The sequence below is a fragment of the Lissotriton vulgaris genome, chromosome 1_1 (genome assembly GCF_964263255.1).
Source record: "Lissotriton vulgaris chromosome 1_1, aLisVul1.2, whole genome shotgun sequence".
Taxonomy (NCBI): Eukaryota; Metazoa; Chordata; class Amphibia; order Caudata; family Salamandridae; genus Lissotriton; species Lissotriton vulgaris.
The window spans coordinates 1,115,610,447-1,115,682,535 of NC_141685.1; the positions used below are offsets into that span (position 1 = coordinate 1,115,610,447).

General features: G+C 46.8%; 1 protein-coding gene across 2 annotated transcripts; it reads left to right on the plus strand.

Moving 5' to 3' along the window:
- Window positions 1-10,072: 10,072 nt before the first annotated feature.
- Window positions 10,073-54,397, plus strand: MISP3 (MISP family member 3). Of its 2 annotated transcripts, XR_015309589.1 has the most exons (5): window positions 10,073-10,602; window positions 33,681-36,742; window positions 47,743-47,810; window positions 51,746-53,816; window positions 53,878-54,397. XR_015309589.1 is itself a non-coding variant. In XM_086963668.1 (4 exons), the coding sequence occupies exons 2-4, from the start codon at window positions 33,949-33,951 to the stop codon at window positions 51,845-51,847; spliced, it is 2,964 nt and encodes a 987-aa protein (XP_086819794.1). In that variant the 5' UTR covers window positions 10,073-10,602; window positions 33,681-33,948; the 3' UTR covers window positions 51,848-54,397. The 2 variants fall into 2 exon arrangements, 1 of the variants encoding a protein (XP_086819794.1); XM_086963668.1 differs by having other exon boundaries at window positions 51,746-54,397.
- The last annotated feature ends 17,692 nt before the right edge of the window (window positions 54,398-72,089 follow it).

A 72,089-nucleotide genomic window follows, 5' to 3' on the forward strand; every position in this document is an offset into this window, starting at 1 on the left:
GCTGTGATGAGATGAGGCAGTCCTCTCTGTGCACTCCCTGGGGTGTAGACCTGATGGGGCCCATCTGCAGATGGATATTATGGCCAAATAAATATATTACTAATTCTTCTCCACTGTCCGGCTGGCTTATTATATGGTATATGAGTGAGGTAAGTCGCTCAGGTGGATTTGAGCCACGCTTATCAGACCGGGACCCAGTAACCATCAGAGGGAAGCTCTTGTTAATCAATATCCCCACTCCCCGCGACCCAGAGGTAAAGGGAGAGTGTACCACCATCTTGAATCCGCACCTTTCTAAAGCTTTACTGGAAGTCCCGGTCAGGTGTGATTCCTGTAAAAGCACAACTGCCGGACCTTCACGCCGCAAATATTGCAAAACTGCCCCTGTTTAATTTTATCTCCCAGGCCATTAACATTCCATGATAGCATCTTGAATGGGAGGTGCGTAGTATCAGCGACCTTAGGGTGGGCCCTTATGCCGTTATTTGTGCTATGTAGGTGTGCCATGGTCGTCGTCTATTGGAGTCAAGTATGAAGTCGTAGGCGTATCGTCCACTGTGTCACCGTTGTGCCTTTAATGTAAATGTGTTCCATAGGTCATGCTCGAAATTAAAACTAAACAACACAATTCTCTCTTAAACTGTAGTATTTCCCCCACACCCCTCCCTGCTTCGTGAATTTAAAACTACCCTCCAGCCCAACTCAGCAGAGTGCTTTGTTCCCCAAACTGTGTACTTGCGAAAGGGGGAGTGTTGCTCCACGTCTCTCATCCATTCACCCGCTTGTTCGTAATTTATTGCCACCCACCAATGTGTCATCTTGGCTTGGTATAGATTCAGGGCGTAATTGGGGGTGTCACGGGAGTCCGCCCCGGGCCACCCACTGAATCCTGGAGTGTGACTCTGCCGGGTCAATCATAGGTCCAGGTATTGTGCTTTGTAGTCTCTTTGATATGTTTACCTTCTCATTTGCCTCTGGCGCTGTGGACAAGTACTATACTGCATAGGTGTGGAGTAGGCATGACTCAGTGTTTGTCTGAGTTGTCATCATCCTTTCGTTGAGTGTTAGGCGGTGTTCCTGTTGTCCTCAATTCGTCTGTGGCTGGTTTGGGGAATTGTTGCTGCCTTTTTGGTCCCTGTTTGCCAGGTCAAGTAGCTGGTCACCAACCCTCCAGCCATTCATGAGCCTCCTCCGGCGTAGCAAAGAACCAGCTTTTCCCTTCTGTTTCTACCGATAGTTTTGCTGGAAAGAGCATTGCATTCTTAAGTTCTCTATTACGTAGTTCTTTTTTAACATCCAGGAAGTTGTGGCGTTGCCTTGACACAGCAGCTGTGTAGGCCGGGTAGAGGGTCACGTTAGAGTTATCAACCTTAAGTGTCACGGTCTCTAAAGTTGAATATGCGTGCCAGTATAGGTCATAGGGGGGGCCCACGTTTGGGTTTACCCCCACACTCTATGTGCTCTCTCAACTGAGAAGAAGTGCGACAAACCGCCTGGCTGAAGTTGCGTTTGTACCAGATATTCCACAAAGAGATCCAGGGCCGGCCCCTTAACACTTTCCGGAACACCAACCAAGCGAATGTTGTTGCATCTCTAGCGGCCCTCCTGATCTTCGAGTTTTTCATCCATTTGCCTGGCCACATGTTCCAGTTGGGAGACCTGCTGTTGTAAGGCCGTTGTGTCCGTCGATAGTGTTGCTGTGGTAGTTTCAACCTCTGTTAGCCGACTATTTATTTTGGAGACATCTGCACGCAGTAGCGATATGTCAGTTGAGATTGAGCCAATAGAGGTTTGCATCTGTTGCAGGGTAGCCATTACGTCCTGCTGCGTTATTTCTTTTGGTTTGGCAGTCTTTGAATCTCCTCCGTCGATCGCCTGCTGGGAGGGCGCGTCCGGCTGTTCCTTATGGAAGGCGTATTTGTCCAATTTGTTGCTCTGTACAACATTCTGCCTCCCATGGTAATTGAAGCTGATATTACAACAGGTAGGCGCCAAGGAGGCAGTATTCGCCGCTGCCTGCCAATGGGGTCTGACTTCCCCTTGCGGCCTTTCGGTTTTCCTGCCCACTAAGAGCACCTCAGGAGGATCTGGCTGCAGCGGAGGGACTTCACTTGTGGGCACCGCTATGGTTGGTTTCCGTCAGTACACCTTCTCACAGATTGGGAAGCTGCAAACAGAGTTATCTAATGCTGTGCAGTTGCGCAACACAGGTGTTGCGTTGTATATACTTTACTGGGGGCCAGTTGTCTGGCTTGACCTGTAATGTCGTAGTGGGCTATTGGTGCCTTATAAATGCCGTGAGAGTTCAGTCCATGCCCCTCGCACGTCACTGCCACAGTACAATACCTGGGCCGGCCACAGCTCCGCAGATCGCCGAGGCCACCGGGGGGAGGAGGGGGGAGGTCGTTATTATTCGGCGTCACTAGAGCCTGTGAAATGCACAGTGGGCCGGACTGCCAAAGCCCAAGGATAATTTCATGCCACTGGTGTTTATTTATAATGGGGTGCACCGTTTTGCTCCGTTGTAGCGCTTCAAGCCTCCCTCCGACTTTTAAAAAATCTGCCTCACCAGGGTCATACTTGGGAGGCTGCGCTGGGGATCCGCTGTTTCAATCTGCTGTAGCAGCGCCTCTCACCACATCAGGCTCCGCTCGGCAGTCACCAACCGCTGTCTTCTCCCTACCAGGTTGCCACGGGAAGGCCACCTCCATCTCGCACAGTCACAGCTCTACGTGAGACCCTGGCTCTACGTGTCGCGTGGGCCGCAGCTCTGCCCCTCCATGCTGTTTGTTCTCAGCGGCACTTCCAGAGCCCTGTCCTCTCTCATCGCACTCACCCAGCTCACTGGAGTCTCCGCCACCGTTAGGTTTATCAGGGCATCCGGATTTATGCCAGGATTTTGGAGGAATGTAGAGATGTACGCAGGAGCTCACTTAGGCTGCGGCCATTTTCTTTGGTCGCTCTGCGCACCCATTTTTAAGATACTTTTGTGTGCACTTGCTTACCTGTACACAAACATAGAATACAGTACATATGTCCTACCTACTTTGTGCCACACATCTGCTGTTCTAACTGCTGTAAATAAGTGTTACTTTTTTTCAGTTTAATGGTACTCATTATATAAACGTTATAAGGATGAGTTGCACTTGCAGTACACCAAACTTGTGATCTGCAGATCACCACACCCAAACCTTGCTCTAAAAAACCCAAAGCAGCTGACGTCTACATATAAACATTACTCAGTAGAGGATCTTAATGTGCTTTTATCAAATCCCTGAGGCCTAAATTCTACTCTGTTCCCTTTCAATTAAATTAATCCAGTGCAATCTAGCTTTCATAATTGCCTCTCCATGAAAACACCGCTCCATGTCTTAAAGCTCTTGACGTCTGCTCACCACAAGCATGTTCCTCCTTTCTGATTCTCTTTCACCTCTCTGTAGGAATCAACATAGTCAGCCATCCACCCATGCTTGTGACCCTTGCCTCTTGAGGCATCGGGTGTAAAATATTAGAATGATCTCATTCTACCCCTCTTAACACTCCCTGTTAGTCTATTAGCACTCTTCGCTTTATTTATTTATTTACAGTATTTGTAGAGCGCAAACACTCATCCCCGAGGGTTATCATGGCCCTAAATTGCTGCATGCTCTATTTGCTTATGACCACTATGATTGCCGGCATACCCTTGGATGACACCTCTACTTTTCTCCAATGCAGCACCTCCCTTGGGGAAATCTTCTCATTTACTGTCCCACTCCTTCTACATGCTGATGGTTCTGATATTGTCTTCCATATTTTTTCATCGTTCTTCTTTCCTCAGGGCTCATTTCCTCAAAGATGGAAATAATCTATTTTCCTGATTGGTCAGATGCCTCTGGCTTCTCCTCTTCTGAAACTTTTCCCAGGAATTTCGTTTTGAAGAGTTGTTATGTCTCTGTATGACTTTTCTGGTCAGATAAGGCCCTTTAGGAGTGTTCGGACTTTCATTCCCTCCTTCTCTCCTTCCTTTCATTCCATCGTCCCTGTTTCATAGTCTCTCCTTCCACCTCAAAACCCCATCTCCTATCTTTTTTACACCACAACTCGTTCAGACAGTACTAGTGCTGCATACTCACTAAGCTAGTATATAGCATGACATAACATTATGTTTCTATCTCTCGTATGCGCTCCGTGTTGTTTCTTTTTCGCTTCTGTGCTATAATATAACTCTGTTCTCTCTTCTGCAACACAGAGGTGCTTTAAAACAGCCGTAGGGACTCATAAGTACTGGGACCACATTTCCTATCTTTTCATGCAACACGACGCAGCAAGAGAACTTGTTGTGTGAAATGGACAGAGCAGAAATACTCAATTTTTACAAAGATATGGAGCATTTCTGCTCTCTTCTTGCGCTGCCGCACTGTGTGCTGCCTAGCGCCAGTGAAGGCACTCTTGCACCACAGTCAGAGCCACTGGAATTATACCGCCGTGGAGTACTTAAGTGGCACTGTAACTAAATTATGTGGTAAGAAAGGCCAAATTATGTAGCATAATGTGGTATGACTTTTGATCGTATTTCTTCATTATTTTGTCATTTCTACACATAGTAATAATGTCTGGGCAAAGATGTCACCCCATAAGTAGCAGTTTAACAACCAAATACAGAAATAAGCAACTGAAAGATGATCTGTTAACCTTTGCCAAGAGCCTTTCGCTGCAATGAACACGTTGCCACATTTTAGTCATTTTTGATCTGTTTGAGCTAGAAACAGTATATATTTTTTTAATCTGCCAATTGTGCAGAATTTGATGGATTATGTGGCAAATGTCTCAAACCCATAATTATGAGACTAAAGCTGCAGCCGCAGAAACGCATAAATCCAGTGGCCCTGACCCTAGAGCAAGGGTGCTTGTGTCACGGGCAGGATTTTTGTTGTGTTGGAAGGGACACCTTACTGCACAAAAACAATCCATAGAGGCATATTTCTCTGTTCATGTGTCCTGCAGAATGCAGCACACCAAGAAAAGAGGAAGTGATGAGGAAAAATAAAAAAGGTTTCCTTTTATGCCTGTCTGGGGAAGGCATAGCATTTTGATGCATTCCTAGGTTTACTTGCTTTAGTAAATCTGGGAATGCACCAAAATGCATGGGTGGATGCATGGGAACGCTCATGCGCCACCAATGGAACGATTCTTCAATACAAAGTATCACAAGACAGCCCTATGTGCTGCATTGTGTTACTTTGCATTTACTAAACCATGTGTGGCTTAGTAAATACACAAATGGTTTTGCAAAAGTGATGCAACCCAAATGCAAAATCATCGTAAATCTGCCCCTACATTTAGGGATGCCACTTTGCAGCAGGAATACCAAATATTGCATTTCCTGGGTTTTTATTCAATAAACCTGTGTATTCTGAAAGTTGTAGCCCTGCTTTCAGGGCCGGACTAGGAACCACAACCGGACCGACAAATTACTCGACCGGCCCCCCCTCCCCACTCGGGGGGTTTGGAGGCACCGTCGAGCTCTTGGCCGGGGCCGGTTTTCGGCCGATTTTGCTAAAGGGCCGATTTTGCAGCTATGCTGCAAAATCGGCCCTGTACCAAAAATTGCCCCCAGGGGCCCAAAACCGGCCCCCACCCGTGCGGCGCACCAGAGGATTGCCCGGTGCCTGCTATGGCCAGTCCGACCCTGCCTGCTTTGCTTTAAAGTAAGCAGAGACCAACACACCGATAAATTTTGGACATATTTGTTCATGAGGGCCTTTTCCACATCGTTTAACCAATCACAGGCACCACAGGCAAAGTCCTGGGTTAGATCAGCCTCATTCCTATCTGGTCGTAAATAGATGGTGAGAATGAACAGCTTTCCTTGTACCTAAACCAATCAGTGGGGAAGTCCCACATGGCTCTGCCTTAGCTCCCATGTTGTTCAACTTGTGTATGGAGCTCTTGAGCATTGTGTCAGAGAAATCCTGTCACACTGGCTGGAGGATCTGTCCAATATACATAGTAAGGTTGTGTATTGCAAGAATCCAGCTATGGCACAGGTTTTGAGTAGTTCCTGCCTTTTACTTGTCCCACTCAGGCAGGACCAGCCAAAGTCTTTCGCTGAAGGTGCCAAAAGGAAGGTGGGCTGGAGATCGGATTTTCCTGTCAGGAGAGACCCAAAACGACACAACAGAGGGAGACACTGCCCAACTTTACTCCCTGTCAACCTGGAGATGCCGTCATTCCAGGGAACAATACCTTATGGAAGAGCAGTGGAATTTCTTCATACCTCATAAGCCGTTTCTGTCTTCTCTCTTCCATACCCTGTAGTCTGGTTCACTACCAAGAAGCCTAGGAATGTTATGTTAAAATTATTTTTAAAGCTCACATACACCGATTGGTTCCTTGGCGCTATTATAGGCGTAGCTGAGCCCCGGTGAGTATATTCACATGTCTGGACAAAGAGCCATGCCTTGAGAAGTCTCCTGAATACAAGTAAGTCTGTGCAGGATCTGATAGCATGGGGGAGGGCATCCAGAAATGGGTAGCCAACTCAGAGAACCTGCTGCCACCTAGTCTCTTCCGTTTATGGGGAGGGATGACCAGTTAGTTCATGTTGGCAGATCTCAGGGTGCACGTGGGCACATGCCTCTTGATGAGATTAGAGATGAATTTTGGGACAACACCCTGAGGAGACTTAAAGATGAGGCACTCCATTTTAAAGGCATTGGGTGGCAATGTAGCTGCCGCATAAGAGGAGTGGTATGTTGCCATCTTGGTTGATGGAAAATCAGTCTGGCAGCCTGATTCTGAACCAGCTGCAATTTCTTGACTAAATACACTGGTAACCCGAAATACAAGGAATTTACGTAGTCTATGTGGGACATGACCAGGGCTAGGACAATGTGCACCAATGCTTTCCCTAGTAAGGAATCTACTGGAGAATCCCTGCAATCCCCACTGATGTCTACAACCTCCATCATAGGAGCCACTTGGGTTTCAGGAAATTAAAAAGGATTCCTGTTCAGCTGCAGCCAGTGGCATAGCATGGTTTGCCAGCAAACAGGGCACGGCAAGTATCTTTCCAATTATCTTTTAAAATTTAGCGCCCCTAAGAATTTTGCACCTGAGGCAAATGCCCCTGAGGCCACGCCCATGCAATACCACTGGCCGCAACCACATGTAACACTCCGCGCACAGCCTCAACACGCAGACATTACACATACACATGCAGCATCCATGTCCCATGTGGATGAAGTGAAGTACCCAAATGCAAGGGACTAACAGTCCAATTCATAAAATACAGGAGAGGCCTGTATGAGACTTTCACTGTCAGGTGACAGGTAAAAAGGCCTGCCTGGCCACTATATTCTGGCGCTACCACCAGGTCAGTCCTCAGCCCCGCGAGTAGACAGTACATGGTGTGCCCCTCCAGACCACAGAGTCCCTTCCTGAGTCACATCCATGCTATGGGAAGCCCTCAGCTCACACGCAGGGCCCGATTCACAGAACTAACAAGATTAAATCCTAAATTTACTACCATTTTGGTATTCACGGAAGGCACTTACTCATTTCAGTATTCACAGAAGTTAGGAGTCCTAACTTTAGGACTCCTAAATGCCTTCTGTGAATACCGAAAGTCTTAAAGTTAGGATTTTTCTCAGTTTAGTTGTAGTTAAGTTAGGACTCCTAACTTTAGGACTCTCCACCAAACCCTCCAACGTGCATATTACATCTCACTCGATACAGAGTAGCAAATACCCTTGTACCAGCCCTGCACCCAGGTCAATGGACCTTAAAGGAGCAGGGCCAAGGGTCTAGCCCCCACCCGTCTTTAAGGGTGGCTCATTCTCAATGTACGTGGTCAATTGTCACACTGTCTGCCTAACGGGTGCCGAAACCTGCTGTCCCCTGTTCTGCTTTGCCTCTATCCTTGTGTGGCGCCTCAGCCTGGCTCTGAATTCCTGGCACCCTTGGGTGCCCTCTGTGCTGGAATAAACCGGTGCAAACACTGCGTCCGTGTGCTGCCTGAGGCGCTCTCAAAAACAGGCCCTTCTGGAATGTTCCCTTCACTCCCCCTCACCGCCGCCTTGGAGCAGGCTGGGGCCAGGTGCAGCCAGGCCGGGGCCTCAAGGTGACCTCCAAACCGACGGAGCCTGGCACTGCCACCCCGGGGCTCGGCGTCGGCATAAACTCACCCGCAGCCCTCCTGCGTGTGTCCTTGCCAGCGTGCGAGCGGGCACCTGTGAAAACTCCCGCACCCCTGCCCTTAACTGCGTGTCCTGGGCCCCAACAACGCCCTGGGTGTTTACCAGTAACTGCATCTGTGAACTTGCATGTCCCTCGCCACGCATGTGTGTGCCAGCGCAGACCCGTGTCTGTCCCAGCCTGCGCTTGACGGTTTACATGTCACTGACCCGCGTGTGCACCCGAGTGTATGAGTGCACACTTATGGTTGCTCTTACATGTGCTTGAGTGGGAGTTTCTGCTCGTCCACAATCGTGGCCTCTGTGCACCCAGGCAGACGTGTTTAGTCCCTACCTGTACTTGAGAGCGTGTGCTCGCGTGTTCTTAAACTTGACTTTTTCTGCATGTGTGTGTGTAACCATGCATACCCGTGAACAAGTGTCCTTGGCCCTGCTTGACTGCATCTAACTGAATATACTAAGCATTGCCTTTATGTTTGTATCTGTGCATTCTTCGCGCATATGCTTACATGTGATTGTGTGTACTTGAATGTACCCAAGTATGCGCGCGTGCTTGTGTTTGCACCTCTGTGTAACCATGTCTGTCCTTACCCATGCTTAACTGTGTGTACCTGCACTTACCTATTTATGTCTCTGTGTGTGTCTGTTTGTATACGTGCATACCTGTCTGCTCTTTACTGTGTGCCTGCGTGTAACTATGCCTGTGCGTTCGCACGAGTACCGACGCCTGTCCGTACTGCTGCTTGACTACGTATCTGAGTGCGCCTGGCCATGCATATGTACCTGTGAACAACTGTGTGCCTATCTGCGCAGCTCTGCCTGTCCTCATTTATGTGTACTCCTGCCAGTGCTTTAAATGGGCGGGTGCCATCCGGTACGGAGCGCCTGCACTTCTCTCATTTGAAAAGGAGTGTCCTTGCACCTCTCAGCACCGCTGCAATACATTAAATGGAAAAGTACTGGCACTTCTCAGGAGCAAACTGGTACTCTAAACAGTGAGTACTAGCACTTCATTTTCCATGAAAAGCACTGCTCCTGTCTGTCTTTCCGTGTGATTACTCCTGTCTGTTCTTGCCTGTGTTTCCCTCTGCGTGTCCTTTTTATCGCCCTTCCATTTGTCCCTCTGTGTTTGCCATAGTGTCCTGTTGTCTGTGTGATCTTACCTATAAGTGCCTCGGTTTGTCTTTGCCTGTGAGTAAGTCTGTCTGACTGCTCTGTGTGCATCTCTGTCTCTGTGTGTCTCTCGGTGTGTGCTCGTGTGCCACTCTTACCTGTGTGTACCTCTACCTGTCGTTACTTGTGTCTGGCGGTGTGACTGTACCTGTGTGCGTGCAGCGGTGTGTGTCTGGCGCAATGCCTCCGCGTGGGGGGTGATATGGCCCGTGGCTTGCTGGTCGCTGATTGGCTGTCCGCTTCCATGCTACACACAGACTCCGGGCTGTCGGCTCTTTTAATCCTGGGAGGTCATTGGAGGCGGGAGATTAGCTGCAGAGAATAGCTTACTCAGGACACCAACATCACCGGGGGTGCCACTGCCACCGACACCGGAGTCAGGGGGGCCCCGCCGACAACACCTGATCCACACCAGCTGTCACCGGAGCCGAGGGTGCCCCAGCTGTCACCACAGACGTCACCGGAGCCGAGGGGCTACCAGTTATCACCGCCAGCTGTCACCAGAGGTGACCACTGGAACCAGCTGGAGGCACTAGCCCTCAGTCACCACTGCAATCAGCTGAGGTACTGAACGTCACCGGTGGAATCAGCTGAGGTACTGAACGTCAACGTCACCGGTGGAATCAGCTGAGGTACTGAACGTCACCGGTGGAATCAGCTGAGGTACTGAAAATCACAAGTGGAATCAGCTGAGGTACTGAAAATCACAAGTGGAATCAGCTGAGGTACTGAACGTCACCGGTGGAATCAGCCGAGGTACTGAACGTCACCGGTGGAATCAGCCGAGGTACTGAAAATCACAAGTGGAATCGGCTGAGGTACTGAGCGTCACCGGTGGAATCAGCTGAGGTACTGAAAATCACAAGTGGAATCAGCTGAGGTACTGAAAATCACAAGTGGAATCGGCTGAGGTACTGAGCGTCACCGGTGGAATCAGCTGAGGTACTGAAAATCACAAGTGGAATCAGCTGAGGTACTGAAAATCACAAGTGGAATGAGCTGAGGTACTGAACGTCACCGGTGGAATCAGCTGAGGTACTGAAAATCTCAAGTGGAATCAGCCGAGGTACTGAAATTCACCAATATAATCAGCTGAGGTACTGAACGCCACCGCTGGAACAACCAGGGGCGCGGGGTAAGACCTCGAGCAGCTGGAGGGGCACCGACTGTGTTCACTGGAACCACTGGTGGAACACTCGGGGACCTCGAGCTCTTGCCTGGCTGGCGTCATCCGCGAAGCATCCCCGGCCCGGTGAGTACCGACCCTCCTCTCTCTCCTTTACCTTTTCACCCCCTCTCTCCTCTTCTGTCACTTGAGCGCTGGATATGGGACAGGAGCCTTGGCCAGAGTTACTACGCCTACATCACGAGGTTAAAGGTCACAAAGAGCAGACTGGGGGCAATTCAGAGACAACAGAATCGGGTCCGAGGCGTTACTGACAGCAAGGTCGAGTGTAAAGTCAGCAGAGTGCTGGGCAGAGGTCAGAGGTCACAGATTACAGGATTGAGGCCAAAGACCAAGGACAGCGAGGTTGGACTCAAGGTTAGGCACAGATGGCTGGGGTCCGAGGTCAAAGATACCAGTGTGAGCCTGAGTCCAGATGTCAAGGACAGCAGGACTAGGCTCAAGGTTAGACACAGTTGGACTGGGATCAGAGGTCACAGATAGCACGGCGAGTCCAGAGGTCATGGATAGCAAGGCTGGACTCAAGGTCAAATACAGCTGGACTGGGGTAAAGATCAAAGGCATAACGATCGTAGACTGCACGACTTGGGTCAATGTGCCACAGAGGGTAGCTGTTTGAACAGCTGGCGCATCCTGGTCTAGAATGCACTCACTTTACTATTACATTTAAAAGTGTTAGCTTTTCCAGTTCAAAGAGTGACTAGTTGCGACAGGCCAGACTTTTTCTTTACACCCCGGGACTTGTAGTCCACATTTTGTAATGGCCTATACAAGACAACAAATCCCAGAAGGCAAGAAAAAAGTTGACTGATACAGCTAATCTCAGAGGAACAGCCAGGAAACTTGGCCGAATTGTTTGTCTAGTGTGAGTTTCAGGAATGGTCTTAACCAGGGCGGGATGAAAAAAGGGGGGGGGGGGGGGGTTGGGGGTGGCTCTCAAAGGGGCGTGGCCAATGAAATTAAGGGCATGGCTCAAAAACACATTAACTAAAAATCTATGCTTAGCATAGTGTGCCGCCCAACTTGTATTTTGCTGTTTCTGTCATTGCATTCAGATATATGAAACATATAGTGCTAGTTTGGGGTTATGCCATGAAGGGGGGAGGGGGTCACTAGAGGGAGGATGTGGTCTAACAGCCAGAGCTGACGACTTTGGTGCTGGGGATCCAGGTTAGAGTATCGGCTCAGCATTCTGTGATTCTGGACAAATCGCTTAATCTTATCATGGCTACCAAAAATTAATGTGTCCTTGTGCAACGTAACCGGTGCTCATGTAAAGCGCTCCAGTGCCTTCGGATCGAGTTCGCGCTATATACATCTGAAAAAAAAAAAATCTAACTATGAACAGTCAGATCTTGGGAAAGCAAGAATGAGCTCGAGACCTGCAGGGTCCGACGAACATAGTAGTAAGTAGGCTGCTCCATCCAAGTCCTCCAGCACAGGTGCAGGCTCCGCGCTGCATTCTCAATATCTGCCACAGGAGGGTAGTGCAGGAACGCTTTTGTTTTCAAGGGAGGAGAACCACTCGGATCTCTGCCTCGATTTCTGACGGATCCTCTGTTTCGATCTTTTAGGACGAAACTGTTCTCCGTCAATCTCGATGTGTAGATAACCTTACTACATTAGTTCCTTAATATTGTGTTTTATGGACCAACGGCTCCACAACTCAACACAATAATACTCTCCTGCCCTCTACAGTGGTCTCCCGGAGCCCCTAAAGCCCTCTGTCGCAGAGGGGTGTAGCTTGCAGTGGCGCAGCAGGTGCAGTGGCACCAGCGCACAGGGACCTAAAGGGGCCCACAGAACCCTGATTATTAATATATTTTGCAATCCTGACAACAGCCAGGGGACCAGGTTTCTTCCTTGCACTGGTGCCCATGAGGCACTAGTTAGCCACTGCACACTGTCCTGAATCTCTTAGGAACCGTGCCACTATGTGCCTTGGCCCGTCACGAGACCTGGTGTCTTCTTTCATTTTTGCGGGGGAGGTCAAATAACCGACTTCTGTGTGATTGCACAACTGTCGTCAGGGTCACTGGAAGTTTGAAATTGTGCGGCCACGGCATTTACGCATATTCGTGCATTTGCCGCATTTGCCACAGAAACCATCACCTGCTGCACAACCTGCAGATTTTAACCCAAAAAAATGTTTCTTCCTATAATGGTTCAAAAGTTACTAAGAATGCAGCAACATTTGTTGCTCCGCAGTGGAAGGCCCATTGGAAAGGTTGACTGGTCACCTTTCTTTTTCCTATGGCTTTATTGTGGTGTTAAACTGGTTCTAATGAGGTGCAACCTGTGACTAGAGTGTGTTCGCAAGTGTAACAAGCATTTACAATGCAACGGTCTCGCCTTTGCAAAAGTTAGAGCTATTGGCATTGTAAATGACACATTTTTTATTTATGTGTTGGTTTTGAAAACAGATAAATAAATGGCATTGTCATTCGGGGCTGATTCAGGCGCGATACAAATATATAAATAAATAAAATAAATGCCAATAGCTTAATCTCTCGCAAATGCGAGACCTATTGCATTTGCACACACACACACACAGACACACACAGCCACACACACATAGCCACACACACACACACACATAGAGCCACACACACACATACAGAGCCACACACACACACACACACACACACACACACACACACACACACACACACACACAAGCACATAGAGCCCCCCCACACACACAGAGCCACACACATACAGAGCCACACACACACACACAGAGCCACACACACACAGCCACACATACAGACACAAAGAGCCACACACACACAGGGGCTCCCTGGGACGCAACACAGCTGAGGCTCTGACGCAAGCAGGAGGGGTGAAGACTATAGAGTGTGGAGCGGAGAGTGCACAAGCAGGGAAGGAGTGAAGGCTACAGAGTGCGGAGCAGAGAGTGCACAGGCAGGGGAGGGGGGGTCAAAGGCTATAGAGTGTGGAGCCAAGAGTGCACAGGCAGGGGAGGAGTGAAGGCTACAGAGTTCGGAGCCGGGAGTGCACAGGCAGGAGAGGGGTTAAAACTAGAGATTGCAGAGCTGGGTGTGCACATGGCGGTAATGTTAAGCGTGCACAGGGAGGTAAAGGGTTAGGACTGTAGGCAGCAGGGCCTACTGTCCACTGGGAGCGAAGGGACTAGGGCTTTAGAGGGAAGGAACGATTTAGGGAAAACTCAGGGACTGGCAGTGAACGAGGGGTGGCACAGCGGGGCGCTAAGGGGGGCAGACTGGGTGTGCGCGGGGCGGTATGGGGGGCAGAGCTGGGTGTGTGCAGGTTGTACAACCAAAGGTGGCAGAGCCGAGAGTGCACAAGGCTGTAAAGGAGCTACAAATAAACGTGGCAAATCCGGGTGCCTGCAGGGCTGTGAGGGTGCCGTGGCAGAGCTGCAGGGTGGTTAGGTATGCAATGTATGAGGAGCCTCCGTTGCTGAGAAGCCCGTACCTGCTGTCCGCAGCCCCTCCGGTCGGTCCCAGCCGGGCTGCCTGTCCAGCCCCACAGAAGATCCCCAGCAGCTCTCTCGCATGCTTCCCGGGGCTGCGGCAGTGCAGTGACTGCAGAGGGACCTTCCCCGATCTGGCGGGCCTCGGACCCTCTCCCTCCCTCGGACCCTCTCCCTCGGTGTGACACTTGGCCTCTTTGTGGGGAAGTGTGGGGCAAAGCAATACTGTTCGGCAAGGGAGTTCTTGTGGAGGTGGGGGAATCGGGCCTTACACCTTCTCACTAAGTGGAGGGGCTCATCAGAGTACGGTGTTGGGCTGCCAAGTGGTGCCAGTCTATCTATCTTTGCAGCAACAGGAAACAGCTGATATGGGCTGTTAAAACTCTCAGTATTTGTTTACATCTCTTCAGCTTCGTACTTTACAAATCGCAAACGCACGAGTATTAAAGCCACGTAATCGGACGCTACAGCGACTGCATTGCTAAACATGTATAATCCCTTAAGAACAAATTCTAAACACCTTCCTACTCCCAAAATTCACTGGATGCGCCCTATTCAGTTAACCGTTTTCTTGGTGCATACACAGGTGTAATTTCGGAGTGGCAGCCAAAGTTTCAGGAGAGTGCCGTAGAGCTGAACTGAGCCAACACCCAGAACCTGAGACCGGCAGACCGCATCGTCTAACTGTAAAGGCGAAAAACAACAGCCTCACCTGGGGTCCAGGGACTGCCACACACATATCGGAGAGTGCGAGGATGCCTGAGATCAGCTGAAGACAAGAGGCGTGCGCAGCCCTCCTGCCTTTTGTCAGAAGTAACTTGGAAACAGCTGTTGTCAGCCCTCCTCCTCTCGGAGGAGCCAGGCCGCGGCTCTCCTCTCTCCCTTTGCAGCAGCATCGGTGACTCCGCCGGGGAGAGCGGAGGCTGGCCTTCTTACGTACGGACCGCAGCGTGAGCTGAGCCGGGCACCTGCCGCCGGCACCGCATCGCTCCCCCGTCGAGCGCAGGAATGGCCGTCGGTGGAGGTGGAGAGCGGACGTGACCCTGCCCCGAGGCGGCGAACATGGCACAGTGCTGGCCTGCAGCAACTCTGAGCAGGCGAGAGGGAGCTCCGGCCGTCGCTTCCCTCCAATGAGTCTCCATGCCGAGGTGAGTCGATAAGGTCTGGGTTTAATGCAATGTTTCAAAACTCGGTGCTTTAAAATAAAGTCGGGCTATTATTAATTCCCTGTTTGTGCGAAGAGCCGGGCCACGAAGTGCGACGCCTGGACCACAAATCTTAAATAATAATGAGTCAACCAAGCGCGTGAAAATAACAAGCGCTCGAGCGCTCGCCATTTGTCTCTAAGCCCCGTCCTTTTCAGATTGAGGGGAGTGTTTTTGACTGAGAACGTCACTAGTAGAACAAAACAAAAAAACACGCCCCCAATCCGAAAAAGACGGGGCTTAGAGCGAGAGAATGATGTCCCTGAGACCTCTTCTCCAATGGCTGGCACCCTCGCTATTAAATCTCGCCAGCGAGACTGCGCATGTGCGCAGCCTACGCTAGCCGAGACCTAAAAAGGGGAAATAATGAAGTAATACAATCTCAGAATATGCCACATTAAGCCGCATAGTTTGGCTTTTCTTGCCGCCTAATTTAGTTTAGCCTACCCCATAATTTGGCTCACCCCTGACGCACCCCCTGGCCTTGTGTATAGTTTGCACTTCGCTGGTAGGCAGATAAACAGCCCTCCCGCCCCCCTCAACCAGTGGCCTGTTATCAAAGATCAGTTTCACTCGATCCAGTCTCGCTCAGTGTCACTCACCGCACAGCGTTCTGGGAGCCGGAAGTAGGGGTGCAGGAGGTGCTGCAGCACCCCCAAAACACCTAGTAGATCAGTAGGAGAGTGTGGCCTTCGATTTTAATTCTGTCTGGCTGCCTTTGGCCTTAATTCAGACAGAGGTCAATTGTCGGATAGTGCCTTCTGACAAACTGCTGTTTATTCTTTCGGCATCGTGATTGTGTATTTTGACTTTCTGTATCCGCATGGCGAGGGACATTTGTAATGTGAACCAAGTGGCAATTCCACTGGGTCCTGGGAAGCGTGTAAGGAAAGGCTGTAGGATGTCAAATGTTTTATATTGTGAATGAAATATAGAAATATTTTAAAATATATCAGCAACAAGGAAAGTACAAATTAGGCAGGATGATTTATTTGTAATTCTGACGGGATTATCTTTCATCTGTTTGGAGCCGGGATATGTAACGAAGCATGCTTGAAATAAGGGTTTTTGATGATGGACGTGAAATGGAATAAAGATCATTTTGATACCACAGTGAAAAGAAGTGATGTGAACATTCTGTCAAAAATCAAACCATTTGTTTGAGCTTGGAGCGGCACCGATCCAGTTTGGATCGAGTGTAACTGATGGTTTTTGAGGGAACACAAAGACCCCTCTCCTGATCTCTAAAGGTTCCTGCTGCACTATAGAGTGTTGTCTCTCTAAAAGCACACCCTGTCCTGGTGCTTGAGAGATCCTGTATTTCCGTCCTCATTGCTGAGGAGCCTTGTTGCTTGGTGTCATGGTTTCTGATGGACTTAGTTAAATACAAAGTGGTTCTGTTCGGTAACAAGAAATTACTTTAAAGGAAGGCTAGATCAGCTCATTACACATTGAATACACCTCTCTGAAAACAACTGAAAATCAAGTCTTTATATAAGTAAAAAGCAATAAGCAATCACGATACACAAGAATTACTTCATTCTGTGATGCCACAAGTTTCAATAAATGGTAAACCGTTAGGGAAACATGTGATGAACGTGACTGTTGGTGAACAAAGTGATCAGTGCATTAAATTCAGTGACACATCTATACAAATTATACATGGGGAAGTAAGAAGGTCAGAGTATTGAATTAGTACTCCAAGGAGACAAGGGGTAACTGTAAAAGCTCCTGGAGTTATCTTGACCAGTGGTAAGCGTCGCCGTTTCGACCCTAAAGCGCCCCAGTTGGTGGTCGCGCCGGGTCTTTATCAAGACAAAGGACAGTCTGGAAAGGAAAGGGAGAATGTTTTCAGAGAGGTGTGGGATTCGAAAAGTCAAGCTTGACGTGTGTGAGCGAAGGTTACTCACATGGGAAACAGGTGGAGATATCACAGCCTGATGGGTAGCTAATAGGTCAAACCCCATATAGATCAAAGGAAAGAACCGGATTACGCTGTGAAGTAATCGGTTAATATATGTATAAAAAATAATATTACATATATTAAATAATAAAATTAACTTAAAAAAGAAATTAGATTTAATATACATTTTAACAAATATAACAAATATATTTAATAAAAAAATGTAAACGTACGTATATATACAATGTAATATATATATATATATATATATAATTTACTTGGAAAAATTAATAAACTATTCAATTTAATGTTTTTTTAATAATTGTTTATATGAAAATTTGCAAATATATATATATCTATCTATATCTATATATATATATTTGCAAATTTTCATATATACAATTATTAAAAAAACATTAAATTGAACAGTTTATTTATATATATATATATATATATATATATATATATATATATATATACATATATATATATATATATATATATATATATATATATATATATATATATATATATATATATATATATATATATATATATATATATATATATATATATATATATGTACACATACACCACTGACCATCTTTACATCTAGGTAGATATTTGTTAAATCTACCTTGCTGCTCTTTTAATATTGGTGGAGGGAGCAAAAAAACAGAATAAAAAATGTTCATTCCTGCTCCCTCACCCAATTTTATTCTCACTAAGCACACTTTTCTTCACAAGCACTGCAAATCAGTCACCCCCATATTTACCAATGGGCATTTTGTGACACTCTAACCATATTGGTCACTACCAGGTTTATAAGAGGTTATAAGATCTGACCTTCCATCTTGACCGGTAGTGGACCTATTATATGGTCAACAGGAATCCCAAATGATGAAGGGCGGTTCCGAGTGGTGACTGATGGTTATCCCGTTAGGGGTCACAGGACACTTATTTATGCTTTTTCATAGATTTTAACTGGGTTGACACAGATTTCTTTAGTTCAATGTACCACACATAGACTTTGTATTTAGACCCTTTGACACCTTTGTGTTTCACACATACACCAATAACATATAATATAATAAAAAAATTACATTATACATTGAAACATTAAACTATTTATAAATCTTTAAATTCAAAATTTCCACTTCAGTGAGTGCAATAGCAGGTAAAGTATTGGATAGCCGAGGAGTAAAAATTACTATTCCCACTCCAGTGTGTGCAACAGTAGGGAAAGTGTTGGATAGCGGAGGGGTAAAAAATACTATTCCCACTCCAGTGAGTGAAACAGTAGAGAAAGTGTTAGAAAGTGGAAGGGTAAAAATTACTATTGCCACTCTAGTTAGTGCAACAGTAGGGAAAGTGCTGGATAGCTGAGGGCTGCAAAGTACTATTCCAACTCAAGTTAGTGCAACACTACGGAGAGTGTTGGATAGCGATGGGGTAAAAAATACTATTACCAGTCCAGTTAGTGCAACAATAAGGAAAGTGTTGGATACCGGAGGGGTACAAATTAATATTCCCACTCCAGTCAGTTCAAAATTAAAAACAAGCAAAATATCAATAACACATTTTTTTTTACCAATGAAAAATATATAAAAATATTTAAAAAATCTAAAAAAATAGAAACATATTATAATGTTAAATAGATATGACAAATACCTAGAAATATTATATTAAATACATTTGAAAATTATTCACAAACAAATAACTATTTTTAATTAGAAATTATTTATAAACAGAACAGTAATTATTACATAAATGTAATCTTTTTTATTTCTTACCCTATACTACCGCACAATTCACAACACACATCTACATTTAAAAAAAATGTACCTCCATAATTAACATAATTAACTATCAATGAAAGAAATAATATTAAATAAAAAACAAATTTAAATAGATAAAATTGTATTTAATCCACAAACATTACCCCTATAAAACCAAAGCTCACACAAAAAATAATCAATTACCCTAATTAATGATCAATTAATGAATTAATATTAATGATCAATTTATTATTAATTAATTAAAACATACATTACTTTCCACCCTCTACCCCATAAATGCCACAATCCACACCTATAAATTACACAATTTCCATAATTAAAATTAACATAATAAATTAATATCAATTAACAAGTACTTAATATTTGATTAAAAATAAATTACTTCCCACCCTTTACCACTATAAACCCCACAACTCACATCTAAAGTTGACTACACAATTGCCATATTTATATCTTCATTAACTAATTAGCATTAATGAAAAAATAATCATTAATTAATTAAAAATAAATTACTTACCACCCTTTACCCCTATAAACCCCACAACCCGTTCCTAAAAAAAAATGACACAATGAACATAATTAATGACCAATTAATTGATTAATTATAATTAACAACCAATTAATAATTACTTAAATAATAAATTACTTTGTATTATTAGGACTATAAAATCTAAATTAAATAAATAGTAATACATTTAAAAAAAATATTATTTATGATAATTAAATTACTTCCCACCCTTTACCACTAAACCTCACAACCCACTCCTAAAAAAATACAATTACAATAATTAATTGCCAATTATTTAATTAATATTAATTAACAACCAATTAATAATTAATTAATATTACATTACTTCCCACAATTGACACTATACAATCTAAATTAAATAAATATTACTAAATAAAAAATAATCATTAATTTATTATGATTAAATTACTTCCCACCCTATTCCCCTATAAACTCACAACTCACTATGGAACTAAAAAATTCAAAATGTAATTAAAATAAAATTGAAAATTACTAAAAATGTAACACATATATTAAAAAACAAAAACAATACTTACACTAAAAAATAAATGACATTTAAAATACATAATAAAATACATAACACTAATCAAAAAATCAATATTTTAAACAACTATATTTTTACAAACGATATTTAAGACTACAATATTTTTAAAAACGATATTTCTTACCTTAAAGTCAATATTCTTAACCACAACATTCTTGCTGTCGATATTTCTGTGTCACGATATTTCCAACTTGATATGTGTGTAAGTCGACATTTCCAACTCGATATTCTGTCTGCATACCCTGCAGTTTACTGTACCAGAGTTTTTTAAAGAAAAGTATGAACGTGGCTCCTCAGACATTTGTGTGCTCAGCTAACACATTGGACGTGAAAAATAGATTCATTCAGAATTCCCCTCTTCATACCCAGAGTCATCATCCTGTGCACTAGAGGTCACTCAGAACTGCACTCCTCAGCTTAGCAAACGATCTGTACCACTGTTCATGATACTCCCCAGACTACTTCAAAGTTAGGATCTTGTTACTTGACACACTCACTGCAAATCTACTTTCGATAATATCCAAAACTCACAGAGGAACCTTTTAATGATAACACAGTCATTCCCCCATGATTCTGTTCTTGATATTATGGAGGCTCCCCCTCACCTTCATTCTGGATAATACCCAAATTATGAATTTGTGATAAATTGATCTAATAATCCGGATTACCTATAGTGCCGCAGCAGATGTGGCAAAAAAAGTCAATTTTTTTGTAACAGTAGCACATTTGTTAAAATGAAATATTGAGCAGCAGAGGATAGAATAACAAACATATATAATGCATAAGGGATAATAATGCCTGGAAAGGAAGCTGTGCATCATTTAAATTCAATGCCCCATATTAATTATGTGCTATGGTATAATGCCCTTCAAAATATTGTGAAAACAAAAAGTTGATAAATGGAATGCTTGAATTAATCTCAGCCACTGGTAATGTAGGATGGTATTCCTGTTCATCATTTCATTTTTAGGTCGAGCTTGGGCAGGGCATGCACTTCTCTGCTAGGCATGCTGTATATGAGTATGGACTTGAAGCCCAGCCCATTCTCTGCCCATATTTTTCATTGGCTTGTGTCATTTTCCTTTGTAAATGCTGGCTTCTGATAGGTTAATAGGCGCGTTGGTCTCTTCTTAGAACCACCTTGTCGTCATTTGTAACCACCCACGAGGGCTGGCCCTTTTACTTCTGTTGTTACACAGTATGTTTATTTTAGTCTGTAAGCACTATTTTCTTTAAAAATGAGTTTCTGGCACTGCAAGCACGACGTGCTTTCCTGCAACATTCAGCGCACCATGTGCACTTTCAAAGCAGCCAAGTCCGGGACAAGGGCGGACGCTTCTTTGCATTGCAAATATGTTTTTGTAAAAGCGCCCAATAAGTGCTTTCACTTTAATGTCGGTCACTCTCCTTTCTTTAGACAAGCCATGTCTAAGGTGTGCAACCACTATTAAAGTGAAACAATGGCATGGGGCACTTTTACAAAAAAAAAGCATTTGTTTGTCAACTTGACAAACATAATTTTTTTGTAAAAGCGCCCCATACAGTGCTATCACATTAATGGCGGCCGCGCCCCTTTCTGTAGACCGGGCTTGTCTAAAGAAAGGGGCCCCTTTCTGTAGACCGGGCTTGTCTAAAGAAAGGGGCGTGGTCGACATTAATGTGAAAGCTTGGCGTGGAGCGCTTTCCCATAAATTGCATTTGCAATAGGTCTCGCATTTGAGAGAGTTTAAGTTATTGCATTGTAATTTACAATGCTATAGCTCAAACTCTCGTAAATGCGAGACCTAATGCATTGCAAATGCTTGTTTCGTTCTGTACCGCGTTTCACACAGGGGCCATCCTCATCATGGAATTATTGGCTGGTCTACAAAGTTTGTGTCAAAGCGAGACCTCACACACTCGTCTCATTGCACCGTAGTCAGGTGTGGTGCCTGTGTATGTGAGGGAGAATACAGAGGCCACTCTCAGGTCCCCTTTACTGGGATAAAAAAACGAACTCGCCCTTTCTGTTACCAAGACAGGCATCCCTACTATCTCCTCAAGTCAGATTTCAAGTACACCACTAAGGAATTTATAAATAATATTTGTATATAGATCTTACTATTGTGATTCTGTTGTTCGTATGCACTATACATAACATTTAATAGTAGTCAATGAATTGACCTCGGAAAGATGAAAGACTCAGTTGGCCATGCCAGAATTTTGATTTGGGAGTTGCACTGTATATAATTGTTATTTAACACTGATTAATTCCCAGAACTTTATTAGCAACTACGTGAGATCAGATTATGCTAATAGACTGGGGCTACCAGTTATTTTGTTGTTTGTCAGTTCGGATTCAACGCCCCTTTACCATTATTAACTAGTAATACGATTAGAAACTTGTTGCCACTGAAAACTTGTGTGACTTTGCTTCCTATATTTAAAAAATATAATCCGGAATTGTCGCTAATGTCAGATTGGAGGCTGCCATGTGTTTCATTTTGTGTAGCGCCTAAAAGTGTGCTGTGTTTGAGAGACACTTTGATCACCAAACCCGATACAGAGCAGAGTACCTAAATTGTCTAGATTGTAATAGATAGAACATGTGAACTCTAGTAACCAGCAGTGAGTGGCAATTAATATTATATGTGGAACGGTAATTCAGCGCAGTTCAGTGGGTTTATGCAAATGCTGCACAGAACCCAAGCAGATGGAATAAACCAACAACAATGCTGAAAGTCTACGGCAATATCATAAAATAGTGTAGTACACCCTACATGTCATAGAATGTATACGATGAATGCAGTGGAGCTGCTATGACGTCACGACATATGAAATATGAAGGTGCAAACCCCAGTGATCGGAGAACTGCAGTTTTGATTGTAAACTCTTGTGCAGAACAGAGTACACCCAAGTACCTTTCTAAAATAAACTTTGTTCCTGTCACGCCTCAATCCTAAGGGGTACAAGGCCTCATTTACATTTTTAATGAAAGGCGTGCACACCACGTGAAGGGGGAAGCAAACATGTTTTCAAATATATGAGCTTTGCTTTTAAGATCCCTTTGCAGTTTGCAGGGATCTTTGCCTTTTTGCCTTCTCCTGTACCCTTGCAAGAGTTTCATTAGATTTGCATTAAAACATGTTAACATTTTGGACTCAGTAAACACTAATGTCCTATTACTTACGGTAATCTTCATTACTCCGGGTCCCGTAGTCCTCGACACCTTCCTTACAATATGAGATTATCCTATCTCTGACAGAAAAAAGAAAAAGAAGGAATGCTGGACCTACCCTCCCCCTCCCGCCGGGAGTACAAAAGGGTACATGTCCCAGCATTCCCTCTGAAATACCAAGCCAAAGGATGAAGGCCGGCAAACAGGGCGGGAGGGAGGGAAGCCAGGAAGGTGTCGAGGACTACGGGACCCGGAGTAATGAAGATTACCGTAAGTAATAGGACATTACCCCCAGGTCCCTACGTCCTCGACACCTTCCTTACAATATGAGACATACCAAAGCAAAACCCCGGCATTCATCCCACAAAACACAACAAACAACCAGTACAGCAAAAACCAGGCATTTATTGAGCACAGAACAGAAATCATGGGCGAACACAACCCAACACCCCCAAAGCAAAACCGCCCTCATCACCCAGCAAATTGAGGAGACGGTAATGCCTGATGAACGTATTAGAAGACGCCCAAGTGGCCGCCCTACAAATCTCCGAAAGAGGGACCCCCCGGACCTCAGCCCAGGAGGCCGCCACCCCCCTTGTAGATCGACCCTGAACACCCACAGGAGGAGGGGACCCAGAAAGAGAATAAGCCAAGGAAATGACCTGCTTCAGCCATCGACCAATGGACACAGACGAAGCCTTACGTCCACGGCGAGCAGCCCCAAAAGATACAAACAGGGAGTCAGTCAACCTGACAGCCGCCGTGCGCTCAAGATAAATACGCAAAGCCCGGCACACATCCAACAAGGACCAACAAGGACCACCCGGGGAATCCAGAACAGAACTCACCTCAGGCAAGACCAACTCCTGGGACCGGTGAAATTGAGAAGCGACCTTGGGCACGAAGGAGGAATCAAGGCGGAGCACCACCCCGCCCTCCGAAAAGGACAGGAAAGGCTCCCGTGACATCAAGGCCCCCAACTCGCCCAGGCGTCGGGCAGACGTGATGGCCACCAAGAACACAACCTTCAAGGTCACAAATTTCAAATCCACCTCCGACAAAGGTTCAAACGGAGGACTAATCAAGGCCCGAAGGACCAAGGGCAAATCCCACAGGGGAAAGGAAGGCCGGGAAACCGGACGAGACAGAGAAAAACCACGGAGCAGCCTGGAGACCAAATCCTCATCATCAGACAGATTACCCCACGGGGAACGAAAAGCCCGGACAGCCGCCCACTGGGCACGCAAGGTGGACACAGCCAAACCCTTCTCAAAACCTTCCCACAAAAACTGAAGCACCGCCTGCAAAGAACAGTGCAAAGGGGAAAGGTCCAAGGCCGCACACCAACGACTGAAGTTACCCCAGTGGCGATCATAGGACAGGAGAGTGGAAGGCCTACGGGAACTCTGGATGGCAGCAGCTAAATGTTCCGGGAATCCGCGCCGCCGCCACCCCTGCCTCTCAACCTCCACACCGACAGCCGCAAGCGGAGAAGAGACAGTGGCGGCGAGGACCGCAGGGGAGACGGGGACAGAGGGAGGAACCACGGGCCCCGAACCGCCAGAAGACGCACTGTCGGAAACCAAGACCTCCGAGGCCAAAAGGGCAGAACCACCACCACCTCCCGATCCTCCAGACACAGTCGGGACAGAAACCTGGGGATCAGCGCCAGGGGGGGGAAGGCATAGAGCAGGCGGGACGGCCAGGGAACCGACAGGGCATCCACTCCCCAACAACTCTCCTGCCGAAACCTGGAGCAGAAGCGAGGGAGCTGCGCATTCAGCCGGGAGGCAAAGAGGTCCAGAAAGGGACGCCCAAACCTCCCGCACACAAGCCGAAACGCAACCCGGGTGAGAGACAACTCCAGAGGAGCCGGAAAGCAGCGACTCAGGACATCCGCCGCACAATTGTCCACCCCCTTGATATGAATCGCAGTCAGAGACAGCAGGTGACCCTCCGCCCAACAAAACAACGGAATCACCACTGCGTTCAAGGAAGCCGAACGAATCCCCCCTTGATGGTTGAGATAGGCCACCGACACCATCTTGTCTGACCGCACCAGGACGTTCCTGCCCATCAAACACACCCGAAAACCCATCACGGCACGGGACACCGCAGTCAACTCCCGCCAGTTGGAAGACCTGCGACTCTCCAGCAGGGACCAGCGACCCTGAAGGGACTGAGAACCCAAGGTCGCCCCCCACCCCAAAGCGCTGGCATCCGTTGTCAACACCAGCGACGGAGAGGGCTGCAAGGGGAGCCCCTGAGACAGATGGCCCGGATCCGACCACCAAATCAGTGCAGGCAGAACCACAGGAGACACCGGCACCAGACACTCCCAATCGCGGGACAACGGATCCCAGAGAGACAGAAGGTAACACCACAGGGGGCGGAGGTGAAACCGAGCCCAAGCCACCGTAAAGACAGTCGCCGCCATCAGACCCATAAGACGCAACCAGAGGCGCACCCGAAAGGAACCTCCCGCCTGGAATCTGCGAGCAAGGGACAACAGGGTCACCACCCGAGGCTCCGGTAGGAATACCCGGTTGAGGTCCGTGCGAAACCGAGCCCCAATGAACACCAGATCCTGCGAAGGGGTCAGGTGGCACTTCGGCAGATTGATCAGAAAACCGTGCCGCCTCAACTCCGCGCAAACCAACTCTCTCGCCTCCAACAGCAGGGCCCGAGAGGGAGCATGGATTAACCAATCGTCCAAATATGGATACACCATCACCCCCCGGAGATGAAGCCAGGCAACCAAGGGGGCGACAACCTTCGTAAAAACCCTCGGGGCAGAGCGAAGGCCGAAGGGCAGAACCTGGAACTGAAAGTGGCACCCCTGAACACAAAATCTCAGGAACCGACGGGACCTTGGATGCACCGGAACATGATAATAGGCGTCCTGCAGATCCAGGGTACACATGAAGTGACCCGGCAGAACCAACGGAATGATCCGCTGCAAGGTCTCCATGCGGAAGGGAATACGCAACACCCCTCGGTTCATGAGCAGCAAATCCAGGACCAGGCGAAAACCCCCGGTATTCTTGGGCACCAGAAAAATCAGGGAATAAAAGCCCGACCCCACCTCCGAAGGAGGAACCGCCTGAATGGCCCCTTTCCGAAGAAGATCCTCCACCCCCTGAACCAGGTGGTCCCTCCTGGACCGGCAAGCAGGCCAGGGTGTCGGGCGGAGGCCGGAATCGGGAGGGGGAACAGAAAACTCCACCTCGTAACCCTCCCGCAGAACATCCAACACCCAAGCGTCTGAACATGACTGAACCCAGGCATCTAGGAAGAAGCGCAGCCGCCCTCCTACCAACAACCCGGGAACCACAGCCAAAGAGTCAGGAGCGAGGCTTCGGGGGAGGGGGAGACCTAGCCTTACGGTCCCGACCCCCGCCAGAAGAGAACCTTCCACGGCCCTTCCCAAACTTTCCACGAAAGGAAGGCCGAAAGAAAGATCTAGACTTAGAGGGGGCAGAAGAAGCAGGAGCAGAAGCAGACCCTTTAAAAGAAGACGAATGTTTCTTCTCCTTAAACAGTTTGTGCAGTTTGGTCTCCAACTCCCCCCCAAACAGCATAGAACCCTGAAAAGGCAAACGCAAGGCACAAGCCTTCTGCGCAGAGTCAGTCTTCCAGTCTTTAAGCACAAGACTGCGCCGAGCCGCCACACAGGCCCCACCAGAAAGCGCAGCAGCTCGAACCACATCAAAAGACACATCGGACAGAAGTTCAACCTGCCGCTCAATGTGTTCAAGAAGCTCAGAACAGTCCGTGGCATCGTCCATTGACTGGTACAGAGACTTAATGTCAGACAGCAGCGACTGCGACAAATAAGTACCATAAACACCGGCCCTCAAGGCCAGATGAGACCCAGAATAAACCTTCCTCAGCGCTCCGTCAGCCTTCTTATCCACAGGGTCCTTCAGCACAGCGTCCTCAGATAAGGAAGTGCGACCCACCAAACTCGCAACAAACGAGTCAATGGGGATGGAATCAGGAAGATCCGTAGCCATATCCCGGAGTGGGTAAAGACGGGCCATAAAACGCGGAACCATAATGCGATCCGGATCCGCCCACTCCCTTTTCAGGACATCCTTAATAAAGGGATGAACAGGAACATCCACCGCTGCAGAACTCTGGAATTGGCGGAGCAAAGAACCCCCAGAAGTACTGGGAACAGCGTCATCAGCAAAGCCCATATTCCGCTTCACGTGCATCAGGATACCTGGAAGTGCGTCCTTTTCAATATACTTCCCCTTCAGCTCAGAGTCACCAGCCCCAGCCGACTCGTCAGCTGAAGAAGCAGAAGCACCGGAAGCCGCAGCAGGCACCTTGCGACCGGCACCACCAGAACCCATCTCAGTAAGGGTCTCCCTGATCAAGCGCTTCAAGCGCGCATCCCCACCCCCACCACGGCGTCTGGACCGGGCAGGAGAAGGAGAACGTGACCCATTGGCAGAAGAAGAAGAAGAGGAGGACCTCTCCCTATGACGCCTCTTCCTCGAACTCTTCCCCATCCTGAAGCAAGGAACAACCCAGGAGGCAGTAGCAATCAGCAAAAAATGCACAGGAAAGAAACACCGCTACGCGGTACTCACCAGCTGCCCCCGTTTAAATACTCAGGAAAAAACGACCGGGCAGAAGCGCCTGACCCTGTCCCAAACCGGAAGTCAGGCATCGACGTCACAGGAAGGCATCATCCAACCAGCCAATCCCAGACGCGAAGTCGGCCGCGCCCCCTAACAAGCCCGGCAGGAAGGAGGGGCGGCCATCGGGCAGACGCGAGGTCCACGCGTTCCCCCAGCACAGCGCGACCCCCAGGAGCGCCAAAAGGAAGCCCGCGCCACTCCCCCCAAGCCCGGCAGGGAGGGAGAGGCCATCCACGCCGCCGAGGACACCGAAGCCCCAGCGGAAGGTAAGTCCGGCGCAGGAGCCGATTCCATGCTCCACGCGCCACAGCAATCCCTGTCAGAATGACAGAAAAAAGAAACAGAGGGAATGCTGGGACATGTACCCTTTTGTACTCCCGGCGGGAGGGGGAGGGTAGGTCCAGCATTCCTTCTTTTTCTTTTTTCTGTCAGAGATAGGATAATCTCATATTGTAAGGAAGGTGTCGAGGACGTAGGGACCTGGGGGTAATGTGCATCATAACATTACATGACAGCAGCAACTCATTAGAAAACGTTGCTTTGGGTTAATGTCTACCTATGTCTGCCAATTGAAGTCTCTAAGGTATGTTTTTTAAAAGATGTAAAAAGCAGCATTATGTTCTGTTTTCCGAAATCTTCCTGCATGACGTGAGAGGTGCAGTTCACATTACATAAAGCTCTCAAAAAAAAGTATGATTTTTTTAGACCAAAAATATTTTTGCTTTTACTCAATGTTTTCTTTAAATCGATGAGGCCCAGCATCTCATCCAGTAATACAGTTTCACAAAAACGATGACAAAACAAGCATTGACAAATCCAATCTGTTAGCCAACACCAATCCTAATGGTTTTTCCTATACTGGTTTTATCTTGTTTTCACTTATTTATTTCAAGCTTAGCAATGTCCTTGGTCCTTGTGTTCAGGGTCGGATTGGGATCACAATTCGGCCCGGGCACTGACGAAAAAAGTGGCCCACATTCAAGGGGCGTGGCCCATATTTAAGGGGCGTGGCCCACATTCAAGGGGCGTGCCCTTTCATGAAACACCATTTGCACAGAGAAGGAATGAAAGTGGGAGGATACTGTTCTTGGACACGACACAGGGCCAAGGTGACAATGGCCTACATGCTGAGCAACTAAAAAAAATAGCAAGGCCCCTTTTTGTCACAAAATTATTCCAGCCCTCCAGCACAGGAGCACCTGAAAAGCAGCAAAGCCCCTGCTATTACTAACCTACTCAGCCCTCCCCAGACCTTCAGCTCAGGAGCACATGAACAGAGGTAAGGCCCCTGCAATTAGTAAATTAATCAACCCTCTAGGCCTTGGGAAAATTTCCTGGCAGGGGAGCACAAAACACAGCTTTCTGGGTCATCCAAGGTAGCCAGGTAGCCAGGGGGGAGGCTGAGGTGAAGCTGGTGCATGGGAAGTTCCTTCCCAGTGTGTTCTGGCAGTTTGAGTGTTTACCATTTACTGTAGTATTACCCTTGTACCTGTGTATGGTACCCTTTTGTAACTTGCACAAGTCACTTTTCTCTTGTAACACACTGTTTGCTCCTCTCACTTTTGTTTACTTTAGATACTTGCACAAGTGCCACCATTGCCTACGTAACGTTTGCTCTTGTGCTGGAGTGTCTGCCATTAATTGCAGTATTATACCTCTACTTGTATTTTGTACGCTTTTGTAACCTGCACACATGTCACTTTTTCCTCCTGTAATGTATCGTTTGCTCCTCTTGTATTTTGGTTGCTCACTATTGTCACTTTTGATTCATGTAACTTAACATTTGCTTTTGTAATTTGTCCACTTATAATTTTCTCCTCATGTATTATTGCTGTTCCTAGTGTGAAGCGCTCTGACACCTTCGGTAAAGTCCGCGCTATATAAATTCGCATAAATAAATAAAACAAAAAAATTCCAAACATCACCAGGCTCCCACAGCAAGACCCATTCTTCCTCGCCCACTATGCCCTGAATGTGAAGGGCTGTGGGCAAGGTGTTAAGACTAACACTGTTTCTGGGCTGCATGGGCGCCAGGGGGTCGAGGTGCAAATGGCTCAAAGGCCTGAGAAACACCTGGCCCCCAGGGAGGCCGATTCTTGCAAACAATCACCCCTCCCCAGCCCAGCCTCAGCTTGATTGCTTGGCAGGGGTGAAGGAGAGGCCCCAGCTGAAAATCGCTGTCCGGCCGCACAGCGAGGCTGCTTTCATTTTCTCAGTCTCAGTCTCCGTGCACTCTGTGGGCCGTTTTTAGGGCTCGCCTGCTGTGCACATGTGCACAGCTGGCGAAGCTCTATAGGGGCTTTAACAGCGTTTAACCAAGCACGATTACACTGGCGATTTCTTGAAGTGCATGTGCTTTTTAGGTCATTGCGCAAGCGCAAGCCCTAAAAAGCGCGTGCACAATGCCACCAGCCGCCTGTCTGCCTGCCTTGCATTACCACATCAAAGGCAGCTTCTCTGCGTGCGCTCATCCCCTAATTATTCACGGCCGGCTGGCCGTACTTTCAGTTTCACGGCCGCCGGCCGTGTCTCCTTTTATGCATCTACTTTCAGCAACAAGTAAGTCGCTTTTGAATTTAGGCGCTTTGTTAAAAGATTGCACAAAGGTTCCACACAGCGTCATTGATGTAATGTGCATATTTTTACAGATCCCTCGGTTCCTTGGTTAATTGACAAGCTGGGTTAGTGCAAGCAGCATGTAACACTTACTGCGAGCCATAGAGGTAAAGACATGCATTTGTCAATCCTAATATGCATGGGGTATACGCTGAGAGTACGTGGTTTTAACCAGGATGTAAGGTCGCACTACACACACATAAGCACACGATGTCCTGCTGGGAGCACTTGTTGCACTTTGGTGGCATGTATAAGTTTAGGTCCTACATGCATGTTCAAACGATTTTAAAGCAGGTGAGGCCGAGATATAAACTAATATTCAAAGCACAGATCCCCTAATTATTCACGGCCGGCTGGCCGTACTTTCAGTTTCACGGCCGCCGGCCGTGTCTCCTGTTATGCATCTACTTTGGTTTGCATTTCTCTTCTCGTGTTTCCCTTTGCTCCCCCTGTTCATCTGTAGATAACCTGCACACCTTTTTTTACCCTATTTTGAGATTAAATATATGTTAATCCAAACTTTTTAACAATCGGTGCAACCCTTTCTATGGCCATGGCGTCTACACGCCAGTACTGGCGTTTCATTTTTGATGGCGGCAGCGGAAATACTGAAGGGAAAAGATAACGGGATTACCAGCTGTTCCTTAAGGTATGAGAAAGCAACAAGGGGAGGGCACCGGGGCATTGACATTATCACGGTTGGACGCCTTTACCGAGAAGGCTTTTATTTATTTACTTGCAGCTTGGGTCAATATCGGCGAGTTTAAATTTTCGCTACACTGAAACACCACCTTGTAACATTCAGCAACAAGTAAGTCGCTTTTGAATTAGGCGCTTTGTTAAAAGATTGCACAAAGGTTCCACACAGCGTCATTGATGTAGTGTGCATATTTTTACAGATCCCTCGGTTCCTTGGTTAATTGACAAGCTGGGTTAGTGCAAGCAGCATGTAACACTTACTGCGAGCCATAGAGGTAAAGACATGCATTTGTCTATCCTAATATGCATGGGGTATACGCTGAGAGTACGTGGTTTTAACCAGGATGTAAGGTCGCACTACACACACATAAGCACACGATGTCCTGCTGGGAGCACTAGTTGCACTTTGGTGGCATGTATAAGTTTAGGTCCTACATGCATGTTCAAACGATTTTAAAGCTGGTGAGGCCGAGATATAAACGAATATTCAAAGCACAGAATGCAATATATGAAACAGCACTGTATGCACAGGTGGAGAAATGAAAAGGTGATTCAATAGTTTTAAGGATACAAAGAATATAGATACATATCAGCATTATGTTCATGTTTTGCTTTTTAACAGAATTCCCCTGATGAATTTGAGAGGCACCGAAATGCATTGGGAAGATATGAGAATATGAGAAGACCTTTTCTATGTTGTTTTCGGATCGTATTTGAAACTGAAGCACGCGACTTGTGCAATTTTAATGATTTGTAAATTGAAGCTTGTATTTTGTATTCTATAAATGGAACAAATTTCTGTTTTTTGAATGAAGCATTGAATTAAGCAACTGGTTTTTGCAAATTGTTTTATTTCATGATACATGGTCAATTGGCATGACCTTTAAGTAAGAGTATGGAATGACTAATTTTTGACACCATTTGATGATGAAGAATTGAATGAACAGTGTAATTAATGTGATAGAAGGATAAAAAATTGAGCATTTGGTTTAAAGTTTATTGCACCTGACAGGGCAAGGTGAACAATGCATCCCAGCACTAAACACATCTGTGTTTAGAAACCTTAGCTCCCCCTCCCACGGAGCCTTGTCCCTCTCCTCATTCTCCACCTCGTCTCTCCTTTCCTCCCGCTGGTCTGGGTCAACTTTCAACGTTACTATCATTAACTCCCTCTGTACCTCTCCTTGCATCCTCCTCTTTACTTCGATTCCTGCCGTTTGCTCTCTTCTCCAGCTGTTTGCTTTGCTTCCTTGAGTGAAGGCTTGTCGTGAGCTAATCGTCTTTACTGCCCCTCTTTGCTTCCATTCCCGTCATGTTCTAGCCCAGTTTTGCAAAGTTTATGACTCTTTAAATGGCCGATGTAGACGCTGTACAAATGGCTGAATATGCGCAACTAACGAGAACGAGTGAACTCGCAGAGGGAGAAAGCAAGGTTCAGACAATATGCGAATGACTGAAAATTGCAGAATATTAATTGTGCAAGACTTGCAGAAGAACTATACATCTAAAACTATGTAATTTACATATGTAGGCTATAACATTTGGCTGAAAAGTTGTTTTCTAAGATTTGTAATATCATAGGTCGACATTTTTTGTATTCAATGTCCCGTCGACTCTGCTATGAAATTCCACCATGATGCATACCATCTTTGCGTTATCGCTGATAATAGGACAAAATATAAAAATAAAAAAAATTGGTGACCATGTACAGCCATGTCACTAGGCCACAACGCAAATGACAAAGCTATTAATTTAGCTATTTTACAAAATAACGCATAAATAAAAAAAATCATTTATAATACCAATAGCTCCAACTTTCCTAATGCGAGCCCTATTGCATTTCCAATGCTTGCTTCCTCTCCTTTCCTAGTCCACTCTCTGTGGACTGGGACAGGGGAGAAAAAAAACGGCCCACAGAGGGCACTGAAGCACCGGCCCTTCGGCCCATTCCCGAATGCCCGCCTTGCCAATCCGCCCCTGCTTGTGTTGTACAGACTAAGTTGGTTTCTTCTGGAGCCGTCGGGTCAGGTCCAGTTTTTAGAGTGTTGGGGCAACGTCCTGGGCGAGGGAGGAGCTGGCACTGTTATAGGGGGGCTGTGCTTCTCCAGGAGGGTCTTTCCTATCGATGACAGTAGGTTCCTGCCTTGAAGCATGTACCAATGCCAGCGCTTGGAAGAGCTTGGAAGGTTGTCTGCTTGAGGTTGTTGTGTTGGGATGGGGGCAGGATCGTAGCTTGATTCCTACTTGAAGCCTGATCTTGTTTTTTCTGTGAAGAACCTGTTGATTGTTTTGCATTTGTTGGTGGACTTTTCTGAAAAAAAGCATGTTGCCTTCTGTCCTGATTCTGAGGCACCCTGATGGCCCCTGTTGTAATCTGAGGGAGATCTTCTAGGCTCTGGCTTGTTTCCTAAAGGACCTCGCTTTCCTTTTTCTCGAGGCTCGAATGACTCCTCTGCCCTCTGTCTTGCCTTCTGAAGATTCTCTCTATGTCCTAATTTGAGTATTAGCACTGAGCCACGCCACGCCTTGTGCTTGCCATCTCATGGTTTTCAATCTCTGATTGTCTCAATCTTCTCATTTCAGCCCTTCTTCCACTTGTCGCCTGCTGGATTCACCTTCAACCTGACCGGCTTACCTGTTATCCATCGGAGTCCCTTCTCACCTGCATCTGCCACCAGTCACCTGCCTGGGGTACCACTTGCCTGCCTGTCACCCAACAGTTTCGCCAGGCACCCTCTTCTTCCTGCCTGAGACAACTGTCATTTGCGAGTACCACCTGCCAAGTGCCTGTGACCCCTGTTGCCTGCCTGCTGCTTGTCTGAGCCACCTGTCACCCCCTTTGACTCTCCCAATGGCCTCTTTGACTACGCAGACGTCTCACTCTGACGCTGCTAGCATGGACACACACCTAACACAAGAAATACGTTCTGGCGAAATGCCTTCAGCAGGCCATGCCAGCCACTGCCCTAAGAAGGAAACCTTTGCTGAGTGTATGGCTCCTGAACAGGCAGGGGCAGAAAGTGAGCCCAGTGGTACCCTGTCCAAGATTCTATGCTCTGGAGGCCAGGAAGAGACCCTACCTGTGGCCAGCTGTGGATCAGAGGGGGCACTATACCTTGGAGAACATGTTAGAGGTTCCTACAACTGTGATGCTGGGGAGGGGAGCCAAGACCCAAACCACACATCCCAATATGATACCCATCGAGAGGGACCCCCACATGCTACACACGAGCATCAGGATGGCACCAAACGAGAGGGGCACCCGGTTGCAAGCTTTGGTTGCTACGACAACTCACAAGAGACACCCCATGGATCAAGCACAGCGTCCCTTGACGACACGCGCACAGAAGTTCACCCACATGCAAGCACTGGCTGCTACGACGCCATACAACAAGAATTTCCTAGTTCAAGCCCTGGGCACCATGACGACACACAGCGAGACGGACCTGTAGCCCCAAGCACCCCTTCCCATGACAACACCGAAAGGGGGCACTCAGATGCAAGCATCGATTCAAGTGACATCACCCAACTCAGAAATCCACTCATTAGCTGCTATGACGACACCCAGAGTGAGGTGTCTTCAGGTACCAGCCACATGTGCCCTGGCGTCCCTGAGGACGACATGGCCGGGAGTGCCAAGGCCGCCCTGAACACAGGGGCGAGTCCAGCCGATGTCCCGTGTCTCCAGCAGGGGGAGGGCGAGGCCTTTCCCTCGAGCGCACAGGCCCCGTCTCCCGGGGCAACAACCACCTGCAGCACGCGACCTGGCAGCGGTGACGGGGCCCGGGGCGGCGCGCGGCCAGCAGGGCTGGATGTTAGCTCAACAGGTGGAGCCAGGCCAGATAATAGCGCGCTGGGCGTGGCGGCGCCACCTGCCAGCCTACAGGAATCCCAGCGGCCAGGGCGAGCACCGCCGGCAGAGCCCGCAAATCAGAGCCGGCAGCCAGAGAGGGCACCGGAGGCGGCCCACGGAGAACCAGCAGACAGCCAGGAAGCCGGGCCTCCAGCGGCAAACCGAGAGAAGGAAGCGGCAAGCCCGGAGCCCGGGACTCCAGCAGGAAGCCAAGAGCCCGGAGCACCAACGACAACAAGCCGAGAGATCAGTGTTACAACAACAAACCACGAGATCGAACAGCAAGCGGAACGGCAGGAGATCGGGGCACAAACCACCCCAAGTCAAGAGATTGGGGCTGAATTGATAAAAGCAGGCAGTGATCCTACCAATACAGGCCAGAGCTTGGGAACAATAAACACCAGTCAGGAAATCACTCCCGCAGCCACCCTACAGGACACCTCTGGTCCCTCAGCATCTTCAGGCATCTCAGACCCACCCACTGGTGAGCTTATTGACGTGGACTCTCCTGTTAAAGAGACAACTGCCTGCTCTACAGCTGAGACCATAACTGCTTGCGCCACCGCTGAGGCCTCCACTGCTCCCACTAATCCTAAGGTCCCTGCTGCTCCATCTGTTACCCAGGCCCTTGCCAGTCACAAAACAAAAGGTCCAATGGAGGTGGAACAAGACGACAACATGAGCGACAGTGGGGTGTCAGCAGACTTCTCACCTGGAAGCACCCTAGAGATGGACGTTGAACCATCCAACGAGACACCAATTGAGCGGGAAATCCGCCGCCATGCTGAACGCGAGGAGTTGCTACGCAAGGAGCGTGGCATGACCCCAACAGCCGACCACCAACAGTACGTAGAGGTGAAGATGAAGCCCATACTTAACCGGGCGTCGGCTGACACACTACTGCCCAAGGAAAAGGAGCGCCAGCGTGCTGGTGCGCAGATGCAGCGTGAGATCCGCATGGAGAGTCAACGGGAAGAGGACCTGGTGCAGCTCGGCAAGGTGATGGGTACCTATGACCGTGGCCTAGCGCAGGAGCTTCACCAGAAGAAGATGGTTTTTGAGCAGAAGGCAGAAACATCTGCTGTGGACCTAGCTTCTCTCAAGAAGCTCAACCGTCCTTCATATGGGGAGGTCGAGCCAGCCAACCGAGCTTCGGGCAGAGGGGCTGACCCTATGCCTCGCCAGGGTGTAGCTCCAGCAGCCATGGTACAACAGCAGGTCAGCTGGGAGAAGAAAGGCCCTTCCTATGCCGAGGCCAACGGCAGCAATGTCATCATCTTGGACTACAATGTGCTTCTGCACCAAGCATCTTCAGGGAGGGACCACCAAGCCCAAGGGCAAGGGAGCAGCATGGGGCCCACACAGGCCATTGACTCCCAGCGAATGACCAATGGCCTGCCGGGGACCACCACAGTTTCCGCTAGTGACCCTCGTTTAGGTACCACCAATGTCCCTCAAAACTTGTTCAACAGCACTCACCATGGTATTGCCAACATTTCAGTCAACGCTGGCCAAAACTCAGCCAATTTGAGCCCATACGGTCTCTCCACAGGGAGTTCCCTGAATCCCCCGTCACCTAGGGCGGATCAAATGGTCCAAGAGAACCCCTTCTTCCGACTGAGGTCCAAGAGCCCTCAGTCACTGCTGGAGTTGGAGATCCGTGAGGTGCAGGAGAGAGAGAGTGAACTGCGGAGGCTGCGGCGAACCCTGTATGGAGGGCAGGTCACTGAGGATGCCCCCAGTCCGGCCCATGAGCCCTTCGCTGAAGCCGAGTCAAGCTCAGGACAAGCAGGTGGGTATATGTGAGGTGAGAACAAGCCTCACTGCAGTCTGGAGCATGGCGAGTGAGTGAAGGATGGAGAGCACGAGCAAGTGGGCAGTGCGAGTACGCCTGGGTGAGTAGGTGCCTCAGTGAATGAGTGTGTGATTCAGTAAAGAGACTGGGTGAAAGAGTATGTGCATGCTTCAGTGAGTGAAAAAGGGAGTGTTTGAGTGAAAAAACAAGAAATGATAGAACGAGTGATTCCATGCATGAGTGAAATGTAAGAGACTAGGTGAGGGAGTGCCTTTGAGTGAGTTAGTGACTAAGCGGGAAAGCGGCTGAGAGCCTGAGTGAGTCAGTGAGCAGGAGAGGTATTCAGTATATGACTAAGTGTATAAGGGAGCGAGAAAATGTTCATGAGTGGGCGAGTGAGATGGCATATGTGATTGCGATTCCGTCATTGAGTTAGTGAGCAAGTGTATGAAGGTAGGCATGAGTGCCTGAGTGAATGAATGCCTAAGTGAACAAGAGAGCGACTGAATGAGTGAGAGTATGTATGAGTTTTAGCTTAACTGAATGGGTGGATAAGTGCACTTATGAGCACCTTAATTAGTGATTCTGTGAACGAGTAGCTACATCAATCGAGGACTAAGCGAGTGCAATACTGTAAGGTGCGGGTTTGGTCCTGGAGTAAGGTGCCAGGTGAGGGAATGATGCAACGTGCGGATAATATGTCGGGAGGTTTACACGCTGACATTTCCCCTCTCCTTCCCTCTTAACAGCCGCTCCAAGCTCCGGCTATCCTTCCTGTTTTTCAGATCGGCCTCTGCTTCCTAGCGTCTGCATTTTGATTTTATCTCCTTTTTATTGCTCGTAAATATCCCATCTGCTGTTCTAGCAAGCGGCTCCATGTTATATGTGACACTCTCATCTAGTCCCGGCTTTCAGCCAACAGCTCGTTGCATTATGGGACATGTTGTCTCACTGTTGCCTGTATAGGTTTAATACCCCAGCATGGAAAGACCTATTGACAACAAATAGGACTGGCTAAATGTGCAACATATCACTTGGGGCTAGTAGCCAACCATGCAGCCCTCCCAGAGGATGTACGTGTTGCTCACCCCTGGGTGTGTCATTTTGATATATGGGGGCAGATATACAAGCCTCTTGCGCCACTTTTGCGCCACTTTCCCCATGTTAAAAGTGACGCAAAAGTGGCGCAATGGGCTTGTAAATCTGCCCCATGGAGTATTCAGTGGCTACTGAGATGCATTGTCTGGATCTGTGTGGGTCCAAGGGGGAGCCGTACAGCCTATTTTGAAATGCAAGACTACAAGTCCTGGCAGCAAAATGCCGCCACCAAAAGCAAGAACTGACTGAAGGTGAAACCATTGACCTGTGTCACTGGCAGCTGCGGTGAGATGGTTCACTTGCTCACCAGCCCTGCTGAAATCTGAAAGCATTTCTGTCACACAGCTCCATTTCATGTTTGACACCTTCAGCTTGACCTGACATTTCAGTCAACCGAATGTTTAGAAAACTGGGGCCAGGTTTTATGTTAATTATAAAACTACAAGCCCCAGAGTGCAATGAGCTATTGGGTAAAACAGCCTGGACTGGCAGGTGCAAAGCTTCCATGGACAGAAAGGACATGCCGTCTTCTCGTTTCCTCTCTCAATCTTTACATGCTATTCAAATAAACGTTAATAACAAACGTTAATTGCACAAGTTATACAAAATATTTTAACCATTATTATCCGCAATATTAACCAGGGAACACTATGTTTTGACATTATCGGTTTTCTGGGGAACCGGTGGATTGAACAATTTTTTAATTTGCCTCAAACCTCCTATAGAACATGGCCTCTCTGTAGAGAGGAACATTTCAAAGTATTACTTTCTGTGAATTGTAGTTCACAGACGCCTGATAACAATAATTTGTAAAAATGAAAGCCCGAGAGTGGATACATGGACCCTCTTTTACTAATGTTTTGCGAGGGCGCTCGCACGCCAAAAGGCAGCAGGTAAGTTAGTGTCAATCTACTTATCTTTTAAAGGCCTACGTGATTTATTGTGTTGTGTTATGCACCCACCACTGCATACTGTAGTAAATAAATGCCATGGTGTTTGGCCTCCATGCCGAGATCTGGATCCATAGTGATATGGTAGCATAGTATAATTTAGCGTCCCTGTGCAAATGAGGGTTCTTTAACCCCATGCATGCTCATGACGGAGCCGCTCCGCTCCGTCATGAGCTGCGGTTGCGCTGTGCTCATGACGGAGCAGTTCCGTCATGGCCCTGCCGCCGCGCCTGCGCGGCGCGTTCTATTGAGCGGGTGGGGCCATGACGGAGCTGCTCCGTCACGAGCATGCGAGCGCCGCTCGCCCCCCCCCCCCTAGCGCTGCGGCGGAATTGCCGCAGAAGTGAAGGGGTTAAGGCGCTCTAAAGCTGGCTTCAGAGACTGGCCTCTTAGGAAAGAGTGATGCGGTGTGGTTCTCCAGAGAAGGTAAAGTGTGACTCTGAAGAGGCAGGAAGTGGGCGAGTGATCTGCTCCATAGCTCCCCCTGGTAGTATGGACGTTGACCATGAGGAGTAACAGGCAGGGGTTTTCGTCGCAGTTTTTATTGATGGGGCAGATGAAAGCTGGGGGAGGGCAAGAAGCAATAGCGGTTGGCATGGACCCCGAGGAACAGAGAAGGGTAGGCGAGAGTCCAACTTAGGTACTGCGTTGTCTGTGGTTGGCTTGTGGGCTGTGGCCCAGATCCTCTCTCAGGTGATCTCTGAGGGTTGCAACCCTAGGAAAAGTAAGGACTAGGAAGCAGGTTTCACCTGCAGCAATGAGGCTAAAGGTGGGTAGTGGGTGAGTGGGTCATGCTGAAAAAGCCTCGGTGAATAACATTTTCTTCTTAAACCAGTCTCCTGCCGGTATCTCATGACTTTTTTTAGTCTTGTTATGTCCTCATCTGAAAAAGTATAATACCAGCAAGCCACATTAAAAAAACAGCGCGTTTTTTTGTAAGTGGAGGCATTTTCATGAAATTGTGTGAAATGTCCCGAAAACCCCCAGAATTTTACACATCTCTATATCTTTTCGGCTCCATGTAGTATGCTGTTATGGAGAGGCTCACTCAGTTTCTCATACTGATCAGTGCACACAAATACTGCTGCTGTGTACTCCTTATAGATATATACCTTGATTTCCCTACCATTTAACACCCTGGTGTGTTCCCTAGTGGCAACAACAACCAAATTGTTTATGTGGCTTCTGCTTTTTGTTGACAGGTATGACCAGTTTCATTTGCTTTCAGGGCCCCAGGACTTATCAGAGCGAGGATCAGAACTTCCTGACCCTCTAGGTAAATAGTAAGGCTTGACTTGTAGTAATAACAGTCCTTCAGTAGTTCTTGAATGTGATGAAATGCATCTTTCACTTCCTGATTCCTAATTTGGGCCACCCTCCTCCTGAGAATCAGTACATGTTCGACCATTTTACAAGTGTGGGGCCTTCGGTTCTATTCTCAATCCTCTTTTACTATAGTGCCAAAACAGGGTGACCAAACCGACATTCAAATGAGTTGCACCCCACTGCTTTCTCTTGGTAGACTAACAACATACATGACAGGATGATGCCCCACCTTCACCTCAATGGTTTATCCAAGGCACCCATCAGGCTTTTCGGCATTTTGTTGAAACGTTCTGCCTGCCAACTGGTTTGGAAGTGGTATGAAGTAGAGTAATGATAATTTACCACACATTCAGCCTACATAGCGTTCATGTAGGTCAATGTCCCTCAAAGATCCCCATCATGAAGCGTGAGAGATGCGAGAGAAAATAATGAGTGCCACTGCAAAAACAGCAAATTACATAGCCTCACACTGCCTCACTGTGCAATCCATGCCAAGAATGGACTTTCTGCCTTGAAGTAGCAGGATGGCCCAACAGAATAAATTTGATGAAAGGGTAAAAGGGGAGCCCCTGTCTAACCCCTGACTTACCTCTTAGATGGCAAGTTGGGGAGGAGTGGAAATCTCTCTCTGCTCCCATGGCAGGACATTAAAAGGGGTCATACAGGCATTCCCTCTGTTTTATTTTACACCATGGTGCTCTTACAAAATGACCTCATGTGCCAACTGCAAAAGAAGGTTCCCATGGGTGGGGGGACCAGCATAACTTGTCTGGTACCAGCAGGGCCGGACTGAGAGCCAAAAGCAGCCCTGGAAAAAATTGTCAGTCAAGCCCTTCATTCCATAGACATAGAGCGAAGGAAAGTGTGAGACCACGGCCACTGCATGGAGGTTTGAGGGGTTTGTCACTCTTTTTTTTTTAAATTGGGAGAAAAGTGCGTTTTTCAACACATTATTCCTTATATACAACCATTTTTCGCATCCTTTCCCCCTCACTACTCCTTTCTTCTGCCTGCTATTCTTTCTCTCGGTCCCGCAAATTCTAATCTCTAGCTATAACGTCTACATGATTACCCCCTGGCCCCTCATTAATTATGCTCCCCCATCTTACTTAAACTGTTCGTCTATCTCCCTTGTTATTTCTTCAATCTTCCATCTCCCCCTTTTCTCTACCCATCTTCTTTTCCTAACTTCCCTCACTGTCTTTCCTATTTTCCTCTCCTGAGTAATCCTCTCTTCGCCTTTGCTTTTTTTTTATCTCTGTTCCTTCTTTATCACCTTTTTTCTACCTACCTTCCCTCTCTAACTTCACCCTTCCGCTCTTCCTTAGTACCCCTTTCTCACCCTACCTCCTCTCTGGTTTTCTTCTACCCGTTTATGTTCTCTCCTCTGTTTTCATCTCCCTCAATCGTCGCACAAGTGACTGGGGATGATTTGCGTGTGTGAGAGGAATGGCGTCTTCTCTTGCCTTTGAATACAGAACTTAGGGACTAACAAACACACACTGGTGCTAAGTTTACTTAAATGTGCACTTGGCTCATTTAGAGAGCAGTTTTCACAAACAATGGAGTGAACGCAAGGTTTCACATTTAAAATGGATATTTTATTGAAATAAAAAATGATGCAGGACAGTCCTCTTACCTACACGTTACAAAAACAATATTTTCCTCTGCGAAGGCATGAGGACTGACATCAGACTAAAGCTAGGTGGCAATGCCAGACACCAAGCCTCGCCCTCAGTGCTTCTCAATCACTGGGCACTGCACTGACTGTCTGCACGAGATACCCAGTGCAGTCAGTCTCAGTCAGCGCTGTTCGGCTTCTCTGAGGCTTATATTTTATTTGCACTGGTTCTTGGAATTACTGGGTCCAGTCCAAGCCTTAATAAGAGAGGCCCAGTAGGTGAAAATCAGTCCCCTGATCTCCAGGCCGCCGGGGAAATGCCTGATGCCTGGTTCGGCCAGTTCAGCCCAGTGGACCAGGTTTAGAATAAAATGACTCACTGTAAAGCAGTCCCTCTTCCCAAGCCACCTTGAAGAGTAACTCTTTTGCACATCCCTTCCGCCATTCTTCACTGTAGACTTAGAATATCATACCCTGCCTGAGCACAACAAAACTCCACAGTCAGCAACTGTAGTTCTCTCAGTCTCACTGACATCATCTGGTCTCCTGCAGGGTGATCACACTCCTCTCTGGTAGGTGCAGTTAGCTCTGGGGTCTGCCCCAGTGCAGATACTGAGCCCACCTGGACCATGTTTGAGTCACTGCTCTTTGTGGGAGTTCCACCTGAGATACTCCAAGTCGGCTTTCTAGGAACGAGCAGAATCATATCCACAACCTCCAACTCAAGAATATCCCACAGCAGGGGAATATCCCACTGAGGTCCAACCACACCCTCCCATCATGACCTTCTCAATCAGATCTATGACCTAAGGATCCATTGGAAGGATGCCTCTGGTACCTTGTTGGCTCTATTATCTCAATGAGATGAGATTTTACCATCCAAACAAATAGTGTGGAAGTACTGACAGGCGCAAACACAAAAAAAACAGGTGCTCTTTCTCCCAGGCAACAAGAAGCACCAAAACTGCCTCCATTAGGACACTGGTGAGCCCCTCTTCTGTGGGAAGAAGCAGGTTTCAAATCTGTTGCTTTCGGGTTGAGGCCTGCCTTTATTTCCAGAAAGACCAAGTGGAGGTACTGAAGCGCGTTTGATGACACATGCAGCAGAATTGCACACATTGTCTCCCAGGCATGTAACTGGGATACCGTGACCGCCTCCACAGAGACGTTAGTGAATCCCACCATGCAAGCCTCGCTTAATGTGTCTTTTTTTTACACCAGGCACAGCAACGAGCTAAGAGTTTGGATGGACATTTTTGCTTGACTGTGCTTTTCTGGTCCTGATAAAAAAAAACATTGTCTTTGGATATATGTCCCTGCTGGGAGCCCTGAGAATTAACAAGGCCATAGTGCAAAGGCTTCTGATCATGTTGCAGGCAATTTTCTCACCACCTGGCATAGTCTGCTTCTGACTGTTTCGTAGCCAGTTTGCTCCCGAATTATCCACACCGTAACCATGGCATGGAATCTGCTGAATCCAATCTAGACTAGAAGAATGTTCTCTGTTTCACAGAGCAATCATCCAAGTCGTGTCCCTTCTACAAAAGGTTGTACAGCGAATCACAGGTGATTTCCTTTCTCCCAGACACCTATGCATCAAAGTCCTGTCAAACCCAATGACTGAAAATCTCCATAGGGACTCCTTCTCTTTTGCTCGCATTAAAAAAGTTCCTACTCTATAGGGTTTGGGTAATCCCAAACCCACTGATAAACTTATCCACCATGAAGTTCAATTTCACTTGGTCACCCTTTTTAACTGTAGATCGGCCTAGGTCCACATGAGAAAAAGTTGACTCAGTAAAGTCACTGCCTTTTGTTCACCAAACACCATACCTGCTCCTAGGGCGTTACAAAACTTGAGCCCCCCCTCCAAAAAGAACATGGAGGGGGCCCCCACGCTCCAGACCCATTCACGAGCTCTCGGGCCCGCCCGTACACACTGCCAAAGGGGGCCTCCTGGAGCTCGGGCCGCCCCTGCACCACGGAGGCTGCAGGGGCTATTGTAACGCCGTTTGCTTCTCTAGCAGAGTTGTTCTCCTCCAGGTCCTTTGTGACACTGTGGTGAAGGGGCTGCCATTCCCTGATGCAGGACTTGCACTGTGAGCCTTACCTAGCTATGTCTCCTGTAGTTTCTGGGCAGTAACTAGCTTCTCTTACTCCAACAGCCTTTTGGGTACCTTTACATACTGTATCTCCTTCTTAAAAGTTGTTTTCCTCTCCCTCTGCTTATGCTGCACCTCAGAGTGTCTCTGAACTATCTGTGTCTCAAACCCCAAGCACTCGGACGTGGTATGGTTTGGGTGAATGGTGGAAAAAATGGAGAAAGCTGGGAATGTGCAAGGATGACTGTATCGGAAGGGGAGTGGGGGAAAGTCCAGTTAAACAGTTCTTTACTTGTTGGTCCTGTTACTAGTTCCAGCTTCATTCACTGCCCTATCTTTCTTTAACAAATGTGCCTAAGGACTTTTCTTGGCTTCACATAGCATCTTAAGGTCAATTACTGATGAAGGTCCCACTATTACTGATACTGACCCCCAGCGTGCCTGGTGTCAGGCATCACTTAAAGGGTCTCCCACAGTACAAAGACTAGGCTTTATTGGGTGTCAATATGTACCTTCAAAAGTCAAAAGGGAAATTCACCTTACTAGTTGAGGCTTTTTGTCAAGATTCTGGTGAAGTCTGTTGTTACGGGGGACTACCTTTGGCGGACTGGCTACTGCCATCTTCCACTGATGTCCAAGTTCATGTCGTAATATTGTACCCTAACTGCATATTCTAGTGTCTCCCTTTTTTACAATTGGCTTTCCAAGGGTAGTCATGGTGAGCAGTCACGGCTTACTTCAGTCTCTTCAAAGGCATGGATTAGAATCCCATCACTGCCACAAATGCAAGGCCTCTTCGCCAGGTCCTGCAGCAGTCAGACATTACAGGGTAGTATTCGGTGTGTGTACTCTCATTTGCCAGTGTTATCCCAGTATAGTGGCTAACAGGGATGCATTAGTATCCAAGGCAATGGGACATCAGTAAAAAAATGTCTGTCCAATAACCACTCACTGCCTTGGTAACCCAAGAAAAAGCTGCATAATTACCCAAAAGTATGGAGGGCGGTGTGGAACCAGTTATCTAAAGTTTTGATTAGACAGCAACTTCCAGTACCTGAACCCTGTACCTCTGAGGATTTCAGATAGGAACCAAATTCTCCCAAAGAGAAGCTCGCACAGCGGTAGTTGGGTTTGCACACAGCTGCTACAAGCATTCCAAATTCTATATATTTTCCATTATGTTTTTAACTTATCTACCTTAATAAATTCCTTAAGCCAGTGTATACGCAGAACACTGGATTGTGCAGTCCCTTGTACAAGGCAAAGAAAGAGGAGCCCAGAACATTGGACTACACCAATCCTTTAAAATTGAAACCCATGGCTGCATAATATAGCCTTATAGCACGCTGCCAAGGGCTATACCGGAGCCGCTCGGACCTATAACAATGGCAAGGGCGTTTAACATCCTGTATAGCCCGAGACAAAAGGGCTATAAGCTCCCGGTTTATACCAGCCATTATAAGCCTGGAGCTGCTCCATTGTCTTCAATGGAGCTCACAACTTTCTTCGGTTCTAATAAAGCAAATTTAACCCAGCTGGTGCCCATCTCCCAGTACTACTAGGTGTATCAAACAGAGTAGTGCCTGCCTGGAGTTTTCATACTATATAAAGTTATAAAAAGCTGCCACCAAGCACTACAAAAACCTAGTTGGTGTATACGAGGCAATAGCCTTAAAAAAGACCAATAACTTGAAAAGAACAGTTATTTTTAGAATAATGCTTCTCCCATTTGGAAAGAATGTTGCACAATGTTTGTCAACAGCCCCCACATTATACGACAGTGGTTTATAATTACGTATAGCTATTTGATTAACGTACCGTTCCATCTAAACCCCAAGACATTCACCCTGCTGAGCAACAAAGGCCGAGACCCATTATACACTGCCTGACAGAATCACTAGTGATTTAAACTTGTTTGGTAGAACCTCTGAAACCCCCTCACAGAATATCTCCTTTTTAAAAAAAATATTGAAATCATAGCCACCTCCAAGTTAGTTTATAAATTACAATATTCTTAGAAAACATAGTGATTTGAATGCTATGATTAAAAACAATATCTGTAATATCGTTAGGACACCAGCCTACGGTGCACAATTATAGGAGATGTAAAAGGGAGACTGTCACAAATACCACATTTAATATAGCCTTCTAGCCCAACGTAGCGGGCTATACCAGCAATTAAAGGCCGCCTCCAGCATTAATTCGGCTTGGGCCTTTAACAAGGGAGCGGGACTTTAATGCCAGTATAGTCCACCTACGGAGGACTATAAAGCTATTAGAACATTCCACCACTAGAGGACAGAATGTTCTAACAAGTAAAACAAATACCACACATTGCCCAAGGGGATTGAAATCCCCTCGGGCTCCATGAGGCCTTTGTTCACAGAAACAGCTGTGCAGGACAACATTGGAATTTTGGTGCTCCGGGCTTTTACTGGTCATTAGAAGCCCGGATCACTCCATTGTTTTCAATGGAGCTCTCAACATTCTAAATGCTCCAATAAAGAATAGCATGCACTGCTGGTCGGTCACACAGACCATCACATTATCGCCACCTGTAAAGTCGTATAAAAGGGCTAATCCAAATCAAGGTATTTTACCAAATTGCTTACCAACGAATGAAAAAACACAGAACCTATTGCAAAACACAATCAAAGGGTTTTTCTGCATCTAACAAATCAATGTCAATGGGTCATTTCAAACTTTAGCTTCATCTATCAGAGCAGTAGAATTATTGACATGCAAAGTGTTATCGAGCCACAGCTTCCCATTTTACTAAAAGATAGATCTGAAAACTCCCAGGCTATGCTGCGATGCCTGGGCAACTTCCTGTTTCTGGAGAAGATATATGACTAGGTGTGTCCTAACTTGCCATTCAGACTGATTCTGTTGTTTTTTTCTTTGAGCTGATTTAGCCAGGTTACGTTTGAGGGTTATGGAGGCAGGCAGGGAAGTATTCCGATGTACATTCCTTCTGCATTCATCCATGATAGATACTTTGTGAGGTTTGTATATAGATTTTAAACCAGTCAAAGAAGTCCTTTGATGAGGAATCCCTGATTAGTCTTCTCTGTCCATAAGCTTGAGGGCATACAGGGCCTGAGGGTTGGGTGACGTGTTTAAGTTGACAATGACAGTGCTTAATTTGTAAAGTAATAAGTGTTGGGGCCAAAAGTTTTGCTCAAAAGCAGGGCCTTGCACTATTGAGGATTGAGGTGCCAAATACCAAGGCTACATACTTTTGATTTTATCTCATGCTTCTGTAATCCACCACTAGACACTGCGTGCACACTTATCTCACTTGTTTCCCCTTTTTATGTTTTCCTCTCTTACTCTGGATCAAAGTCTTTTGAGCAAAAATAAGTGCTGGCCCCCAATGATAAGTGCTGGTGGACCCCACCTGTAACCCCCAGCTCAAGTTAAGGACTGGAATGGCCAACATTTCTTAGAGCTAAAAGCAACAGCGAATAATGTGGCTTAATTGATATCTAGTGGTTAAGCCAGAATATCCTTAGAAACAAATGCCTTATTGCTGGCTATGAACTGCATCTTCTGAAACAACAATTTTCCGACTTTAAGGCCGCTTTGTGTTACTGCCACATCTTGCCTTCAAGTATGTTTCAAACTTGGGTGTATCGCATAGCCATGCTCTGTCGCCTATCTTGAGATATCACAAGGGTCCCCAAGTCTAAAATCATATTACCCAGGTTTTGAAATCTCAAGTGATGTCTAGATTTGTAATTTCTAATTTTTTATCTGTGAGCTAATCTTAAAACATGTTCTTTGTTTTCACTTTAAAGCCAGTAAAAAGGGGTGCAAGGTGTGTATGTCTGTGTTGGGGGAGCGAGGCAGGGTGATCTTAAAACGAAGTACCACTGACCACCTCTTCTCTTTCTTCAGAACGGCCATATTCTGGAAAGTTGGAAGTCATGTGGCCACCAAGAAGCGCTGGAAGTGAGATTGAACAGGTATGTATGGCGCTAAGTCACCTGTGGAATGGTTGAGTGGAGAGACAGAGGAGGACATTCCATCAATGGCCCCTTCCATGCTGCATTTCTTCTTTCTCTTGTAGACCTTTGATCTCCTCATCAGACAAGAGACGTTTCTGGCAGGGATCTCCAACGTAGGTTCAGGGCAAGGTCCATGACAACTTTGAAGATATCTAGAGACATTTTAAGGGATGGGCAAAGAAGGCTCTGGCCTAGGGTCCCACCTTTCAAGGGGGGGCCTTGATGTTTGGTCAGGACAGACCCTTCCATTAATTTATCTGACTAGTCGAGCTATAATAATTACCTCTACTACCTCTTTTGGTCATAGAATGTTGGCAAGTATACCACAGCCTCGTACAGGGCTGCCCCATAGTCCCCTTCCATGCCAATCTGTGTGCTGCATGTGGATCAAGGCAGTCCAAGGGCCACTCGAGAAAAGGAGGGATGTTTAAGTGTACTGGTGCTGATTTTAAATAAGATATTGGCTCTCATTTGTTTTCTTTCTTGTACTATTGCCTAATTTTAAGATGTGATAATTAGGTGTGATTTGGCTGTAAATGGATCATAAATTCAAATTTGTTGGGAACAGGGGCCCTCAAAATAGGTTTGACCCAGGGTCCCCATAATTCTTATGATGTCCTAGAAGAAATCCACAAAGGCTACATTTGCATACAACTGATACAAATGAAGCTCATATACAATAGTTAGTGTCGATCTTGAATGAATGCGGCTTTCCTGCTCCTTGGCTGGCTGCCATGTATATAGAAATCTATAATGAAGGCAAAAACAGTTCCTGCCACCTGAAGATATCATTCAACCTTTAGGATTTCTCTAGCTCCTGTCCCTCTGGCTGGAGATGTTTTTAAGATTTACCCCACAGATCCTTGTTATTTGCCCTGGGTGAAATCCCTTGATTCTGCCCCCAGGGATCTAGGGATATTGCTCTTCCATCTTTGCCTAGTCCTGTGCCTCTCTCCTGCTTTTTAAGTCCAGGTCATGTTTAAATGTCATTCTATAGGTATCTGGCATTGTTAATCACCCTTTAAGCCCGTGTCAGCACTGATCTCCCTCACTAATATCCCTGTAGATGCCCCTCACTTTTGCCTGTAGAAATCTAAGCATGTGCTTTACTCTTGCCAGTAGGAACCTCGCATGTTTCTCACACTGCCCATGAGAACATCCCTCTCTGCGGCTCTTGGAGATATCCTGATGCCACTGTCTGACCACTGTAGGCGAAGTCTCCAAATTGATAGGGATGGTCACCGTAGCAAACATGGAGCAATCACTTAAAATGTGTTCTGGAGTCCTGTGTTTGTCTAATAGGGCTGTTATATTCAACAGAGATTATGGATAGCAGTTCTACGAAGGTTACCTGGTGACAGACCCCAACTCTCTTTGTCTTGAATCCATTACCTTGAAGTTAAGACCACACTGAGGGCAAAAGTGCAGGGTCGTTGGGAGACCAAAATTTGGGAACGTAGTACCAGGACATGGATAAAAATGTAAAGAAAGACTAACTACTAACTTATGTACAGGACCTTGCGTGCACTGTCTGTCAGGCCATGAACAGTAGCAGCAGCTGCACGTTCTAGGGACCACAGGTCACGTCATGTCCCATCTGCTGCTATTACATGATATTTGGGCTTACTTCTGAAAATTATTTCTATTGTTTTTTCCTCCGGGCTGCTCTCACTTGAACTCTACTGTTTTGGGATATTTTACCTGATTCATCTTCAATGTTCGGTATGTGGCTTTTCTCTGTGGGGTTCTCTCTACTCATATCTTCTGTTTTTGCATAGTTTGGGGGGTTTCTGAATTTTCTAGATTTGCTGCTTCTCCTCGTGTGCACATTTCGCCATTGCCTTATCTCTTTTGAAATATTGCCTGATTTCATTTTTTCTTGCTTTGTGATATCTGGCCTTATTTTACAAAATTCTGTTTGTTGCTACTCTCCTGGGGCCCCTCTCTTTTCACACTTCCGGTTCTTGAATAGCTGGTATGGTTTTCTTGCAGTCGTCTGTTAGTTGCATCTCTTCCTTGACCCTTCACATTTAGCAGCTCCTGGTCTTGGGTATGTGTTCTAGTTTTTTTGTAGTATTCTATTTTTGCTTGCTCTCCTTACTTCACACCTTCTGTTATCGGATATTTGGCCTAATTGCTTCTCAATGTTTTTTACGTGTTGTTCCTCTTTGTGAGCCTCTCCTACTGTTGCATCTCCCTTTCTTTTATATTTGATCTGCTTTAATCTCAATATTCTGTTTGTTACTTATCTTCCTTGGCCCCTCTCCTTTCAAATCTACTGTTCTTGAGTATTTGGCCAAGGTTCTCCTCGATGTTCTATATGCTGTTTCTCTCAAGGTCCCCTCTCATAATCCTATCTTATGTTTTTGGTCAAGTTTCCTCTCAATCTTCTATATTTGTTGTGTCTCTCTCTTCGCCCCTCACTTTTCACATCTCTACGGTTCTTGGCTATTTGGTCTGGCTTCTTCTCATTGGTCTGTTTGTTGCACCTCTTTCTGCACCCCCATCATTTCACACTCCAGCTCTTAGATAATTCATCTAGTTTTTTTCTCAATGGTCTGTTTGTTGGTTCTCCCCATAGGCCCTGTCAAACTGTCACATTAGATTCTTGGATATTTAATCTAATTTCCTCTAGGTCCTCCTTGTTTATTGCCCCCCTCCCGAGCCCCTCTCACTTCACATCTCCTTTTCTTAGATGTTTGATCTGATTTCCTGTCAGTATTCTATGTGTGTTGCTTCTCTCTCTTTGCTCTTCTTGTTGCACATCTCTCCTGGTCTTGGATTTTTTGTCTGCTTTCTTCATGCTATTCTGTTTTTGCTTTTCTCGATGAACCCTCTCACTGTCACCTCTCACGTTCTTGGATGTTAGGTCTGGTTTATTATCAGTGTTCTATATTTATTGCATCTCTCTCTCTGCCCCTCTATTTTGCACATTTCCTGTTCTTGGATATTTGGGCTGGTTTCTTCTAAGTGTTCTATTTGTTGTTTCTCTCCATGAACCCCTCTAGTATCACATGTCATGTTTTTGGCTCTTAGGTCTAGATTTTTTGTATGACTGTTTTTTGCCTGATACATATTTTCCTTGGGTCTTCTCTTTTTTGACATCTCTTGTTCTTGGATATTAGGTCAAGTTTTTTACTATGAGTATTCTTTCTGTGATGCATCTCTTCCTTCTTTCACATCTCCTGTTCTTCAGTATTTGGTTTAGTTTCTTATCAGTACTCTATTTCTCTTCTCTGTCAAAGCTCCTATCACTTCACCTCTCTCCTGTTCTTGCATATTCCGTCTGGTTTATTATCACTGTTGTTGATTGCATCTCTCTTCTGGCCCCCCTCGTTTCACATCACCTGCTGTTTGTTCATTGGCCACCTTTCTTATTCAAAATATTCTCTTGTGCGCATTTTCCATGGCTCTTGCTCTGGATAATTTGCCATAGTTCTGATCGGTGTTCTATGTGTGTTGCATTGCTTTCTTGATGCCTCCCGGGTTTTGATATTTGATGTATTTTCTTCTTGGTCTGTTACTTTTCACTCATGGGCACTTTCATTTCACATTTTCTGTTCTTGTATGCGTGGTTCAGGTTGTTAGTATGTTGCTTTTGCTTCTCTCCAAAGGTCACTCTCATTTCACAACTCCTGTTCTTAGATATTTGATCAGTTTGTTTTCTCAATGTTCTGTTTATTGCTTTTCGTTGAGTCCATCTCACTATCACATCTCATGTTCTTAGATGTTTGGTCAAGTTTCATCTCAATGGCTTGTTTGTTGCTTCTGTCTCTTGACTCATCTCATTTCAGTTCTCTTGTTCTTGGGTAGTTGATCTGGTTTCTTGACAGTGTTCGGGTTGTTGTTCATTTCACTAGCCCCCTCTCACTGTCGCTTCTTCCCTCTTGCAGGAGGGCAGGACTTCTAGCATGGTGCGCCAGAAGAGTGCCTTGGTGCAGCGTTGGGAAGCAGGAATGGTTTCCAGTCAGCAGTCACAAGATGAAGAGGAGTAGGGGGTTCCAGTCCCTCCCCCAGGACAAACACTCCCTGCTCTCTTGGGACCTCTAATCAGGAGGAGGAGGGAGACCCCTTTCAGCAGCCCACCACTCGATCTAGTCAGGCTGCATGATGCACTTCACCCCTGCCCCTTGGAGTCTTGGCTTGCTGCCCCTGGGTTAGACCCAGATGGTTGAGGACCACAGAAGATCAGCCAGTGTTCATTTGCTCTATGACTACAAAGCCTTTGCCTCTCTGGAGCCCAGTGAACACCATACCATCACCTGTACAACCCACGTGAGAACGCTCTCTGCTGTTACAGACTTATTGAGAGGTGCATTGACATCGCATGAGAACTGCTGGCCTGGGGTTTGTCCCTCTGGTATGGCCTACTCGCAAGAATCCTCAACTAACCTCAGTATGAGGGTGGAGAGCTGCCATGCCGTCAAGGCACACAGACAAGATGCCTCATCTTTCTTAAACATCAGAAGAGAGCTGGAGGCTAACCATGCCCTCCTACCATGGCATGCAGGGTTCCTCGAGAGAGCTCAACATTGAATAGATATCCGTTTTTAATTTTACCCAGCTGCCACAGCCCAATCACGAAGCACCTCGACTGGCCTCAACATCACCAGATAACTAAAGTCTGTGCAGTATAACCTTTCTTTAAAGTCAAGGCTATCCTTCTTAAATCTGCTAATGCTATTCACAATGCATTTTTTCATGAAAAGCCTGTTTCCTATGCAAAGGTGCAATGCATTCTGGGAATTCTGGGATACTCAAGCTCCTTCCCTTATCCTCGTGGCTTTGTGGGCTATGCAGGGCTTTTCCCTAACCTCAGGTATAGAGAGTACATTTTCCTAATGAACGTGTTTTCATGACTTCATATTATCTAGGGTATGCTGTGATATGATGGAAAGTTTTATACACCAATTATATCCTTGGACATTTAGATTGCCTTAAGCATTCCGGGGAACAATGTCCCTGAGCACAGAGCTTTCTGGGATGAACCAGGACATGTCCCTAGCTCAGTGACCTTCTGGAATGTGGAAACATGTTCCCTTACTTAACGGCTGTTTGGGATGCACATGCCCTTTCCCTATTCCCAAAGAATTCACAGCCAGATATGCTAAGCTTTTTTGTGTTCGTAAACTGCCCAATTGCAAAATGGCATTTTTAAATTTACAAAACCCAAATTGTGATTCTGTAACCTGTTACCGAATTCCTTCCTGATACAGATTTGTATTGCTATGTGCAAATGTTTTGCGACCGAAATACAGTCACAAAACATTTGTATTTTACCACTAACTCGAAGTTAGGGGTAAGCCATTTGTAAAAAGGAAGGGGTCTTTTCATTTTTTTTGAAAATGCATCTCATTTTCCTTTAAGGAAAACAGACTGCATTTAAAAAAAAAAGGATTACTTTATTTGAAAGCAATCACAGACATAGTTGTCTGCTGATCCCAGCAGGCCACCATCTCTGTGATTTTTGCGATTCCCAATGGGCTGCACTCTGAGCCCTACCTCGTGCATATTCATTAAGTAGGTCTATTTGCGGCCCTCTGGGAATCACAGAAAATGTAAAACACACTTTAGAACATTTTTGTGTTTACGATAACCAAATAGCAAATTGCAAAACTTCGCAATTTTGTAATCACAAACACTAAGCTTTGAACATCTGGCCTATAGTCATTCAAAATCAATTTCCTTGCTCTTTTAACATTCCGGAAGATGCATTCTTTATCCACTGTTCCCATGGAATGTTGGTATACAAGATGCATTTCCCTAACTACCTGCTAAATGGGTACGTACCTAATCACAGTCTGTCTCAATGTATTCAGATTTGTGCTTAACCTATGGTATTCTAATACATGCTGGCCCTTCAGTAGCCCAAGTGCATTTTGCACCATGTAAAGCTTTTAATTTCTCCAGCACGTTCTGGGACAGTCAAAATATTACCTTTACGCTGTGCTTCCAATTGTACATGTTGCCACGTTCTATAACTGCAAAGCATCTTGAGAAAATAAATAAAAACTTCTCATGCCAGAGCATCATTAATATATATCTACTTGTCTTCTCGTGATGCAGTCTGGGATATACCTCAATTCCTATCTAATCATATTTAATGCTGCAAACATGATTAATGCACTAGGGATGGGGAACCTTCCTTCCCCGCCCCAAGCCTGTCTTTGACGATCAACTAACACTTTGCCTATGTGTCCTCTCCACCAATGTGCCTCATCACACCCCGTATGTTTTCTCCTTTACCCCCTCTTGTACCATCTCTATGTGTGAACCCCCCTAATTCCCTTTCTTCCCGTATGCCATATACATTACCCCCTTTTTAGTAACTTCCCAGTTCTTTCCTTTGCTCACCTTGTCTGTGCCTTATTCTCCACTTCCGTACCCTGTTTCCCTGTGTCCTCCGAAATAGTGCAACACACTTCTCAGATTTTTCGCCAGCGTTTAATGAAATTACTTCAGTAAATTTAGCCAGAGAAAAACAAATGCACAAAGTAAAATGAAGGAGAAGTAGCTGTGATTTTTAAATAAATTGTCAAAGCCAATACAGCCTCGTTTGTCATTTTGTCTGCCGCGATCATCACCAGACCAGCATACCATAAACTGGGAAATGCCCTGATTACTTATTGATAATCACCACTCTTAGTCCAGGTGTCTTTGTACCAGTTAATACTTTAGAAGTGGTGGATACCACCTTGAGAAAGGAAAATCCAGGAAATGCTGCAAATTCAAGCCCCATCCATGCCAGCTGGGGGCTATAATAGGCTTGAGGTTCCGAGCATTGCCTGGCCATACCTGAGCTTTGACAGACACCAGATAATTGGAGGGGGCGGTGAGTTGGCTGAGCGAGGCATAATGACTGGGGGATGACATCAGAGCTAATACCAATGAAGAATTTACCCGTAAGTAATTTGGACTTTACATCCTTTCGTCCTTATTCCGTCATTACTTTTGAGGCATACCCAAGCAAGACCGGTCTTTGGCAAATAAGGAGTATTAAATGAGCAATAGACCATAAATTATTACATTATTCAACACTATGTGATTTAATATAATTAGAGGATAGCACAGAAGAAACTTATCATGGAATGAAATGTATTACCTCAATAACAACGTTTCTTCCAGTAGCCTCAATGTTTTGAAATCTGCAATTTATTAAATGTGTTCAAAGAGGCCTAAGTGGAAGGTGAACAAAGGGACTAGAGACAGAAGCCCTCTTGCTAGCCCAACGTCTAGCATAGACGTTTAAACTTGAAGGTTTTAGAGACCTCTGAACCACATCAGCTAGAGGCCTTTATTTTGCAACCCCCTCCTCTCAGTTTCCAGACCAACGGTGACAGCCTTGCTATAAGAGGCCCGACTGTCGAGTGGAGATGGTTGCAAAGGAAGATGCAAGTGAGGGAGAATTGCCAGTTACCTCTGCAGTGGAAATCAAGACATTGGCAGCCAAAACCACCTCTCTTTCCTCAGCAGTGATTTGTGTTAGAACCTTTTGGATTAGTGGCAGCTGAGGAAATGTATGTGTGAGTCCCTGTGTCCACCTGAGCATAAGAGCATCCACCCACATGCTCTTTCATCAGTGCACAACAAGAGGAAGCTGGGTGCTGAGATGGGATACAAAAAATCCAGAAACAGAGTCTCGAAACCCTGCAAACGGACAGGAAATTCAGAGGTTACAGGGAGGGACTGAGAAGATGGAAACTTCCTGAAATTGTCCACTATGATATTGTCCACTACTCTGATATGAAGGACTCTCAATGACAAAAGAGGGCATTGTGTCCAAGACATCAATTGGACTGTTATCAATCCCAGAGATTATGTTCAAGTTCCTCCCTTACTATTGATGTATGCTACTGCCATTATATTGTTGTCCTGATCAATGCATAGAAGTAAAGACTCTGATCCTGAAAAGGTCTCAGTTCTCTGAAAACCCCAGATAGTTCTCTCCATTTGAACGACCTCTGGCTCCCCAAAAACTAGCTACTCTGAGTCGACAGTCCTGGCATTGCCACAGTGCCACTCCTCATATCAGGTAACTTGCATCCTATATTACTTTTACTAGTTGCTCAGGGTGAAGAGGAAGGCTTGTGGAAAGGTAATCTGGAATTAGCCACCACTTAAGAGGCTGTTTTATATAGAAGGGCACTGGAATCAGAGCAGTGAAATTCTGAGAGACCTGAATCCAGTGAGCGTAAAGGTGGAAGAGGTGTGGACGAACATGTAGACGAGCCCATAGCACTGTGAACACATGATGCAATGTGACCCTGAATCCCCCACCATTCTCGTGCTTGCATCTGCGAAAGTTGCAGAAGAGGCGATATGAAGCTGCACATTTTCACTGCTCTGTCCTCTAAAAGAAAAGCCATATTCAGATGTGATCTGCACCAGCTCCAATAACACCCATGGCCTTATCTAGAGTATGGCCGGCTACACTATGTTTCACTAGGCCCTAATACGGACGTACTCCACTGTCCTGGAGGAGTGCAGCTCGCCATATTTAGAGATCACTGCCAGGAAGGTGGAGCTCTTGGTGCCTTCACTAGAGCTACTACTGGCAGAGTGGCTCTGTTGAAGGGACTGAAACATTACTTTGTGGATTAACATGGCCATTCAGCAAAATTTTCTGTTCTCCAATATCATTCCCAAAGTGGGAGTTAGTTGTTAAAAAAGAATAAATATCCAGTGTATATTTCCTTGCACTACTGTCATAACTGCCAGGCTTTCTCCAGTGGCCCGAAACAGGAAAAAGAAAAGCACATGCATGGTCTGAGGAACTTTGACCCACACTCCATTATCCAATGGACCATCAGTCAAAGGTTTCCCCCACCGGACCTAACATATGCTCCACCACAGGACAAATGGCAGTTCTGCCAGCTCTAAATAGATTGTAAGGACGGCCATCTTGGCAAATGAGATGTCCTTAATTTGTTTGATGCAGTAACAACCCATTCACCAAACTCTACATGTGGCCTCAGTCATGAGAATGAGAGAGTTGACATTATTTATTTTATTTTGTATTTTATAGAGCGCAGACTTGACCCGTTAGGGTATCAGAGCACTTTACAGGGTTAACAGATTGTATAGAAATAAGACTTAGGTAGGGGGTGGAACATTTGGAATAAAAACAAGTACACACATTTTACAAGAATGGAAGTCCAAGAATATAAGGGTGGAGTGCCAGGAGGGGCCCAGTGGATAGCACCTGGTCAGTCCAAGATGTAGAAGTAATAGAATAAAAACAAGGTCACTGAAGGTGAGTGCAATGCAAGAATTAGGAGAGGAATTTGCCCATTAGGAACATTTTGGCTTCCTTTTTAAAACATGCCGGAGACGGAATTCTTCTAATGGCGGGCGGGAATGAGTTCCATATTCTTGGTACGGCCCCAGAGAATGCACCATTATATGTTTTTCCCTTTCGGAATTCGGAGGCTGGAGCAAAAGCTCTCTGGAGGATCGGGAGTTTCTGGCTCCTCTGGGCACCACAATTGGAAATCGTCTAGTAGGTTGAAGTTGGTGATGTGTTGGCTCAATTGAAGTTGTACACATTTCTCCAGAACATTCACTAGGAGTGGGATATTGGATATAGGTCTAAAGTTGTCTGATGAGGCACAATTCAGCGTAGATTTTTTTAAGATGGGGATGACTTGACCGGCTTTTAGAGAGTCAGGTATCGACCCCTGAGGAAGGGAGGCATTGCTTATTGCAGTCCAAATAGGAATGATAGATTGGGAGGCAGCGGCCACACAGTTGAAAGGGAGTGGGTCATTAAAGTGGTTGTTTGGGATTAAGGAGGATAGAATTTCCGAGACGGAATGGTCATCATATACTTTGAAGTTGTTTTTTGGGGGATGTCTGGGGGGCAGCGCAGAGAGATGAGGCAGGTCCGGAGGGGGTTGGGAGTAGGTAGCGGATCTAAGTGCATTTCCTAGGACATTTTTCAGAGAAGAAGGAAGAGAATTCCTTGCATGATATTAGAGATGTAGGGGTTTCTTTGGAGGTTTTAGCCAGTTTATTAGATTGGTGTTTGACCATTTCAAAGAGCTTGCATGGTCTGTTCTTGGCGTTCTCCAGTTCCGATCTGAAGAATTCTTTTTTTGAATTGAGGATGTTCCTATTATAGGCATTTCTGGTCTGACAGAGAAGTTTTAAGTGGGATGCTGAGGGGTGCTGTCTCTGGTTTCTTTCTGTCTGCCGAAGGGTTCTCCATTCATTGTTCAGGGATCCGTTGAACCAGGGGTTTCTGTCTTTGATTTGGGTTCTTTTTAGCTTTAGCGGGGCAAGATCATCAAGTATGTTAGGCATAGTCAAGGTGTAGTGTTTTGTGAGGTTGTTGACCATTGAGATATTGGGGGGGGGGGGTCAATCTTGCAGGGTGCATCCAATTTCACAAGATCTAGGCTCTTTGTGTCTCTAACCCAACGTTTTGGATTCACAGATTGTGGTGGCCTTGTCTTGTGAGTGCCAGGTACTAGGAAGGTAATAGTGTGGTGATCAGACCAGTTGCATGGGTCTATTGGGATAAGCTTGACCGCTGATTCCTTAGCAAGGATCCAATCTAGAGTGGTGCCTTTCGTGTGTGTTGGGAGTGTGCAGGCTTGGGTAAGGGCTTGGTTTGCCAGGAAGTCTTTGATGGCAGTGACCTGAGGGTCCTTGAGGTCGTTCCAGTGCAGATTGAAGTCATCGAGAAAAATGTCATTAGAATTGGGGGAAACCTTGGCTGTAATGATTTCCATGAGGTGGTCAGTGAAGGTGTCACTCATACCTGGGGGTGGTAGAAGATGTGCAGTCTGCACAATTGAGTGGCGTTGTTCCATATGGAGAGTGCAAGGTATTCGCAGGAGTCTATGAGATCTGCATGAAGTTCAGTTATGAGGAGGTTAGAGCAGTAGATACAAGCAATGTCTCCCTCTTCTTTTGATTGCCTGTCCTTCCTTAAGATATTAAAATTAGGAGCGATTAATAGGTCTAGGCAAGGAGATAAAGATTTGTTGAGCCAAGATTCGGTCAGGATTTCTACGTCAGATTTTTGCCTCAGGATAAGATTGGCGACATCAGAGGCATGTTTTACTGCTGAGCAGCAGTTAATTAAGAGGCCTCAGAGAGGGGGGTAGGGGTGTGTGTCATGAGTTAGGGCGGAAATGGGTTCATGCGCTAGGTTGTTGCTAATAATTTCTCTGTCACAGAGAGTTGTTAATCTATTGGAGTTGATTGCAACCGTACGGATAACATGTTTGTCAATCATGTCCAGTGGACTGGGGGCTTCAGGAGCAGACTTATAAGTTAGGAGGAGGGCTAGAATTTCCTCCTCCAAGAGGTGGCTGGACTGCTTGTGAGGGCGAAGGTGTCTCTGGGATAACGGTAAGGGTTGAAGGAGGGGCTTGGTGAAAGGGGGGGAGTTGAGTTCTGTGGGAGCTTGAAGTTTGAGAAAGAGAGTTCGGTGAGGTGAAGGATGTTTTTCAGTTCAAGAATGGAGTTATGGATGCTATGTTGGCTGCTCTGAGGTTCAAGATCCATAAGTGAGGAAGTGCTTGCGGGTAAGAGGTCAATGGTTTGGGAACGGTTCTGCTGGCATGATCAGGCAGCATTGTAGTGGAGTTAGACCGTCCTGTGTCATAGATCCTGAGAGGAGGGGTTCGTGAGGGGTTAGACGCACTTGGCATACTGGTCGAGGGATCATTAGGGCGGTTGGTCGCTGCCCAGCAGGTGTCTAGCGAATTAGTCACTATGGTTGTGGGGAAGGAGCGCGGGTTGGAGGCAGGGCGGGGTATGGTCTCCTTGAGAGGTGGCGGAGGTTGTGTGGGAGTGTATGGAAATTCCCTAGCAGATATATGGGTGACACTGCCAAGAGAGCCGTATAGAGTGGGGAATGGCAAGGGTTGAGTTGGCTAGTCTGCACCATAGGAAGGGGTGGGGTGGGGCGAGGGGGAGTGGTTGGATCTTTGGTGGGGCTTAACGGGGGAATTTTACCTGTGCCCTGTGGGCTGCGTTGATCGGAGCGAAGGAGAGGGTCAGGTGACGAAAGCTGGTGCTGGGGGATCATGGAGGGATAAGGGTTGTGCACGTGTTTTGTGAGGGTGGTGAAAAGGTCTGCAAATTTGTTCAGGTCTTTGGTTGTGCTTGAATCAGGATGATGCAGTTTTGTATAAGGTGATGGTAAGGTCAGCTCGCAAATTTAAGGAAGGCGTGATCGTGAGCTTGGTGCCGTATGGAATGTTCCTGGATTCGGTACGTTAAGGAGGTTCGAAATGGTTTCATGCCATCAGGATGTTTTTCTGGAGTAGAAGATGAAGTCATTAATGATTGTGCCCTTGTCAGCGCTATAGCGCAGGTTAGGGATCAGGGTTATAGGGTGTCTTTTCAGAATGGAGTGTTTAAAGGTTTTAGCAACTGTCTTGGAGAGATTAGGAGGACAAACAACGGTGTAGGAGTTGCCCCCTGTTGTATTCAGGCAAGGACCTGCCATACTGAAGAGAGAGAGGGATCGTTAGGGCCAGGGGAGAGCTTAGGGAGGCCTGTGGGAGTGGCTCTAGCAGTTTTCCAATAGAGAGGGAAGCGATGTTGACTTAGAGAGCCCTGAACTCAATTCAGACTTTCCAATGCATATGACTTTAAGTGGACATGCGGCAGACAGTCATTAAATTAAGGATCAACATTCCAACCCTGCAGACTGAGATGAGCCATTACCTGTGTCGCCACTTTAAAGAAACTCCTGGGCATTTATCGCAGGCCAAATGGAAGATCCCAGAATTGAAAAGGAAGATTCGGAGCCCAAAACTTGCCTGAAGGATAGTCTCCCCTTTGCAGAAGAAGAAGATGACTGCTGCTGTTGTTGCCGAAATGATGAGCTATGATTTTGCTCCTTGCACAAAAAGTGCAACATTTCTTCAAATTGCTGGACAGACACACCGATCCCTTCAAATAGCATTCTAAGTGCTGTGGCTTCTCTGCCAGCTCCTGGGGCTTCCGTTGCTAAGGCTGAGTCTCTGAGAACACCAGGAAGGAACAGACAACTGGATAGATAAAATTAAATACAAAAATAAATAAAACCACTTACCTTGCGCTCGCCGCAGCGCCGAGTCGGAAATTAACGCACCAAAATCCGAATGGTATGGTAAATACTGCATGACTTCCCAACTTTAAATTTTGGCAGGATAGACCTGCTGATATTTAATGACAGTTGAGGTATTTAATGCACCTGATAATTATTGGATGTGTTAAATACAGACACTCCCGTAATTCACACCTGTGCGTAAACTGGGGTTTGCAAGGGTCAGGTTTAACCGACCCACTTACAATTAGGCCCAAAGAGTGCAGGGTTCACAATAATGGTGTTGGTCTCCAAGAAGAGTGCAGGGAACACAACAGTAGTGCAGGTCTCTGAGAAAAGAGCACAGGTCACAACAATAGTGAAGGTCTTGAAGAAAAGTGCAGGGACCCCTGTAAGAGAGATGGTCTTCAGTAAGAGTGCATGGAGCCCCGGAACAGTACAGACTCCTGCTAGAGTGTAATGGTAACATCAACAATGCAGGTCACCCGCAAGCTTGTATTGGTCCCCTTATTAGTAATGCAAACATCCAGGGGTAGAGCGAGTACAGGTCCCCAGCAAAAGTGCAAGCCCCACATTAACAGTCCAGTGGTCCCAGCAAGAGTATAATGAAAAACCTACCCAATAGTGCTTCATTCGAGCCAGTCGTTACAGCTGGGATTCACAGGCACACATTTTTGGGGACTGGCACTTATTTTTCCTCAACAGACTTTGATCCAGAGCAAGAAAAAACAGAATAGGGGTGAACAGAGGAAGACAAAGCAGGAAATGAGTGGCAAAGAAAGAAAGCATGGATAAAAACAACTGGGGCAGAGAGTATCTGGTGCTGGATGAAAGAGGCATGCGGTGGGATCAAAAGTGGTCCGCCTTAGTATTGAGCAAAACGTTGGGCCCTGGCACTTATTCTTTTACAAATTAGGCACTTTAAACCAGCAACTGTAAAAGCCACTTGCAAGGGTACAAGGGCATCTATAACACCAGAAGAGGCCACAGCAAGAGTAAAGATGCCACAAGAACAGTGCAGGGGCTCATTGAAGAGTCCAGCAGTGCAAGGGTACAGCGGTCCTGGCAAGAGTACAGGGAGCATGCAAGAGTACTTTGAACCAAGCCTGCGTAAAGGGGTCCCAGCATGAGTAAAGAACAGGTGAACCTGCAAATGTGGCAACTAAACAAAAAAGCACATCCTTTGAAGACATTTTCTCGAGAGTGACCCTTTGCCAGGGAGTGACCAGCATGACCTTCCAGGGCACGAGCCTTACAATGACCCACTATTGTGTCTGCAGCCAGTTCCTCCAAGGCTAAGCCTACTTCACTGACCGCAGCCAGTTACTCCGAGAGAAACTTTATACCGTGACCCACTGCAGTGTGTGCCTAGCACCTCATTAGCCTTCAGACATGCTCCACGAGTGACCACTGAAATATGTGCCCCATGAGCCCACCCGGGCATGTTCCAGTCACTGACTCGTCCCAGTGTGTGCCAGTCAGTCCATCCAAACATGCTCCATTCAGTGACTCGTCCCAATATGTGCCAGTCAATCCATCCATTCAGTGACTCGTCTCAGTGTGTGCCACTTAGTCCATCCAGAAATGCTCCATTGAGTGATTCATCCCAGTGTGCGCCCAGTCAGTCCATCAAGACATGCTCTATTCAGTGACTCTTCCCAGTGTGCGCCCAGTCACTCCATCCAAACATGCTCTATTCAGTGACTCGTCCCTGTGTGTGCAAGTCAATCCATCCAGACATGCTCCATTCAGTGACTCGTCCCAGTGTGCGCCCAGTCAGTCTATCCAGACATGCTCTATTCAGTGACTCCTCCCAATGTGCACCCAGTCACTCCATTCAAACATGCTCCATTCAGTGACTCGTCCCAGTGTGTGCCAGGTAGTCCTTCCAGACATGCTCCATTCAGTGACTCCGCCCAGTGTGCGCCAAGTCACTCCATCCAGACATGCTCCCTTCAATGACTCTTCCCGGTATTTGCCCAGTCAGTCCATCCTGACATGTTCAATTCGTCGACTCGTCACAGTGTGTGCCACTTAGTCCATCCAGAAATGTTCCTTTGAGTGACTCGTCCCAGTGTGCGCCCAGTCAGTCTATCCAGACATGCTCTATTGTGACTCATCCCAGTGTGTGCCCAGTCAGTCCATCCAGACATGCTCCATTCAGTGACTCTTCCAGTGTGTGCCCAGTCACTACATCCAAATATGCTCCATTCAGTGACTCACCCCAGTGTGTGCCAATCAGTCCATCCAGACATGCTACATTCAGTGACTCGTCCCGGTGTGCGCCAACTCAGTCCATCCACACATGCTTCATTCAGTGACTCCTCCCACTGTGTGCCAGTCAATCCACCCAGACATGCTTCATTCAGTGACTCATCTCTATGTGCCCAGCCAGTCCATCCAGACATACTCCCTTCCGTAACTCTTCCCAGTGTGCGCCGAGTCAGTCAATGTACATGTTCCATTCAGTGATTTGTCGCAGTGTGTGCCAGTCAGTCCATCCAGACATGCTCCATTCAGTGACTCTTCCCAGTGTGCGTCCAGTCAGTCCATCCATACATGCTCCATTCAATGACTCGTCCCAGTGTGTGCCAGTAAATCCATCCAAACAAGCTCTATTCAGTGACTCGTCCCAGTGTGTGCCAGTCAATCCATCCAGACATGCTCCATTCAGTGATTCGTCCCAGTGTGTGCCCAGTTAGTCCATCTAGACATGCTCCATTTAGTGACTCGTCCCAGTGTGTTCCAGTCAGTCCATCCAAACATGCTCCATTCAGTGACTCGTCCCAGTGTGTGCCAGTCAATCCATCCATTCAGTGACTTGTTTCAGTGTGTGCCACTTAGTCCATCCAGAAATGCTCCATTGAGTGACTCATCCCAGTGTGCGCCCAGTCAGTCCATCAAGACATGCTCTATTCAGTGACTCTTCCCAGTGTGCGCCCACTCAGTCCATCCACACATGCTCCATTCAGTGACTCCTCCCACTGTGTGCCAGTCAATCCACCCAGACATGCTTCATTCAGTGACTCATCTCTGTGTGCCCAGCCAGTCCATCCAGACATACTCCCTTCAGTGACTCTTCCCAGTGTGCGCTGAGTCAGTCTATGTACATGCTCCATTCAGTGACTTGTCCAGTGTGTGCCAAGTCATTCCATCCAGACAGGCTCCATTCAGTGACTCTTCCCAGTGTGCGCCAAGTCACTCCATCCAGACATGCTCCCTTCAGTGACTCTTCCTGGTATTTGTCCAGTCAGTCCATCCTGACATGTTCCATTCAGTGACTCGTCCCAGTGTGTGCCACTTAATCCATCCAGAAATGCTCCATTAGTGAATCATCCCAGTGTGCGCCCAGTCAGTCTATCCAGACAAGCTCTATTTAGTGACTCTTCCCAATGTGCACCCAGTCACTCCATCCAGACATGCTCCATTCAGTGACTCATCCCAGTGTGCGCCCAGTCAGTCCATCCAGACATGCTCCATTCAGTGACTCTTCCAGTGTGTGCCCAGTCACTACATCCAAATATGCTCCATTCAGTGACTCACCCCAGTGTGTGCCAATCAGTCCATCCAGACATGCTCCATTCAGTGGCTCGTCCCAGTGTGCGCCCAGTCAATCCTTCCAGACATGCTCCATTCAGTGACTCGTCCCAATGTGCGCCCAGTCAGTTCATCCAGACATGCTCCATTCAGTGACTCGTCCTAGTGTGCGGCCAGTCAGTCCATCCAGACATGCTCCATTCAGTGACTCTTCCCAGTGTATGTCCAGTCAGTCCATCCAGACATGCTCCATTCAGTGACTTTTCCCAGTGTGCGCCCAGTCACTCCATCCAGACATGCTCATTCTTCATTCAGTGACTCGTCCCAGTGTGCACCCATTCAGTCCATCCCGGCATGCTCCATTCAGTCATTTTTCTCTGTGCACCCAGTCAGTCCATGCAGACATGCTCCATTCAGTGACTCTTCCCAGTGTGCGCCCAGTCAGTCTTTCCAGACATGCTCTATTCAGTGACTCGTCCCAGTGTGCGTCCAGTCAGTCCATCCAGACATGCTCCATTCAGTGACTTGTACCAGTGTGCGCCCAGTCAGTCCAACCAGACATGCTCTATTCAGTGAGTCATCCCAGTGTGCGCCCAGTCAGTCCATCCAGACATGCTCCCTTCAGAGACTCGTCCCAGTGTGTGCCCAGTCAGTCCATCCAAACATGCTTCATTCAGTGACTCTTCCAGTGTGTGCCCAGCCACTACATCCAAACATGCTCCTTTCAGTGACTCATCCGAGTGTGTGCCCAGTCAGTCCATCCAGACATGCTCCATTCAGTGACTCGTCCCAGTGTGCACCCAGTCAGTCCATCCAGACATGCTCCATTCAGTGACTCATCCCAGTGTGTGCCAATCAATCCATCCAGACATGCTACATTCAGTGACTCTTCCCGGTGTGCGCCCACTCAGTCCATCCACACATGCTCCATTCAGTGACTTCTCCCACTGTGTGCGCAGCCAGTCCATCCAGACATACTCCCTTCTGTGACTTTTCCCAGTGTGCGCTGAGTCAGTCTATGTACATGCTCCATTCAGTGACTTGTCGCAGTGTGTGCCAGTCAGTCCATCCAGACATGCTCCATTCAGTGACTCTTCCCAGTGTGCGCCCAGTCAGGGCCGTAACACAGGCCCCCTCAGCCCATGCGGTGCGGGGGCCCCTAGATCCAAGGGGCCCCCTCGGCACTGAACTCTGGCCGTAAGAGCTCCTGATTGAGCCCCCCTAAGTACCGTGCAGGGAGGCCCCCTCACTTTTCATTACGCCAGTGCGCCCAGTCAGTCCATCCAGACATGCTCCATTGAATGACTCGTCCCAGTGTGTGCCAGTCAATCCATCCAAACGAGCTCTATTAAGTGACTCGTCCCAGTGTGTGCCAGTCAATCCATCCAGACATGCTCCATTCAGTGATTCGTCCAGACATGCTCTATTCAGTGACTCATCCCAGTGTGTGCCCAGTCAGTCCATCCAGACATGCTCCATTCAGTGACTCGTCCCAGTGTGCGCCCAGGCAGTCCATCCAGACATGCTCCATTCAGTGACTCTTCCAGTGTGTGCCCAGTCACTACATCCAAATATGCTCCATTCAGTGACTCATCCCAATGTGTGCCAATCAGTCCATCCAGACATGCTACATTCAGTGACTCGTCCCTGTGTGCGCCAACTCAGTCATCCACACATGCTCCATTCAGTGACTCCTCCCACTGTGTGCCAGTCAATCCACCCAGACATGCTTCATTCAGTGACTCATCTCTGTGTGCCCAGCCAGTCCATCCAGACATACTCCCTTCCGTAACTCTTCCCAGTGTGCGCCCCATCAGTCGATTCAGACATGCTCTGTTCTGTGACTCGTCCCAGCGTGTGCCCAGTCAGTCCATCCAGACATGCTCCATTCAGTGACTCGTCCCAGTGTGCGCCCAGTCAGTCCATCCAGACATGCTCCATTCAGTGACTCTTCCAGTGTGTGCCCAGTCACTACATCCAAATATGCTCCATTCAGTGACTCACCCCAGTGTGTGCCAATCAGTCCATCCAGACATTCTACATTCAGTGACTCGTCCCTGTGTGCGCCAACTCAGTCCATCCACACATGCTCCATTCGGTGACTCCTCCCACTGTGTGCCAGTCAATCCACCCAGACATGCTTCATTCAGTGACTAAAAAGGGGGTGGGGTCGCACACCACTCACTCACCAGCGGGATCGCCCCTAAGGACTATGGTCAGTGTAGTTTTGTATTCCGCGATGTATCTTTCTTCGCCATCCCTGGACACGTGTTTCGGGGTATTTACCCCTCATCAGCAGGGAATAGGCCATCTTCTTATCTTCTGGGGTTGCCGGTGGCTGCCAAATATTGCCAGGTCTAGTACCACACAGGCGCGCGGTTGCGGGGTCCCAGGCTCGTCAGCCCGCTTAAATATTTCAAAAAGGGGGTGGGGTCGCACACCACTCACTCACCAGCGGGATCGCCCCTAAGGACTATGGTCAGTGTAGTTTTGTATTCCGCGATGTATCTTTCTTCGCCATCCCTGGACACGTGTTTCCTACATTGACCAGAGTCCTTAGGGGCGACACTGCCGGTGTGTGAGTAGTGTGCGACCCCACCCCCATTTGTTCATTCAGTGACTCATCTCTGTGTGCCCAGCCAGTCCATCCAGACATACTCCCTTCCGTAACTCTTCCCAGTGTGCGCCGAGTCAGTCGATTCAGACATGCTCTGTTCTGTGACTCATCCCAGTGTGTGCCCAGTCAGTCCATCCAGACATGCTCCATTCAGTGACTCGTCCCAGTGTGCGCCCAGTCAGTCCATCCAGACATGCTCCATTCAGTGACTCTTCCAGTGTGTGCCCAGTCACTACATCCAAATATGCTCCATTCAGTGACTCACCCCAGTGTGTGCCAATCAGTCCATCCAGACATGCTACATTCAGTGACTCGTCCCGGTGTGCGCCAACTCAGTCCATCCACACATGCTCCATTCAGTGACTCCTCCCACTGTGTGCCAGTCAATCCAGTCTTCAAAGAAGAGAGTTTCCCAGATAAACCAGAAAGGACTGGGTATCAAAGTAATAACAAAGACAAGATTCCTTTCTGTGTCGTACTGCAGCTTAGTGACCAACTGGTCTACTAATAATGTATTATAAAACTGGCTGAGCTGACAGGTTATATAGGCACTAATTTTTACTCCACACTAAGATAGTTTTCTTTCTCTCAATATTTTATTTTATGGTAAAAAACATTCAAGTAAAATTCACAACAAACTCTTCCCAGTGTGCGCCGAGTCAGTCTATGTATATGCTCCATTCAGTGATTTGTCGCAGTGTGTGCCAGTCAGTCCATCCAGACATGCTCCATTCAGTGACTCTTCCCAGTGTGCGCCCAGTCAGTCCATCCATACATGCTCCATTCAGTGACTCCTCCCACTGTGTGCCAGTCAATCCACCCAGACATGCTTCATTCAGTGACTCATCTCTGTGTGCCCAGCCAGTCCATAAAGACATGCTCCATTCAGTGACTCGTCCCAGTGTGCGCCCCAGGGGGGTTGGGCTTACATAATATAGAACACAATATCTACTACTGTAAATAAGGCTAAAAGCAGAGCCATGTACGCTTCTTTGAAAGGAAATACGTTTTAACATAACAGAAAAATACAACAGTTACAGCAGGGCACAGTGGTGTTCAGCCCGGACGACTGACGAGAAAGGACACTTTACAAACACATATCAGTTAATAGTAGTCTAGTCCGAAACAGAAACGTCTACCCCTCTGATTATCGATTGGTACCTCTGACACCACCATGCTAGGCCTGATGGGCAGTTTGGTACCACTGGCACAACCAGTGCTTGGCGAGACTGGCAGCTTGGTGTCCTTGGCATCATTCTTGCTCTCCCTGGCTTGCCGTTTAGTAGTCCAGTCACTACCCTTGCTACCCCTGGCCTCTAGGGCAGTATTTGCAAATATATTATGGTTTAAAGAGAACCTGCTGTCGTGTTCTTGGCCTCCAGCATTTTTCAGGCAACAATAAAAATGTCAAGATAACTCCAGCGATTAAAGTTCTTCCTAGAGAGAGATCAGAGGTTTGTCTAGTGGAAGTTTCGACTCATTGTAAGTTAGCACAGAGGGTTATATCCCTGCTGCAAAGAAGGTATACCATGCAGATCACAAAGTGCATATCATGTAAATAGGTCAGTGGGTTACTGCTTTTGTCTGAGAGATCCTTTTCTTGCTTGCAGTTTATAAATTATAATTCTAACATAGAATAGTGAGCAATTAACTGTCAAGCAAAAAACTGCACGCAAACTGCAAGGTATAGATTAGAGCGTTATGATTTTTTCCCCAGTCTTTCATTATCCTAAGGGTGGAGAAAGGGTTCATTTGGGGTGAAATCAATTCTGATTATTTAGGAGAACCTCACTTCAAAAAACAATCAAGAGAGTTAGGACAGTACGTGGGCCGTCCTTGTCCCAATCTAGTAATTAAATAATCAACAGAGACGGGCCACCATAGAGTGACTAGTTTGCCATGTAGTGTCTGACACAACAGGAATTGTTTTAAAAAACCCTCACACAGCAACCTAGTTGGTGTCATGCTTCATCATTGGGTTCCCAGTTGGGCAGCCGAATGCAACCCAACTGTGCTGCAACACCTGATTACAGTGGAGCTGTTTTTTTGTTTTTGTTTGATGATGTGGTGCGAGTGGTGATGTTTAAAAATACCTCTGGGAAACTCACTATACCATACTTTATTCCCAGTGGCCCAGGGTATGGTTAAAAAATTAGATGGATAATATTTCAGGACTATATTTAATTAAGACACTTAAATCTGAGAGAGAGTGGTTATGGAAACCTGAGAGGCACTGTTAAAGGGTGGTAGTGAGGGAATCAGGTTTCAGGTTTTTAAAGTCTTTATTTCGATTGATAAAAAATCATAAAAGACAATATTACAGCAATAATTAATGAACAATAAATACACATACATAAAAGGAATTAAATGGTTGTAGACAGTCCTGAAACAACAAATTCCCCAAAGGGTAATAAGAATACAGATAAATATCAAATAAATTCATTCTGTCCGGATTTAAGCTATTATTTTGCCCTGAGTATCCACGCCCAGCCCAGATATTTAGCAGTACAGACTGTGATGATTTCCAGTGTGTTAGTTTTTAGTACATGGATAGCCTCTGCTGATTTCCTTATGGGCAGGCTCTGAAAGAGAGGTTTTAGCCATTTGGCCCTTGGTTCATGATATTTGGGACAAGCAAACAGAAAATGGCCCTCGGTTTCCTTCTGGCCTGGGCACCATTTACATTGGTCCAAGGTGTTAGAGGACCAATTTTTCGTGAATGTATTCAACGGCAATGTGCCCACACGGAACTGGTGGAAAAGTTTCCTGTCTAAGGATTTGGTAATCGTGTCCCAATAATGTTCACGTATGGGATCCAGCTTGAAACAGAGAAACCTGCCAGTAAGACTAGTAGAACTGGAGGCATTTATTCTGTTTAGGCGAAGCGTGGCCCAGTACAATTCTTTGAATGCCAGTTTAGTTGGAAAAACATTAGCTGCTGGGGATAACCAAAGGTGCTCTAAACCCATATCCGTCAGGATGGTTTTAACCATTCGGAACCAGGGAATTTTTTCCGAACCACTAATTGCCCTTACTTCTACCACCCCATTTGCAAAAAGGGTAAGATCAGGCGAGGTCCAAAGGCGCCTCCAAAAGGCAACCAGTCGAAATCTGGCCAACTCATTAATTGGACGGCATCCCAAGTCCAAGCAAAGGGGGATAGAGGGGGACGACTGCGGCAAGCCAACAAGGTTGCGGAGGAACTTGCACTGTATTTTAAACAGACCCGTCAGATCCTTGTGGCCCCACAGATCTGCACCATATAGAATTGCAGGGTTGATTTTTGCGTCGTAAATTTTAAGGACTGGTGTGACTCGCTTTGTAATAGATTTCCTTTGCTCGCTGAGTAGGCAGCCAGTAAGTCGAGCAAGTTTAAGATGTTGAGCATCAACTTGTGATTTCCATTTCAGGCGACTATCTAGCATAACCCCCAAATATGTCATGTTCTCTACTTGGTCCAATTTAACTCCGCCCATACTAACTGTACTCCGGACAGGGTGGTTCTTGGTTAGCACCATGAATTTGGTTTTCCCAACATTCACCTTAAGGTCGCTGATGACACAGAACTCCTCGAAGCGGTCCAAGGCCCGCTGTAATCCGCTGCGTGTTCTGGAGAGGAGTAGAGTGTCATCAGCAAAGATGAGCATCGGGAATCGCTGTCCAGCCAGCATGGGGGCGTCAGTTGGGGTCATTTCAAAAAATTTTACGACTTGATCAATGAACAACAGGAAAAGAGTAGGTGCCAAAACACAGCCCTGGCGGACGCCACGGGTGACTGGGAAGGGTTCTGTTACCTGGCCCTGTCCACCCCATCTTACCCTGGCAAAGTTGTCCTTATGCAATTTGATTATCAGGTCAAGCAGTTCTGTTGGCATCCCTAAAGTCTTCAATACTCCCCACATTTTCTCCCTCGGTACGAGATCGAAGGCGGACTTCAGATCGATGAACGCTGCGTAGATGGTACCACCGCCAAGCAGCACCACCTTCCAGTAGATCAGACAAAATCTGAACACCTGGTCGATGGTGCTGGTTCCCGATCTGAAGCCCGCCTGCATTGGGGATAAGATGTTCTCCAACTCGATCCATCCCTGGACCCTGCCCAAGACCATGCGAGCAATGAGTTTTTGGATAGAGTCAATAAGACTAATCGGGCGATAATTACCCGGATCAGACCTATTGCCCTTTTTATAGATCGGGAGGATCTCCGCCCCCTTCCAAGATTTGGGTATGCCTGCACCTGCGGCTATGGAGTTTGCCACCATGACAATGTATGGTATCCACAGGGTAGGGTTAGCTTTGAACAAGTCAGCAGGTATAAGGTCCATACCTGGCGCTTTCCCCCGCGTGGTACAATTTAGTGCAAGCTCAACCTCTCCTTCTGTGAAGATGACGATCTCACTTTGGGTTGTAAGGTGGGGTGTCTCTTCTAATGTACTAGAAGGGATAGGGTTGACTGCACAGAACTGAGATGCATAGAAGGTCACCCATTCATCGGGGGGCACATGGTTTGTGGGGATACGTCCATCCGGATCCTTCCCCCATTTGACTATTTCCCAAAATTTGATGGGGTTATTAGACGTGGAGGCTACCAAGAGGTCGGACCAATATTTGTCCTCCCACTCTCTTTTGGCTTCCCCTTGTATTTTCCTGTAGGATGATCTAGCAGCTTTCACAAAGCTAGCATTCCGGGACTTAACTGCTTTAACTAGGGCAGTATGAGCTTCCCTGCAGTTTTTGTTATACCATTTGTGGGGACGGGTAGGTACTGTATTGTTTCCCTGTCTGCAAGGTTGCGAGAGCAGGATTTTTAAGTCCTCAAAGCAACGATTGTGGAGACTGAGGATAGGGTCAGCTTCTCTGGTATTATCCCCCAACATAGCGTGGGTCAGCATTTTATTAAGAGTATTGTTAACCACACTGGTAATCTTGTTACTCAATAGCTCATCCCCCACAATTTTGGACCATTTTACCCTCTTCCTATCATTAGTTAGGAGGGTGTCCCCTGTCTGAGTGATACCAGGTTCTTCTAATCTTG

Excerpts from the sequence above, each read along its gene's own strand:
- MISP3 (XM_086963668.1), top strand. The coding sequence starts at position 33,949 with ATGGCCTCTTTGACTACGCAGACGTCTCACTCTGACGCTGCTAGCATG. Across the intron at positions 36,743-47,742 it reads GTCAAGCTCAGGACAAGCAG|AACGGCCATATTCTGGAAAG; the intron begins GTGGGTATATGT and ends CTCTTTCTTCAG. Across the intron at positions 47,811-51,745 it reads CTGGAAGTGAGATTGAACAG|GAGGGCAGGACTTCTAGCAT; the intron begins GTATGTATGGCG and ends TCCCTCTTGCAG.